This window comes from Ranitomeya imitator, chromosome 10 (genome assembly GCF_032444005.1).
Source record: "Ranitomeya imitator isolate aRanImi1 chromosome 10, aRanImi1.pri, whole genome shotgun sequence".
Classification (NCBI taxonomy): domain Eukaryota; kingdom Metazoa; phylum Chordata; class Amphibia; order Anura; family Dendrobatidae; genus Ranitomeya; species Ranitomeya imitator.
This window is the reverse complement of record NC_091291.1, coordinates 80,522,003-80,594,091: the sequence shown is the minus strand read 5'-3', so window position 1 is coordinate 80,594,091 and position 72,089 is coordinate 80,522,003. Positions and strand designations below refer to the sequence as shown.

The 72,089-nt window shown below is 46.4% G+C and overlaps 4 protein-coding genes across 4 annotated transcripts; 1 reads left to right on the top strand and 3 right to left on the bottom strand.

Annotated features, from left to right (window-relative positions):
• Positions 1-24,442: 24,442 nt before the first annotated feature.
• LOC138652280 (uncharacterized) lies at positions 24,443-30,059 on the bottom strand. The gene is made up of 2 exons (XM_069743050.1): positions 28,924-30,059; positions 24,443-25,727 (listed from the first exon to the last, which is right to left on the bottom strand). The coding sequence occupies exons 1-2, from the start codon at positions 29,906-29,908 to the stop codon at positions 25,588-25,590; spliced, it is 1,125 nt and encodes a 374-aa protein (XP_069599151.1). The 5' UTR covers positions 29,909-30,059; the 3' UTR covers positions 24,443-25,587.
• A 1,225-nt stretch (positions 30,060-31,284) lies between these two features.
• LOC138650886 (uncharacterized) lies at positions 31,285-36,269 on the bottom strand. The gene is made up of 2 exons (XM_069740742.1): positions 35,224-36,269; positions 31,285-32,027 (listed from the first exon to the last, which is right to left on the bottom strand). Exons 1-2 carry the CDS (start codon positions 36,206-36,208, stop codon positions 31,888-31,890), a joined length of 1,125 nt encoding a protein of 374 aa, XP_069596843.1. The 5' UTR covers positions 36,209-36,269; the 3' UTR covers positions 31,285-31,887.
• A 655-nt stretch (positions 36,270-36,924) lies between these two features.
• Positions 36,925-42,710, top strand: LOC138650925 (uncharacterized). Its single transcript, XM_069740808.1, has 2 exons — positions 36,925-38,060; positions 41,254-42,710. Exons 1-2 carry the CDS (start codon positions 37,076-37,078, stop codon positions 41,391-41,393), a joined length of 1,125 nt encoding a protein of 374 aa, XP_069596909.1. The 5' UTR covers positions 36,925-37,075; the 3' UTR covers positions 41,394-42,710.
• Positions 42,711-44,048: 1,338 nt separating this feature from the next.
• RNF26 (ring finger protein 26) lies at positions 44,049-46,128 on the bottom strand. The gene has a single exon (XM_069740839.1). The coding sequence runs from the start codon at positions 45,880-45,882 to the stop codon at positions 44,506-44,508; it is 1,377 nt and encodes a 458-aa protein (XP_069596940.1). The 5' UTR covers positions 45,883-46,128; the 3' UTR covers positions 44,049-44,505.
• Between the last annotated feature and the right edge of the window lie 25,961 nt (positions 46,129-72,089).

Below are 72,089 nucleotides of genomic sequence, written 5' to 3'. Positions count from 1 at the left end.
AAAAAATAAAATAAATACATCACTGCAGTAATAATATCCCTTAATTAGCCCCCATGGTAATAATATTCCCCACCCTGGCCCCGTTTATCTCATTCCTGGCTCCAGCCATATGTTCTCGCATCCTGCACTCATGAGTTTCCATTCTACCCCATATGATCTCCCCATCCTGCCCCATCTGTCTCCATCGTATCCATCCTGCCCCATGATCCAATCCTGCCCCATGTCTTTCATTCTGCCCCGTGTCTCCAATCATGCCCCGTGTCTACATTCTGCCCATGCCTCCAGTCCTGCCCCCAGTGTGTACAGCAATCTGCCCCAGTGTGTCCAGCATATTACCCCCAGTGTGTCCAGCAATCTGCCCCAGTATGTCCAGCATATTGCCCCAGTGTCCAGCAATCTGCCCCAGTGTGTCCAGCATTGCCCCCAGACAGTGTCTCCAGCAATCTGCCCCAGTGTCTGACTCCAGCATATTGCCCCCAGTGTGTCCAGCAATCTGCCCCAGTGTGTCCAGCATTGCCCCCAGACAGTGTGTCCAGCAATCTGCCCGTGTGTCCAGCAATCTGCCCTAGTGTGTCCAGCATATTACCCCCAGTGTGTCCAGCAATCTGCCCCAGTATGTCCAGCATATTGCCCCAGTGTGTCCAGCATTTCCCCCAGACAGTGTGTCCAGCAATCTGCCCCAGTGTGTCCAGCATATTACCACCAGTGTGTCCAGCAATCTGCCCCAGTATGTCCAGCATTGCCCCCAGTGTGTCCAGCAATCTGCCCCAGTATGTCCAATTGTCCAGCATTGTCCACAGTGTGTCCAGCAATCTGCCCCAGTATGTCCAGCATTGCCCCCAGTGTGTCCAGCAATCTGCCCCAGTATGTCCAATTGTCCAGCATTGCCCACAGTGTGTCCAGCAATCTGCCCCAGTGTGTCCAGCATTGCCCCAGTGTATCCAGAATTGCCCCATTGTGTCCAGCATTGCCCCCAGACAGTGTGTTCAACAATCTTCCCCAGTATGTCCAGCATATTGCCCCAGAGTATCCACCATTGCCCCCAGTGTGTCCAGCAATCTGCCCCAGTGTCTCCAGCATTGTCCCAGTGTGTCCAGCATATTGCCCCCAGTGTGTCCAACAATCTGCCCCAGTATGTCCAGCATTGCCGTCAGTGTGTCCAGCAATCTGCCCCAGTGTCTCCAGCATTGCCCCTGTGTCTCCAGCATTGCCTCAGTGTCTCCAGCAATCATCTGCCCCAGTGTGTCCAGCAATCTTCCCAGTGTGTCCTACAGCATTGCCCCAGTGTGTCCTCCAGCATTGCCCCAGTGTGTCCAGCAATCTGCCCCAGTGTGTCCTCCAGCATTACCCCAGTGTGTCCTCCAGCATTGCCCCAGTGTGTCCAGCAATCTGCCCCAGTGTCTCCAGCAATCATCTGCCCCAGTGTGTCCTCCAGCATTGCTCCCAGTGTGTCCACCGTTAGGTTATCAAAAAACAAAACAAAAGAAAACAAACCGAGTTCTCCTCACCTAACCAGCGCTCCAGGCGGCGAGCTCCCTCCAGCAGCGCACACTCGCCGGCGACTGACAATGACGTCAGACGTCGGCGACATGTGCGCTGCGGCCGACTTCAGCTGCCAGCCTCCAATTGGCTGGCGGCTGTTGTTAACTATTGACATGCGGGCGCGCGCTCGCACGTCAATAGGAAACCGCCGCAGCGCCGGAAGGGGCCTGGTGAGCAGATGAGACGGGGCCCGATGCGGGCCCCCTCTCTCTGCCCACTGGGTTCGAGGGCCCAGTCACACTCAGGGGCGGATTATCAGAGGGTCAATCTGTGCGGTAGCCCAGGGCCCCCCCACACAACTGGGCCCTGGGCTACCGCCCATATTGACCCTCTGATAATCCGCCCCTGGCTGCAGTGACGCCCTTGGCCCCGCTCTATCCTATCGTGCATGCTGCATTGACGCTCCGGGCCCCGTTCTATCCTAATGTGCGTGCTGCAGTGATGATCCGGGCCCCGCTCTATCCTAGCGTGTGTGCTGCAATGAAGGTCCTGGACTCCTTTCCATCCTAATGTGCCTGCCACAATGATGCTTTTGGCCCTAACGTGTATGCTGCAGTAACACTCTGGGCCCCACTCAATCCTAACACGTGTGATGCAGTGACACTCTGAGTACCGCTCCATCCTAATGTGTGTGCTGCAGTAATAGTCTAGAACTGCTCCATCCTAAGTGTGTGCGGCAGGGACGCTCCAGCCCCTTTCCATCCTGACGTGCGTGCCGCAATGACGCTCCGGTCTGTTTAATCCTAACATGTGCCACGACGACGCTCCGGGCCCCACTCTATCCTAACATACGTGCTGCAATGATGCTCCGTACCCCACTCTATCCTAGCGTGTGCCGCGATGACGCTCCAGGCCCCGTTTCATCCTAATGTGCCTACTGCAGTGACGCTCTGGCCCCCGCTCTACCATAACGTGCGTTTTACAGTGACGCTCTGGGCCCCGCTCTATCCTAAAGTGCGTTCTACAGTGATGCTCTTGGTCCCGCTCTACCGTAACATGCGTGCTGCAGTGACGCTCTGGGCCCCGCTCTATCCTAATGTGCATGCTGCAGTGAAGCTGTGGGCCCCACTCTATACTAACGTGCGTGCTGCAATGACGCTCTGGGCCCCGCTCTATCCTAACGTGCGTGCTGCAGTGACGCTCTGGGCCCCGCTCTATCCTAACGTGCGTGCTGCAGTGACGCTCTGGGCCCTGCTCTACCCTAACGTGCGTGCTGCAGTGACGCTCTGGGCTCCGCTCTATCCTAACATTAATTAGGAAGCAGCAGTTGCAGTCCACATAATTGCACAAGACTCTGCTCTGGACTGCAGCTAAATAGTGACAATCAGTAGCACTACAAACAGTCGCAGTGTAGCCCGGGCCTGAAGCATTAGTGTGCCTTCACATTGTGTTTTGTCACACGTTCTTTGATTCTGTCAGGGCTCAAATCCTAAGCCCCAATAAAATGGGATTCAGGCGTATGTGCCGACAGTGAACGTGCGCTCTGCCGTGAATCATTTTCAGGTATGCAAGCTGATGCGGCACAGAGACGGACTCTACTATGTCTTGCCGCCCGCCTCCAATAGGCGCATACTGCCAAAAATAATGTACAACAGAGCGATTTCACCGGGCAGCGTGATTCCAGTGTTACCAAACTTGAACACATCTTTTATATTCAAGTGAAAAAAAACATTAAGTTTGTGGAAAAAAAATGTTAGTTTGTGTCATCATTTTCCAATAACCATAAGGAGCATTTTCTGTCGAGAGATTGTTTTTTTCCTGCCGAGATGAGGGTTTGGAGGAACAGACAAGGTTTTAATCGTTTATTGCGCTGTTTTAGTGAAAGCGGTGACTGCAGAACAGCACTCCAGGCCTTCCCATTCTCTTTATGGGATTTACTGTACCGTAAATGTATATTTCGAGACATCAAATCTTTTCAGATGCTGCAAATATTATAAAAATATTTAAATATATATTTTTTATGAGTGGGGGAAGGTTATATATAAATATATATATTTTATAAAACTTTTTTCCTTCTTTAATCCCCTGATAGGACTTGGACCTGCGATCGTGATCTGACTGCTTGGAATATGTCCTGCAATTCTACAGCATTACACTATATAGTAAAAATTACCGTCTCCTATGACCAAGCTGCACAGGAGGAGCAAAGTGTCAGCAATGGAGGGGATACACGATGTCCGATCCCAGGGAGCGTGTGTCAGGCAGGGCTGTATGAAGTTAGTCAGCTGTGTTGGACTCAAACGCTGCGGAATTAGAGAAACCACACGGCTATAGTTTTCATGTTGAACTTGACACAATTCACACAGCAGTTCGGCCGCAGAGAACAGTAAAGTACGGAAATTGGCTTTTAACAGACAGCTTTCACGTGCGGGTTTGTTACTTGCTGCAGGAACGCCGCAGATTTTCACAGTGGATTTCATAGTTTTTAAGGTTACCGTATATACTCGAGTATAAGCCGGCCCCCTACTTTTGCCACAAAAAAAACTGAGAAAACTTAATGACTCGAGTATAAGCCTAGGGTGGGAAATGCAGCAGCTACCAGTAAATGTCAAAAATAAAAATAGATACCAATAAAAGTAAAATTAATTGAGACATCAGTAGGTAAAGTGTTTTTGATATCGATATTGAATCAGGAGCCCCATATAATGCTCCATACAGTTCATGATGGGCCCCATTAGATGCTCCATATTAAAATATGCCCCATATAATCCTGCATAAAGGTTAATAATCTACTATATAATTGTCTAAGGGTCACTTCCGTCTTTCTGTCCTTCTGTCTGTCACGAATATTCATTGGTTGCGGCCTCTGTCTATCATGGAAATCCAAGTTGCTGATTGGTCGCGGCAAAACAGCCACCACCAATCAGCCATACCTCCCAACCGTCCCGGATCCAGCGGGACTGTCCCGATTTTGAGAGTCAGCCCCGCGATCCTGGGCGGGACATTAGTTGTCCCGCACTGGTTGGGAGGTGTGTAAAACACCCAATCCGCTCCCTGAGTCCCTGCACCCGCAGAGCAGCACACCACAAATTGGCTGCTCAGTGCGCACAGGACCTGGAATGAGGTCACAGGATGGGAGGAGTCAGGGGTCACATCATCAGGAGGACCTCCGTGTACAGGACTCTGCTGGTTGCCATGGCGCCGGACAAGGGTAAGTGTATGTGTGAGGTCAGGAGGTGTACGGAGCGGAGCCGTGCGTGTACAAGGTGTACGGAGCGGAGCCGTGCGTGTACAAGGTGTACGGAGCGGAGCCGTGCGTGTACGAGGTGTACGGAGCGGAGCCGTGCGTGTACGAGGTGTACGGAGCGGAGCCGTGCGTGTACGAGGTGTACGGAGCGGAGCCGTGCGTGTACGAGGTGTACGGAGCGGAGCCGTGCGTGTACGAGGTGTACGGGGCGGAGCCGTGCGTGTACGAGGTGTACGGAGCGGAGCCGTGCGTGTACGAGGTGTACGGAGCGGAGCCGTGCGTGTACGAGGTGTACGGAGCGGAGCCGTGCGTGTACGAGGTGTACGGAGCGGAGCCGTGCGTGTACGAGGAGTACGGAGCGGAGCCGTGCGTGTACGAGGTGTATGGGGAAAAGCCGTGTATGAGGTGAACGGAGCGGAGCCGTGTGTGTACGAGGTGTACGGAGCGGAGCCGTGTGTACGAGGTGTATGGGGAAAAGCCGTGCATTTATGAGGTGAACGGAACGGAGCCGTGTGTGGTGTGTACGAGGTGTGCGGAGCCGTATGTGTACGAGGTGTACGGAGCAGAGCCGTGTGTACGAGGTGTATGGGGAAAAGCTGTGTATGTATGAGGTGAACGGAGCGGAGCCGTGTGTGTACGAGGTGTACAGAGGAGAGCCGTGCGTGTACGAGGTGTACAGAGGAGAGCCGTGCGTGTACGAGGTGTACGGAGCGGAGACGTGCGTGTAAGAGGTGTACGGAGCAGAGCCGTGCGTGTACGAGGTGTATGGAGTGGAGCCGTGCGTGTACGAGGTGTACGGAGCGGAGCCGTGCGTGTACGAGGTATATGGGGAAAAGCCGTGTATGAGGTGAACGGAGCGGAGCCGTGTGTGTACGAGGTGTACGGAGCGGAGCCGTGTGTACGAGGTGTATGGGGAAAAGCCGTGTATTTATGAGGTGAACGGAGCGGAGCCGTGTGTGTACGAGGTGTGCGGAGCCGTATGTGTACGAGGTGTACGGAGCGGAGCCGTGTGTACGAGGTGTGCGGAGCCGTGTGTGTACGAGGTGTATGGGGAAAAGCTGTGTATGTATGAGGTGAACGGAGCGGAGCCGTGTGTACGAGGTGTGCGGAGCCGTGTGTGTACGAGGTGTATGGGGAAAAGCTGTGTATGTATGAGGTGAACGGAGTGGAGCCGTGTGTACGAGGTGTGCGGAGCCGTGCGTGTACGAGGTGTATGGAGCGGAGCCGTGCGTTTATGAGGTGTACGGAGCGGAGCCGTGTGTACGAGGTATATGGGGAAAAGCCGTGTATGTATGAGGTGTACGGAGCGGAGCCGTGTGTATACGAGGTGTACGGAGCGGAGCCGTGTGTGCGAGGTTTATGGGGAAAAGCCGTGCATGTATGAGGTGAATGGAGCGGAGCAGTGTGTGTACGAGGTGAACGGAGCCGTGCGTGTACGAGGTGTATGGGGAAAAGCAGTGTATGAGGTGAACGGAGCAGAGCCGTGTGTGTACGAGGTGTACGGAGCAGAGCCGTGTGTACGAGGTGTATGGGGAAAAGCCGTGTATTTATGAGGTGAACGGAGCCGTGTGTGTACGATGTGTGCGGAGCCGTATGTGTACGAGGTGTACGGAGCGGAGCCGTGTGTGCACGAGGTGTACGGAGCGGAGCCGTGTGTACGAGGTGTATGGGGAAAAGCCGTGTATTTATGAGGTGAACGGAACGGAGCCGTGTGTGTACGAGGTGTGCGGAGCCGTATGTGTACGAGGTGTACGGAGCGGAGCCGTGTGTGTACGAGGTGTGCAGAGGAGAGCCGTGCATGTACGAAGTGTACGGAGCGGAGTCGTGCGTGTACAAGGTGTACGGAGCGGAGTCGTGCGTGTACAAGGTGTACGGAGCGGAGCCGTGCGTGTACAAGGTGTACGGAGGAGAGCCGTGCGTGTACGAGGTGTATGGGGAAAAGCCATGTATGAGGTAAATGGAGCGGAGTCGTGCGTGTACGAGGTGTTCGGAGTGGAGCCGTGCGTGTACGAGGTGTATGGGGAAAAGCCATGTATGAGGTGAACGGAGCGGAGCCGTGCGTGTACGGAGCGGAGCCGTGCGTGTACGAGGTGTACAGAGCGGAGCCGTGCGTGTACGACGTGTATGGGGAAAAGCCGTGTATGAGGTGAACGGAGCGGAGCCGTGTGTGTACGAGGTGTACAAAGCGGAGCCGTGTGTACGAGGTGTATGGGGAAAAGCCGTGTATTTATGAGGTGAACGGAGCGGAGCCGTGTGTGTACGAAGTGTGCGGAGCCGTATGTGTACGAGGTGTACGGAGCGGAGCCGTGTGTGTACGAGGTGTATGGGGAAAAGCTGTGTATGTATGAGGTGAACGGAGCAGAGCCGTGTGTACGAGGTGTGCGGAGCCGTGCGTGTATGAGGTGAATGGAGCGGAGCCGTGCGTGTACGAGGTGTACGGAGCAGAGCCGTGTGTGTATGAGGTGTATGGGGAACAGCTGTGTATGTATGAGGTGAACGGAGCGGAGCCGTGCGTGTACGAGGTGTACGGAGCAGAGCCGTGTGTGTATGAGGTGAATGGAGCGGAGCCGTGCGTGTATGAGGTGAACGGAGCGGAGCCGTGTGTGTACAAGGTGTACGGAGCAGAGCCGTGTGTGTATGAGGTGTATGGGGAAAAGCCGTGTATGAGGTGTACGGTGCGGAGCCGTGTGTGTACGAGGTGTACGGAGCGGAGCCGTGTGAGTACGAGGTTTATGGGGAAAAGCCGTGTATGTATGAGGTAAATAGAGCGGAGCCGTGTGTGTACGAGGTTAACGGAGCCGTGCGTGTACTAGGTGTATGGGGAAAAGCAGTGTATGAGGTGAACGGAGCGGAGCCGTGTGTGTACGAGGTGTGCGGAGCCGAGCCGTGTGTGCACGAGGTGTATGGAGCGGAGCCGTGTGTGCACGAGGTGTATGGGGAAAAGCTGTGTATGTATGAGGTGAACGGAGCAAAGCCGTGTGTGTACGAGGTGTGCGGAGCCGTGCGTGTGCGAGGTGTATGGAGCGGAGCCGTGCGTGTACGAGGTGTACGGAGAAGAGCCGTGCGTGTACGAGGTGTATGGGGAAAAGCAGTGTATGAGGTGAACGGAGCGGAGCCGTGTGTACGAGGTGTATGGGGAAAAGCTGTGTATGTATGAGGTGAACGGAGCAGAGCCGTGTGTGCACGAGGTGTGCGGAGCCGTGTGTGTACGAGGTGTACGGAGCAGAGCCGTGTGTGTACGAGGTGTACGGAGCAGAGCCGTGTGTGTACGAGGTGTACGGAGCGGAGCCGTGTGTGTACGAGGTGTACGGAGCAGAGCCGTGTGTACGAGGTGTACGGAGCAGAGCCGTGTGTGTACGAAGTGTAGGGAGCAGAGCTGTATGTGTACAAGGTGTATGGGGAAAAGCCATGTATGTATGAGGTGAACGGAGTGGAGCCGTGTGTGTACGAGGTGTGCAGAGCCGAGTGTACGAGGTGTACGGAGCGGAGTCGTGTGTACGAGGTGTACGGAGCGGAGCCGTGTGTGTACAAGGTGAACGGAGCGGAGCCGTGTGTGTATGAGGTGTATGGGGAGGAGCCGTGTGTGTACGAGGTGTATGGGGCGGAGCCGCATGTGCAAGGTGTATGGAGCGGAGTCGTGTGTGTAGGAGGTGTATGGGGAAAAGCCGTGTATGTATGAGGTGAACGGAGTGGAGCCGTGTGTGTACGAGGTGTGCAGAGCCGTGTGTGCGAGGTGTACGGAGCGGAGCCGTGTGTACGAGGTGTACGGAGCGGAGCCGTGTGTGTACAAGGTGAACGGAGCCGTGTGTGTACAAGGTGAACGGAGTGGTGCCGTGTGTGTATGAGGAGGAGCCGTGTGTGTATGAGGTGTATGGAGCAGAGCCGCATGTGCAAGGTGTATGGAGCGGAGTCGTGTGTGTACAACATGTACGGAGTGGTGCCGTGTGTGTATGAGGTGTATGGGGAGGAGCCGTGTGTACGAGGTGTATGGAGCGGAGCCGCATGTGCAAGGTGTATGGAGCGGAGTCGTGTGTGTACGAGGTGTATGGAGCAGAGTCGCATGTGTATGAGATGTACGGAGCAGACGCTGGCTGAGTCGGATCGGAGCAGATATTGCTCCTCGCTCTGAAACTGAGTGGCACAGGAGACACGGAGAGCTCTTTATAAGTGGCGTATCACAGCTGCAGCGACGTGAGCAGTCAGCGGCTCAGCTGGATGACACCATTCAGCGCAGTGGGAGTGGAAGCTGCCGGCTGCTAGGAGGGTGCGCGGTGAAAGGTGCGTGTGTGTAGTGATGGAGAAGGCAATGATGGGAGTAACTATGTGTGGCCATTATACTGTACCCAGCATCGTGTGGGGCCATTATACTGTACCCAGCATCGTGTGGGGCCATTTTACAGTATGGAGCATCATGTGGGGCCATTATACTGTACCCAGCATCGTGTGGGGCCATTATACTGTACCCAGCATCATGTGTAGCCATTATACAGTATGGAACATAATGTGACCTTTATACAGTATGGAGCATTATGTCTGGCCATTATAAAGTACGGAGCATCATGTGTGGCCATTATAAAGTACGGAGCATCATGTGTGGCCATTATACAGTACGGAGCATCATGTGTGGCCATTATACAGTACGCAGCATCATGTGTGGCCATTATACAGTACGCAGCATAATGTGTGGCCATTATACAGTACGGAGCATCATGTGGGGCTATTATACAATATGGAGCATAACATGGGGCCAGTACACTGTACGCAGCGTCATTTGGGGCCATTATACAGTATGGAGCATCACGTGGGGCCAGTAAACTGTATGAAGCATCATTTGGGGCCATTATACAGTATGGAACACTGTGTGACCATATTTTTTTTTTTGTTTATAATTATTGTTTACGAAACATTGAGATCAGAAGTGCTAAATGGGCGTGACTAGTTGTGAAATGGGTGTGGTCAGAGGTGTGGCTTAAAATTTGCCGTGGCGCGCGCAGCTAACTTTGTCCCTCTTTCCCTTCCTCAAAAGTTGGGAGGTATGCAATCAGCGACGGCACAGTCCGGAAGAAAATGGCAGCTCCTTACTCCCCGCAGTCAGTGGCCAGTGCCCAGCGCCCGCATACTCCCCGCAGTCACCGCTCACCAGGGGCTGACTGGCAAATTTTGGCCTGGGGGACAAGCACACAGCAGTGGCCCATGAGTAGCGGCTCATCCTTAAAGGGGTTGTCGGATCTTATGCTACATGTCTACAGACACTATGTGGGAATCCTCATATCGTGCGCTGTGAAGATTCTCTGGTGCCGGCAACAGGTGGTCTTGTGACTGCAAGCATGCGATATATATATATTCCCAGCCACATTTCAACTAGACTGTTTTGGGCCTTGTTCAATACAGTTGCATTAGGCCATGCAAGTCTAGTCGGCATGTGACCGCATGTATGCAAATCACAAACTTACAGCCACACACCTGCCAAATGACCACAGCACTGCCAGCAATGTGAGAAGCACAAGTCTGCAGTCAAAAGAATGACAGAGTGAATGCACCAATGACACACACACACGCACAGCCCCACTGTATAATGACACACACACAGCCCCACTGTATAATGACAGACACACGCACAGCCCCACTGTATGACACACACACATGCACAGCCCCACTGTATAATGAGACACACGCACAGCCCCACTGTATAATGACAGACATGCACAGCCCCACTGTATAATAACACACACAGCACCACTGTATAATGACACACACAGCCCCACTGTATAATGACACGCGCACGCACAGCCCCACTGTATAATGACAGGCACACGCACAAGCCCACTGTATAATGACACACATGCAGCTCACACACACACACACGCAGCTCACACACGCACGCATCTCACACACACACGCAGCTCACACACACATGCATGCAGCTCACACACACATGCATGCAGCTCACACACACGCACGCAGCTCACACACGCACGCAGCTCACACACGCACACAGCTCACAGACACGCACGCAGCTCACACACACGCACGCAGCTCACACACACGCACGCAGCTCACACGCACGCAGCTCACACACGCACGCAGCTCACACACGCACGCAGCTCACACACGCACGCAGCTCACACACACACACAGCCCCACTGTATAATGACATACCCACACAGCCCCACTGTATAATGACACACACATGCAGCTCACACACATGCATGCAGCTCACACACACACGCACCTCACACACACACGCACGCAGCTCACACACACACACATGCACAGCCCCACTGTATAATGACATACCCACACATCCCCACTGTATAATGACAGGCAAACGCACAAACCCACTGTATGACACACACATGCAGCTCACACATGTACACAACTCTCACACACACACACACGCGCACGCAGCTCTCTCACACACACGCACGCAGCTCTCTCACACACACGCACGCAGCTCTCTCACACACACGCACGCAGCTCTCACACACACGCACGCAGCTCTCACACACACACGCACGCAGCTCACACACACGCACGCAGCTCACACACGCACAGCCCCACTGTATAATGACACACACATGCAGCTCACACGCACGCAGCTCACACACACACGCACGCAGCTCACACACACACGCACGCAGCTCACGCACGCACCTCACACACACACGCACGCAGCTCACACACACACACACGCACGCAGCTCACACACGCACGCAGCTCACACACACAACCCCACTGTATAATGACACACACATGCAGCTCACACACGCACGCAGCTCACACACACGCACGCAGCTCCCACACACACGACACGCACGCAGCTCACACACACAATACACGCACGCAGCTCACACACACGCACGCACGCAGCTCACACACACGCACAGCCCCACTGTATAATGACACACACATGCAGCTCACACACGCACACAGCTCACACACACGCACGCAGCTCCCACACACACGCACACAGCTCACACACACACACGCAGCACACCTCACACGCACACAGCTCACACACACACACGCACGCAGCTCACACACGCACGCAGCTCACACACACACACACATGCACAGCCCCACTGTATAATGACATACCCACACAGCCCCAATGTATAATGACAGGCACACGCACAATACCACTGTATAATGACACACGCACGCAGCTCTCACACACACACGCACGCAGCTCTCACACACACACGCACGCAGCTCTCACACACGCACGCTGCTCACACACACGCACGCAGCTCTCACACACACACGCACGCAGCTCTCACACACACACGCACGCAGCTCACGCACGCACCTCACACACACACGCACGCAGCTCACACACACACATGCACAGCCCCACTGTATAATGACATACCCACACAGCCCCACTGTATAATGACAGGCACACGCACAAGCCCACTGTATAATGACACACGCACGCAGCTCACACACACACGCACGCAGCTCTCACACACACACACGCACGCAGCTCTCACACACACGCATGCAGCTCTCACACACACACACGCACGCAGCTCACACGCACGCAGCTCTCACACACACGCACGCAGCTCTCACACACGCACGCACGCAGCTCACACACACGCACGCAGCTCACACGCACGCAGCACACACACACACGCACAGCCCCACTGTATAATGACAGGCACACGCACAACCCCACTGTATAATGACACACACATGCAGCTCTCACACACGCACGCAGCTCACACACACACGCACGCAGCTCACACACACACGCACGCAGCTCACACACACACGCACGCAGCTCACACACACATGCACGCAGCTCACACACGCAGCTCACACGCACGCAGCTCACACACACACGCAGCTCACACGCACGCAGCTCACACACACACATGCACAGCCCCACTGTATAATGACATACCCACACAGCCCCACTGTATGACAGGCACACGCCCAAGCTCACTGTATAATGACACACGCACGCAGCTCTCACACACACACGCACGCAGCTCTCACACACACACGCACGCAGCTCTCACACACACACGCACGCAGCTCTCACACACACGCACGCAGCTCTCACACACACACGCACGCAGCTCTCACACACACATGCACACAGCTCTCACACACACATGCACACAGCTCTCACACACACGCACGCAGCTCTCACACACACGCACGCAGCTCTCACACACACGCAGCTCTCAGACACAAACGCACGCAGCTCACACACACACACACGCACAGCCCCACTGTATAATGACAGGCACACGCACAACCCCACTGTATAATGACACACACATGCAGCTCACACACACATGCACGCAGCTCACACACGCACCTCACACACACATGCACACAGCTCACACACACACACACGCAGCTCGCACACACACGCACGCAGCTCACACACACGCACACACATGCACGCAGCTCACACACATGCACACAGCTCACACACACATGCACAGCCCACACACACACACACATGCACAGCCCCACTGTATAATGACATACCCACACAGCCCCACTGTATAATGACATACCCACACAGCCCCACTGTATAATGACACACACATGCAGCTCACACACACACGCACGCAGCTCTCACACACACGCACGCAGCTCACACACACACGCACGCAGCACACACACACGCACAGCCCCACTGTATAATGACAGGCACACGCACAACCCCACTGTATAATGACATACCCACACAGCCCCACTGTATAATGACAGGCACACGCACAAGCCCACTGTATAATGACACACATGCAGCTCACACACACACGCACGCAGCTCTCACACACACACACGCAGCTCTCACACACACACGCACGCAGCTCTCACACACACACGCACGCAGCTCTCACACACGCACGCATGCACACAGCTCACACACACAAGCACGCAGCTCACACACACATGCATGCAGCTCACAGACACACCAGTTACCTCATACACACACCAGTTACCTCAAACACACACGCACGCAGCTCACACACACATCACACACGCCAGTTACCTCATACACACATCACACACACCAGTTACCTCATACACACATCATACACTCTCCTCTGTGGTGCAGGGGTGGCTCAGCTGATGTCCATGTGCAGCTCTTCAGTTTCTCCTGCTCACAGCTCTGCACTGTCCCGGGCCCCGGCACCTCCCCCGTCTCTCCTTCTCTGCCGGGATAGCAGATAAGAGCAGGAGAAGCCAGAGCTCCGTGCACACACAGGCCGGTATGCTGACCTTTCATCTTGGCTGCTGGCTCTCTCCCTCAGAGTGGCAGTGGCGCATAGGAGCTTGCTCATCACATACCCCTGCAGCCTGCATGTCAGGGCTGCTGGCGGGATGGCACCACCGCGCACTACAAGTGCGCTATGTATTAGTCACTGCCAGTCCTCCAGCGGCCCTGTGCAGCTGCTTAGACACCGGCCCGGGGGGCATATGCATTTCTGCCACCCAGCCCAGCCCGCCCCTGCCGCTCACACAGGGTTAATGCCGGCGGTAACGGACCACATTATGCCGCGGGTAACTCACTCCGTTACCGCCGCTATTAACTCTGTGTGACCAAGTTTTTACTATTGATGCTGCCTATGCAGCGTCAATGGTAAAAACATCTAATGTTAAAAATAATAAAAAAAATAAAAAATCATTATATACTCCCCTTCCGCCGCCTTTCCCGCTCCTGGCTACGCTCTGGTGACCGCAACATGCAACCGGCAGGTCCCGGTGGTATGAGAGAAGGACCTGCCATGACGCCACTGTCATGTGACCGCGACGTCATCACAGGCCCTGCACGAGAACGACCTGCCATGACGTCACGGTCATGTGATCGAACTACAACTGACCCTCGGAAGGTGAGTATATATTTATTTTTATTTTAACCTGTGACATACGTGATTGGGCAATGTACTACGTGGCTGGGCAATATACTACGTGGACATGCATATTCTAGAATACCTGATGCGTTAGAATCGGGCCACCATCTAGTGGCCCCATAAGATGCTCCATAGACACATTTGCCCAATATAATGCTGCACAAATGTTGATTATGGCTCCCCTCCCCGTTATACTCACCTGCTCCTGGTGCGGTGCAGTCCCTGCTTCACCGGCGCCGCAGCTTCTTCCTGTATTGAGCGGTCACCGTTACCACTCATTACAGTAATGAATATGCGGCTCCACCGCTATGGGAGGTGGAGCCGCATATTCATTACTATAATGAGCCGTACCATGTGACCGCTCAGTACAGGAAGAAGCTGCGGCGGTGGGGAGCCAGGGACCTACAGGGACCGCGCCAGGAGCAGGTAAGTATAATTAGACAGCCCCCGCCGACCCCTGGGTATGACTCGAGTGTAAGACGAGAGGGGGACTTTTAACCAAAAAAATGGGCTGAAAATCTCGGCTTATACTCGAGTATATACACGGTAATTATAGACAAATCTGTAGAGTTCAACCTGTAACCTAACATGTTATTAACAAGTCATCGGGATGCAAAGAGTTAAAGGGAATCTGTAACCTACTTTTTCATATATAGGGCCTTTAGGGGCTTATCTACAGAATTCTGTAATGCTGTAGATAAGCCGCCAATGTAACCTGAAAGGTAAGAAAAATGGGTTAGATTATACTCACCTGGGGGGGCGGTCCGACGCGGTCTGGGTCCAATGGGGGTCGCAGTCCGGCACCTCCTATCTTCATGTGATGACGTCCTCTTCCTGGCTTTCTGTCGTGGCTCCTGCGCAGGCGCTAGGCTTCTCTGACCTTTCCCAGCGCCTGCGCACTGCAGTACTTTGCTCTGCCCTCAACAGGGCAAATCAGTACGCCTGCGCCGGAGCTGCGACAGAAGCAAGGAAGAGGATGTCATTACATGAAGATAGGAGGCGCCGGACCCGGACTGCAACGCCCATCGGACCGAACCGTTTCCCCCCCCCAGGTAAGTATAATACAACCTCTTTTTCTTATCTTTCAGGATACATCGGGGGCTTATCTACAGCATTACAGAATGCTGCAGATAAGCCCCTGATGCCGGTGGCTGCAGCGTATATACAAAAAGTGACAGATTCCCTTTAAATCTGTGTCTGAAGCATTAGTGTGCCTTCACATTGTGTTTTGTCACACGTTCTTTGATTCTGTCAGGGCTCAAATCCTAAGCCCCAATAAAATGGGATTCAGGCGTATGTGCCGACAGTGAACGTGCGCTCTGCCGTGAATCATTTTCAGGTATGCAAGCTGATGCGGCACAGAGACGGACTCTACTATGTCTTGCCGCCCGCCTCCAATAGGCGCATACTGCCAAAAATAATGTACAACAGAGCGATTTCACCGGGCAGCGTGATTCCAGTGTTACCAAACTTGAACACATCTTTTATATTCAAGTGAAAAAAAACATTAAGTTTGTGGAAAAAAAATGTTAGTTTGTGTCATCATTTTCCAATAACCATAAGGAGCATTTTCTGTCGAGAGATTGTTTTTTTCCTGCCGAGATGAGGGTTTGGAGGAACAGACAAGGTTTTAATCGTTTATTGCGCTGTTTTAGTGAAAGCGGTGACTGCAGAACAGCACTCCAGGCCTTCCCATTCTCTTTATGGGATTTACTGTACCGTAAATGTATATTTCGAGACATCAAATCTTTTCAGATGCTGCAAATATTATAAAAATATTTAAATATATATTTTTTATGAGTGGGGGAAGGTTATATATAAATATATATATTTTATAAAACTTTTTTCCTTCTTTAATCCCCTGATAGGACTTGGACCTGCGATCGTGATCTGACTGCTTGGAATATGTCCTGCAATTCTACAGCATTACACTATATAGTAAAAATTACCGTCTCCTATGACCAAGCTGCACAGGAGGAGCAAAGTGTCAGCAATGGAGGGGATACACGATGTCCGATCCCAGGGAGCGTGTGTCAGGCAGGGCTGTATGAAGTTAGTCAGCTGTGTTGGACTCAAACGCTGCGGAATTAGAGAAATCACACGGCTATAGTTTTCATGTTGAACTTGACACAATTCACACAGCAGTTCGGCCGCAGAGAACAGTAAAGTACGGAAATTGGCTTTTAACAGACAGCTTTCACGTGCGGGTTTGTTACTTGCTGCAGGAAAAGCCGCAGATTTTCACAGTGGATTTCATAGTTTTTAAGGTTACCGTCTATACTCGAGTATAAGCCGACCCCCTACTTTTGCCACAAAAAAAAACTGAGAAAACTTAATGACTCGAGTATAAGCCTAGGGTGGGCAGTGCAGCAGCTATCGGTAAATGTCAAAAGTAAAAATTGATACCAATAAAAGTAAAATTGAGACATCAGTAGGTAAAGTGTTTTTGAATATCCATATTGAATCAGGAGCCCCATATAATGCTCCATACAGTTCATGATGGGCCCCATTAGATGCTCCATATTAAAATATGCCCCATATAATCCTGCATAAAGGTTAATAATCTACTATATAATTGTCTAAGGGTCACTTCCGTCTTTCTGTCCTTCTGTCTGTCACAAATATTCATTGGTTGCGGCCTCTGTCTATCATGGAAATCCAAGTTGCTGATTGGTCGTGGCTGTTTTGCCGCGACCAATCAGCCATACCTCCCAACCGTCCCGGATCCAGCGGGACTGTCCTGATTTTGACAGTCAGCCCCGCGATCCTGGGCGGGACATTACTTGTCCCGCACTGGTTGGGAGGTGTGTAAAACACCCAATCCGCTCCCTGAGTCCCTGCACCCGCAGAGCAGCACACCACAAATTGGCTGCTCAGTGCGCACAGGACCTGTGATGAGGTCACAGGATGGGAGGAGTCAGGGGTCACATGATCGTGAGGACCTCCGTGTACAGGACTCTGCTGGTTGCCATGGCGCCAGACAAGGGTAAGTGTATGTGTGAGGTCAGGAGGTGTACGGAGCAGAGCCGTGCGTGTACGAGGTGTACGGAGCAGAGCCGTGCGTGGACGACGTGTACGGAGCAGAGCCGTGCGTGGACGACGTGTATGGGAAAAAGCCGTGTATGTATGAGGTGAACGGAGTGGAGCCGTGTGTGTACGAGGTGGACGGAGCAGAGCCGTGCGTGTACGAGGTGTATGGGGAAAAGCTGTGTATGTATGAGGTGAACGGAGCGGAGCCGTGCGTGTACGAGGTGTACGGAGCAGAGCCGTGCGTGTACGAGGTGTACGGAGCGGAGCCGTGCGTGTGCAAGGTGTACGGAGAAGAGCCGTGCGTGTACGAGGTGTATGGGGAAAAGCAGTGTATGAGGTGTACGGAGCGGAGCCGTGTGTGTACGAGGTGTACGGAGCAGAGCCGTGTGTGTACAAGGTGTATGGGAAAAAGCCGTGTATGTATGAGGTGAACGGAGCGGAGCCGTGTGTGTACGAGGTGTGCAGAGCCGTGTGTACGAGGTGGACGGAGAGGAGCCGTGTGTGTACGAGGTGTACGGAGCCGTGTGTGCACGGGGTGTATGGGGAAAAGCTGTGTATGTATGAGGTGAACGGAGCGGAGCTGTGCGTGTACGAGGTGTACGGAGCGGAGCCGTGCGTGTGCGAGGTGTACGGAGCGGAGCCGTGCATGTGCGAGGTGTACGGAGAAGAGCCGTGCGTGTACGAGGTGTATGGGGAAAAGCAGTGTATGAGGTGAACGGAGCAGAGCCGTGTGTGTACGAGGTGTACGGAGCGGAGCCGTGTGTACGAGGTGTATGGGGAAAAGCTGTGTATGTATGAGGTGAACGGAGCGGAGCCGTGTGTGTACGAGGTGTACGGAGCAGAGCCGTGTGTGTACGAGGTGTATGGGAAAAAGCCGTGTATGTATGAGGTGAACGGAGCGGAGCCGTGTGTGTACGAGGTGTGCAGAGCCGTGTGTACGAGGTGTACGGAGCGGAGCCGTGTGTACGAGGTGTACGAAGCAGAGCCGTGTGTGTACAACATGTACGGAGTGGTGCCGTGTGTGTATGAGGTGTATGGGGAGGAGCCGTGTGTGTACGAGGTGTATGGAGCGGAGCCGCATGTGCAAGGTGTATGGAGCGGAGTCGTGTCTGTACGAGGTGTATGGAGCAGAGTTGCATGTGTACGTGGTGTACGGAGCAGACGCTGACTGGGTCGGATCGGAGCAGATATTGCTCCTCGCTCTGACACTGACTGGCACAGGAGACACGGAGAGGTCTTAATTAGTGGCGTATCACAGCTGCAGCGACGTGAGCAGTCAGCGGCTCAGCTGGATGACACCATTCAGCGCCATGGGAGTGGAAGCTGCCGGCTGCTACGAGGGTGCGCGGTGAAAGGTGCGTGTAGTGATGGAGAAGGCAATGATGGGAGTAACTATGTGTGGCCATTATACTGTATCCAGCATCGTGTGGGGCCATTATACTGTACGGAGCATCATGTGGGGCCATTATAATGTACCCAGCATCGTGTGGGGCCATTATACTGTACCCAGCATCATGTGGGGCCATTATACTGTATGGACCAACATGTGGGGCAAGTATACTGTACGCAGCATCATGTGTGGCCATTATACAGTATGGAGCATTATGTCTGGCCATTATACAGTACGGAGCATCATGTGTGGCCATTATACAGTACGGAGCATCATGTGTGGCCATTATACAGTACGCAGCATCATGTGTGGCCATTATACAGTACGCAGCATCATGTGTGGCCATTATACAGTACGCAGCATCATGTGGGGCTATTATACAGTATGGAGCATCATGTGGGGCCAGTACACTGTATGCAGCATCATTTGGGGCCATTATACAATATGGAGCATCACATAGGGCCAGTACACTGTACGCAGCGTCATTTGGGGCCATTAGACAGTATGGAGCATCACATTGGGCCATTATACAGTATGGAGCATCATGTGTGGCCATTATACAGTATGGAGCATCACGTGGGGCCAGTACACTGTAAGCAGCATCATTTGGGGCCATTAGACAGTATGGAGCATCACATTGGGCCATTATACAGTATGGAGCGTCATGTGTGGCCATTATACAGTATGGAGCATCACGTGGGGCCATTATACAGTATGGAGCATCACGTGGGGCCAGTACACTGTAAGCAGCATCATTTGGGGCTATTATACAGTATGGAGCATCATGTATGGTCATTATACAGTATTGAGCATCATGTGTGGCCATTATACAGTATGGAGCATCATGTGTGGCCATTATACAGTATGGAACACTGTGTGACCATATTTTTTTTGTTTATAATTATTGTTTACGAAACATTGAGATCAGAAGTGCTAAATGGGTGTGGTTGGGCCGTGACTAGTTGTGAAATGGGTGCTGTCAGAGGTGTGGCTTAAAATTTGCCGCGGCGTGCAGCTAACTTTGTCCCTCTTTCCCTTCCTCAAAAGTTGGGAGGTATGCAATCAGCGACGGGCACAGTCCGGAAGAAAATGGCCGCTCCTTACTCCCCGCAGTCAGTGGCCAGTGCCCGCATACTCCCCTCCGGTCACCGCTCACACAGGGTTAATGCCGGCAGTAACGGACCGCGTTATGCCGCGGGTAACTCACTCCGTTACCGCCGCTATTAACTCTGTGTGACCAAGTTTTTACTATTGATGCTGCCTATGCAGCGTCAATGGTAAAAACATCTAACGTTAAAAATAATAAAAAAAATAAAAAATCATTATATACTCACCTTCCGCCGCCTTTCCCGCTCCTGGCTACGCTCCGGTGACCGCAACATGCAACCGGCAGGTCCCGGTGGTATGGGAGAAGGACCTGCCATGACGTCACGGTCATGTGACCACGACGTCATCACAGGCCCAGCGCGCCTGCGCGAGAAGGACCTGCCATGACGTCACTGTCGTGACCGTGACGTCATCACAGGCCCAGCGCGAGAACGACCTGCCATGACGTCACTGTCGTGACCGTGACGTCATCACAGGCCCTGCGCGAGAACGACCTGCCATGACGTCACGGTCATGTGACTGAACTACAACTGGCCTTCGGAAGGTGAGTATATATTTATTTATTTTTTTAACCTGTGACATACGTGTCTGGGCAATATACTACGTGGCTGGGCAATATACTATGTGGACATGCATATTCTAGAATACCCGATGCGTTAGAATCGGGACACCATCTAGTAGCCCCATAAGATGCTCCATAGACACATTTGCCCAATATAATACTGCACAAATGTTGATTATGGCCCCATAAGATGCTCCATACAGACACTTGCCCCATATAATGCTCCAAACACGTTGATTATGGCCCCATAAGATGCTCCGTAAAGATATTTGCGCCATATAGTGCTGCACAAACGTTGATTATGGCTCCATACAGACACTTGCCCCATTTTCTGTTGCTGCGATAAAAAAAAAAAAAAAAAAAAAAATCACATACTCACCTCTCCGTCGCTCAGGCCCCCGGCACTTTCAATATTCACCTGACTTCGTTCCGGCCCCGCTCCATCTTCAGCGTCTTCTGCACGGACGTTCAGGCAGAGGGCGCGCACTAACCACGCCATCGCGCCCTCTGACCTGAGCGTCACTGCAGAAGGCGCTGAAGATGGAGCGGGGCCGGAATGGAGAGCAGGTGAATATCGCGCAGCGCTCCCCTCCCCGTTATACTCACCTGCTCATGGCGCGGTGCAGTCCCTGCTTCACCGGCGCCGCAGCTTCTTCCTGTACTGAGCGGTCACCGCTACCACTCATTACAGTAATGAATATGTGGCTCCACCGCTATGGGAGGTGGAGCCGCATATTCATTACTGTAATGAGCAGTACCATGTGACCGCTCAGTACAGGAAGAAGCTGCGGCGCTGGGGAGCCAGGGACCTACAGGGACCACGCCAGGAGCAGGTGAGTACAATTAGGCAGTCCCCGCTCCCCCTCCCCTGCCGACCCCTGGGTATGACTCGAGTATAATCCGAGAGGGGGACTTTCAACCAAAAAAATGGGCTGAAAATCTCGGCTTATACTCTAGTATATACGGTAATTATAGACAAATCCGTAGAGTTCAACCTGTAACCTAACATGTTATTAACAAGTCATTGGGATGCAAAGAGTTAAAGGGAATCTGTAACCTACTTTTTCATATATAGGGCCTTTAGGGGCTTATCTACAGAATTCTGTAATGCTGTAGATAAGCCCCCAATGTAACCTGAAAGGTAAGAAAAACGGGTTAGATTATACTCACCTGGGGGGGGGGGGGGGGTGGCGGTCCGACGCGGCCTGGGTCCAATGTGGGTCGCAGTGCGGCGCCTCCTATCTTCATGCGATGACGTCCTCTTCCTGGCTTTCTGTCGTGGCTCCTGCGCAGGCGCTGGGCTTCTCTGACTTTTCCCGACGCCTGCGCACTGCAGTACTTTGCTCTGCCCTCAACAGGGCAAATCAGTACGCCTGCGCCGGAGTTGCGACAGAAGCAAGGAAGAGGATGTCATTACATGAAGATAGGAGGCGCCGGACCCGGACCGCAACGCCCATCGGACCAAACCGCCCCCCCAGGTAAGTATAATATAACTTCTTTTTCTTATCTTTCAGGATACATCGGGGGCTTATCTACAGCATTACAGAATGCATTCCAGAATGCTGCAGAAAAGCCCCTGATGCCGGTGGCTGCAGCTTATATACAAAAAGTGACAGATTCCCTTTAAATCTGTGTCTGGATCCGAAGCAAAATCCACATACAACACTTGCAAATTTGATTTTGGAAAACAACTCAAAGCAGAAATGAGAGGGAGTGTCCAATAAACATTCAGGGGATATGACTGCTAAGGGTCCAACAACTGGGACCCCCACTGATCTTAAAGGGGTGATCCGAAGGCGATTTTCCTCCTAACTCGTTATCTACCTGATGCTATAATCTAAGCTATTTTCTAATATATTTGCTTTAAAAATGCCCTACCGCTCCCTGACTACATGGTAACAGCTGGTGTATTTTTCCCCATTTCCTGTGTGAGTGTCCCAGTGCATACTTAGATTCTCGAACTAAGCGTCGGCTAAGCAGGGAGCAGCAGCTACGGTCACTGTCACAGCCCCTGCCTGAACCTGAGCGTCATCAATGATGTTCATTTCAGGGGTGGTGCTGTTCCTCGTGTACCCATGTACTTTTTCTCCCTCTGGGATGTGCGCTCTGTTGTCAGCTGACTAGTAATAAGCCAGGAGCAGAGCGGGGTCCCTATACCCAGAAGAAACCAGTGACGTCACTTGTGGGGGATGAGCTGCCCTCCTGCACCGCCGGTATAGTGACACCACTCCCGGCATATTACTATTCATCTAAGCAGTCAACAAAGCACACAGAGGAGGCCGTGCACATCGCACAGGGGGGGGACAAGGCACCGCCCACATCGCACGGGGGGGTGGGGGGGAAGGCACCACCCACATCGCATGGGGAGGGCAAGGCGGCGTACACATTGCATGGGTGAGGACAAGGCACAGGGAACACAGCAGGGACAGCGCCACCCCTGAAGTGAGCGTTACTGATGACACTTCATTTCAAAGAGGGGGCAGAGGCTGTGACAGTGACCGCAGCCTCTGCCTCCAGCTCTGATGACTAGGGTTGAGCGACTTTTACTTTTTTAGGGTCGAGTCAGGTTTCGCGAAACCCGACTATCTCTAAAGTCGAGTCGAGTGAAATCGGCCGATTATGGCGTAAAGTCGGGGATCGACCGAAACACGAAACCCAATGCAAAGTCAATGGGATTATTTATTTTATTTTTTTTCTTCTCTCTCTCAATTCAATTCAAATGAGCTTTATTGGCAGGACTAAGTACATGTTAGCATTGCCAAAGCATATGGTAAAAATACGGGGGTGGGGGAGGGGGCATATAGAGGTCCAGGGAATATCAAATTCCTTTTAGAGGATAGGGGATGTTTCCAGGGTGGGGTATAGGAGTCCATGACATATCAGGCTCCTCTTAGTCTGTGGCAGGCACTGACATATTCCGCTGCTACGGTTGCTGCACTTTCCTCTTCCCCCAGTATTATTGGCAGTTTCTCTTCCTCCTCCTTGGAGGTGAAGTCAGGGAGGAGATCAGACAGCCTCTTGAAGTGAGTGTCCCTCACTGCGGAGTATTTGGGGCACCTCAGCAGGAAGTGAGCCTCATCCTCCACGGCCTCCTGGGGGCACTGCTGGCAGAGTCTGTTCTCTCGGGGCTTGGAACACCTAACCACCACGAGATAGGAAATCACCAGGAAGTCATACAGCATATAGGATTAATAGTATGCCTTTATTTAAATGAAGTGGCAATTTATACAAATAATAAAATGGATATTTTCATAAAAAGATTTTTGATAAAAACAAACAAAACGCAGGAACAATGCTATATGGTGCCCAAGACTACCTCAAATATATATATATATATATGTATCACTTTATATGGGCATATAAACAACTCCTCCAGGATATATAATACCACTACTCACTGTGTCATATATATATATATATATATATATAAAAAAATGTAAAAAAATATATATACCGTATGTGAAAAAATAAAAAATTTTTAAACTAAAAAGTCACATATGACCTATAAAAATGTGAATTGTTATGTGTGTGAAAACTCTAAAATGGTGAAATTTATGAAAAAACGACAGATTAGATACAATAAAAAAAATTGTGCATATAGAAATCTTTTATATAAAAGTAAAAAATAAAATAAGGTGCCAATAGTGATGTAAATACAATGACACAGCGAGGTATATTATCAGAATGGGAGAGTTGAAATAGCACCCTATATTCGAACGTGCCATTATACAAATGACCATAAACAAGTACTCTCTATCAAAACATGCCCCAGTACATATAATTAAAAAGTAATACGCCCACAGCGAGATATAACCTTACATGAGGATTACTGCAACCACTCACTGTGAGATATGTGTACCACATATAGAGATTATAGCAGCATGCTTATAAAAGTGCCCAGGTGCTAATATAGCGTGCTCACACAGCAGAGTAGGATACTAAATGTCTGCTTACTGCATAAAGGAGTGCCCCACTATAGCCAGTTATTATAGATAGATATCCATATGGGCAAATAATTGTAGCAGAGTGACATGTGGCAATACCTGAGAGATGAGGCTGGGTCCGGGACCTGCGTGCGCCCGACGCGCGTTTCGGAAATATTACCTTCGTCAGGGGGTAGTGAGTGGAGATCCCAGAGGGGTATTTATAGGACTTTCACCGAGCGCTGCGTCCCGGGTACGTGCGGCGCATGCGCAGTCTGGAGGTCGGCAACTTCCGGTCCCCGCATCACATGGTCTGTCAGCACAGGAGCGGAGTACCTGGCATGACATAGCAACCATGGATGCAGAGCGCCGGGACTCACCGACACGGGCCGGGCATGCGCACTACCAGGAGCGCAGTGTGGGAGAAGCGGTCCCAGACTGTAAGAGACAGGATAATACAAAATTGGGGAAATAAATATATAAATCTAACATAATACTTGGGGCTATCTTCTCCTTATGCCGGATAAGAGGGACATAGTTATATGGTGCTGCAGCAGTTTATATATAATTCACTGCACCGTATAAATCCCAACAAATGTCATGTGCAATGTACGCCTTTGCTGGATGGATATGTGTAGTATAATAGCAATAATATATTACTCTGCTGTACCATATGTCCATGCATTACTACATCAAATCCGGTGTATTGCATGTACCTGTTCCAGCGTATAAAAACGTCATGTGTGCCATAATTGTAAGCACATGATGACAAAAACACTGTGCCAAGCATATATGCGATTATACAAGATTATGTGAACCATAAAGGTAACAATATTATACTAAAATCATGTATAAATAGATCACCCATAGCCATATGCCCAGTGATATAACACGGATATATACATAGCAATATAGAATACAGTTGTGCACCAGAGCAATACACCTTCTACAGATATTATGTGTTCTTATTTTCTTCCTTCTTTGACTGTCATACAGATGATTGTAGGTTCCACCAGTGCATCAAGCCCTGCAGTCAAATCGTCCGACACACAAGCAAGAAAGCTCCACATAGAATCCCAATCCATCAGTGGTAAGTGTATAGAAGCTACAAATATAAACGTAAAAATTAGGGATCGTAACATCACAGTTAAAAGAATAAAAATATATTTTTTTAAAAGAATTTATTGAGGAAAAAATTTTTTTGTATCCATTAAAACACTTAAGAAAATAAAGTCTAAAAAGGTTTACAGGTAGGTTATAAAAAAGAAGCGAAACTGAGATTTTCGTTCAATCCTTTCGGTGACACCGTCCCTAAGGTCCATATCCATTTTGTTTCTTTTCTGGCTAAAGCTGTACTTATTTCACCCCCTCTCTCATTTATTTGAATCATGTCTATGCCGGTTACTCTCAACAAGGAGGCATCACAACCATGGTGCAATTTAAAATGTTTGGGAATCGTTTTTAAGGACGAAATCTCCTCCACTTCTTTGGCAGCTAAAATTCCCAAAACATGCTCCCTGGTGCGTACTTTGAGTTGTCTAGTTGTCATCCCTATATACACCAGGGAGCATGGGCACGTGGCATGATAAATGACGGCTTTTGAGGTACAGGTGATGGTCTGTTTGATTTTATACAAAATAGTGCCATTATGATTACAAAAACTACTAGTTCTATTAATGTTGGTGCAAGCTACACATTGTCCACATGGCTTGCATCCCGGTATGGTTTTCGTATTTGTAAGAAAGGATTGTATTTCTGATTTGTAGGGATAATGACTTCTGACAAGTTGGTCCTTTAGATTTTTGGATCTGCGATATGTAATATTACATGTTTCCCCGATATATTGTGTTAAAAATCGGGTCAGTTTTTAAAATGGCCCAAGATTTGTTAATATATGTCCTCATTAACTCGGTTTGGCCATGGTATTGGGTGATATATCTCACTACCTTGTTGTTTTTCTGGGGTCTTGTCCCGTACAAAGCTTGATGTCTAGTTGTATGTTTAGCACGGTTATACCCCTTTTTCACTGACCGCTTGCTATATCCTCTTTCCAAGAACCTTTCTTTAAGGTCCATAGCCTGATTCTCAAAGTCTACTTCATTTGTACAGATTCTCCTTAGACGTAAAAATTGTCCTATTGGTATTGAATTAACCCCTTAGTGACCGAGCCAAATTTTTGAAATCTGACCAGTGTCACTTTATGTGGTAATAACTCTGCAACGCTTCAACAAATCCCAGTGATTTTGAGATTGTTTTTTCGTGACACATTCTACTTTATGATAATGGTAAATTTAGTTCAACATTTTTTGTGTTTATTTATAAAAAAAATCAAAAATTTGAGAAAAATGTTAAAAAATTAGCAATTTTCTAAATTTGAATGATTATCCCTTTAATCCATATAGTCATACAACAGCAAACCATTAATAAATAACATTTCCCACATGTCTGCTTTACATCAGGACCATTTGTAAAATGTTATTTTATTTTGTTAGCATTTTAGGAGGTTTAAAAACGTAGCAGCAATTTTTCATTTTTTCAAAGAAATTTACAAAATTTATTTTTTTAGGGACTTATCCATGTTTGAAGTGACTTTAGGGGTCCCATATATTGGGAAACCCCCAAACGTGATACCATTTTAAAAACAGCACCCCTAAACATATTGAAAACTGCTGTCAGGTAGTTTATTAACCCTTCAGGTGCTTTACAGGAATTAATGCAAAGTGGTATGACAGAAATTAAAATGTGTATTTTTACCACCTAAATATTGCTAACTTCTAAACAGATTACTACAGCCGTCAGACTCTAAGGCCGCTATATGGTCATGAATTGCCATGGCAAACATCAGGACCGCAAAATCATGATCTGAGGGCACCAATTGGGATAAAGAGGAAGCCCCCACGCTCTGTTAACCATTTATAATGATGTAGTCACTATTGACAGCAGCATCTAAGGGGTTAAACAGATTTAGAAGGTGCAAATACTGATCGTGGCTGGTGCAGCAAGTTGTCAGCTATAGTGTACAGCCGACAGATGATGGATTGGCATCTGTATGGGGATACTATTCTCTTATATCTAAGGTCAGTTAAAAGACGTATTGGCGGTCATTAAGGGGTTAATCATGGTTGGAGGGTGCGATGAAGAAGCATGTAGTAGTGCGTTCACCGCCGTAGATTTGCGAAAGATATTGGTATATAGGCAACCACTCTCATCCCTATATACACCCACATCCAAAAATTCCATAAAATCCGTGTCACATTTGTATGTTAACCGGATATTTAGCTGATTCTGGTTCAGATGTTCCATAAAGTTATGTAGTGAGTCCTTAGTACCCTGCCAGACAAAAAATATGTCATCAATGAACCGCACCCATATCGGGATGCGGTCCATTGACGACTCAAGTCCGGCATGAAATAAGTCCCTCTCCCACAGCCCCAGGAACAGATTAGCATAAGATGGCGCAAAAGATGCGCCCATTGCTGTTCCCTGGAGCTGTAGGTAGAGGGACCCCTTAAAAAGAAAAAAATTTTTTGAAAGTGAAAATTCAAGTATTTGGACTATAAATTGTCTCATGGATGTGGGTATAACTGAGGAGTTTAAAAAATATTCCGTCGCCCGAACCCCATCGCTGTGGCGGATGTTCGTGTACAGACTCTCAACATCACAAGACACTAAAAGTGTGTCCTCTCCAATAAACAGGCCATCAATTTTTTTCAAAAATTCATTTGTGTCTTTTATAAAGGATGGTAAGCTCTCGACTAGGGGTTGTAATTTTGAGTCAATGAATTTGTTAATTTTCTCCAAGTAATTCCCACATCCCGATATGATGGGTCTGCCAGGCGGTGTTTCTTGATTTTTATGGACCTTTGGTAATAAATAAAAGGTCGGTACGGTTGGTTCAGGTACTTGAAGGGCTGTATATAGCTCCTTTGAAATGACCCCTATTTCCATGGCATCTTTTAATATCATCAAGAGTTCTGTTTTAAATTTCCCCAGGGGGTTGAATGTCAGTTTTTTATAGTAAATATCATCCCTCAACTGGCGAAATACCTCGGATTCATACATCTGCCTAGGCCAGATCACGATGTTACCCCCCTTGTCAGCCGGTTTTATTACCACATCATTTAATTGATCCAAATTTTTTAGAGCTAATTTCTCTTTTTTATTTAAATTTTCAGCACAAGGAAAGCGTGGAATTTTATCAAATTCTCTGCTGACAGTTTTAACAAAGGTGTCAATGATGGGACAGGCTGACAAAGGGGGAAACCTACGAGATCTCGGCCTAATGGATGAAGGGATCTTACCTCCCAATGGCTCGTTGTGCTCTTGGGCCAATTCCTCCAGGGTCTCTAGTGCCTCTTGCTCCGCCTCTGTGGGGAACAATTTGAATAGTTCTTCATTATGAAAGTGTTTTTTAAACATTAGTTTCCTGGCAAACAAATGTAGATCTTTGATAGCTATAAACTTATCAAACTGTGCCGTGGGACAAAACGTAAGACCTTTTTTAAGAACATTAATTTCAGATTCAGTTAAAACATGATTACTCAAGTTAATCACCTTTAAATTATTATCAGCATTTGGTCGATAATTCCGTTTAGCCGGTGTATATCGAGGTTCACGTTTACGTTTTGGTGTAGACGCCATTGAGGCCAGAGTAGAGACAGAGGCGGATGAGGAGGCACCAGAGACATTCACCGGGGCAAGATCGGATGTTGTGGAATCAAAGCGGTCGCGTGTATTACCATCTTGTTGCTGCTTCCGCCACCTGTAAATTTTTCCACTAGAGAAATCTCTTTGATCCCTTATTAATTTACTTTTCTGGGTGGTTTGGATATCTTTAATCCATTGGTCCATCTGTTTTTCAAGTAAACCATCCATAGATGATAATTGTTCAGCTGATAAACAGTTCTTTGCTTTCACATATACTTCATCCAATAATTTATCAATATTGCTTATATTTTGGGAGTTATATTGAACCAACAATTCCATCAACTGCTTAGACGCAGTATTGCACACTCCTTCCCAGCTTTTTATAAAGCCCTCATCAGTAACAGGAAAAGCAGGCGTGACATGTATCCTTAATCCCCTAGGGATGAGTTGGTGTTGAATATAATTCTCTAGAAAAGCCTTACTCCACCAGGCCCTAGTTCTCTTGTACGTCAGATTTTTAATATTTTTAAAAAGATCATCAAATTGCAAACCGTCTGTAACCACGATGTTCGTATTGCCATTTGAAAATACGGCATTGATCTGTCCCTGCCATGACAACTCTCTGGCTTTGAAATCCATATCCAGATGAAAAGGAAAAAGACCTGTGCAGAACACAGCAATATATGGTTAAAAGACACAGTGCCCCTATTATAATCACAATTTGAACTCATACAATAGTATAATAATTTAAAAAATACTCTATAAAAAGGGTGCGCTGTGCAGATTTCAGTGAATGAACCACTGATGTAAAGGGGTCAGAACACCTAACCACCACGAGATAGGAAATCACCAGGAAGTCATACAGCATATAGGATTAATAGTATGCCTTTATTTAAATGAAGTGGCAATTTATACAAATAATAAAATGGATATTTTCATAAAAAGATTTTTGATAAAAACAAACAAAACGCAGGAACAATGCTATATGGTGCCCAAGACTACCTCAAAAATATATATATATATATATGTATCACTTTATATGGGCATATAAACAACTCCTCCAGGATATATAATACCACTACTCACTGTGTCATATATATATATATATATATATATATATATATATATATATATATATATATATATATATATATATATATATATATAAAAATGTAAAAAAATATATATATGTGAAAAAATAAAAAATTTTTAAACTAAAAAGTCACATATGACCTATAAAAATGTGAATTGTTATGTGTGTGAAAACTCTAAAATGTTGAAATTTATGAAAAAACGACAGATTAGATACAATAAAAAAATTGTGCATATAGAAATCTTTTATATAAAAGTAAAAAATAAAATAAGGTGCCAATAGTGATGTAAATACAATGACACAGCGAGGTATATTATCAGAATGGGAGAGTTGAAATAGCACCCTATATTCGAACGTGCCCTTATACAAATGACCATAAACAAGTACTCTCTATCAAAACATGCCCCAGTACATATAATTAAAAAGTAATACGCCCACAGCGAGATATAACCTTACATGAGGATTACTGCAACCACTCACTGTGAGATATGTGTACCACATATAGAGATTATAGCAGCATGCTTATAAAAGTGCCCAGGTGCTAATATAGCGTGCTCACACAGCAGAGTAGGATACTAAATGTCTGCTTACTGCATAAAGGAGTGCCCCACTATAGCCAGTTATTATAGATAGATATCCATATGGGCAAATAATTGTAGCAGAGTGACATGTGGCAATACCTGAGAGATGAGGCTGGGTCCGGGACCTGCGTGCGCCCGACGCGCGTTTCGGAAATATTACCTTCGTCAGGGGGTAGTGAGTGGAGATCCCAGAGGGGTATTTATAGGACTTTCACCGAGCGCTGCGTCCCGGGTACGTGCGGCGCATGCGCAGTCTGGAGGTCGGCAACTTCCGGTCCCCGCATCACATGGTCTGTCAGCACAGGAGCGGAGTACCTGGCGTGACATAGCAACCATGGATGCAGAGCGCCGGGACTCACCGACACGGGCCGGGCATGCGCACTACCAGGAGCGCAGTGTGGGAGAAGCGGTCCCAGACTGTAAGAGACAGGATAATACAAAATTGGGGAAATAAATATATAAATCTAACATAATACTTGGGGCTATCTTCTCCTTATGCCGGATAAGAGGGACATAGTTATATGGTGCTGCAGCAGTTTATATATAATTCACTGCACCGTATAAATCCCAACAAATGTCATGTGCAATGTACGCCTTTGCTGGATGGATATGTGTAGTATAATAGCAATAATATATTACTCTGCTGTACCATATGTCCATGCATTACTACATCAAATCCGGTGTATTGCATGTACCTGTTCCAGCGTATAAAAACGTCATGTGTGCCATAATTGTAAGCACATGATGACAAAAACACTGTGCCAAGCATATATGCGATTATACAAGATTATGTGAACCATAAAGGTAACAATATTATACTAAAATCATGTATAAATAGATCACCCATAGCCATATGCCCAGTGATATAACACGGATATATACATAGCAATATAGAATACAGTTGTGCACCAGAGCAATACACCTTCTACAGATATTATGTGTTCTTATTTTCTTCCTTCTTTGACTGTCATACAGATGATTGTAGGTTCCACCAGTGCATCAAGCCCTGCAGTCAAATCGTCCGACACACAAGCAAGAAAGCTCCACATAGAATCCCAATCCATCAGTGGTAAGTGTATAGAAGCTACAAATATAAACGTAAAAATTAGGGATCGTAACATCACAGTTAAAAGAATAAAAATATATTTTTTTAAAAGAATTTATTGAGGAAAAAATTTTTTTGTATCCATTAAAACACTTAAGAAAATAAAGTCTAAAAAGGTTTACAGGTAGGTTATAAAAAAGAAGCGAAACTGAGATTTTCGTTCAATCCTTTCGGTGACACCGTCCCTAAGGTCCATATCCATTTTGTTTCTTTTCTGGCTAAAGCTGTACTTATTTCACCCCCTCTCTCATTTATTTGAATCATGTCTATGCCGGTTACTCTCAACAAGGAGGCATCACAACCATGGTGCAATTTAAAATGTTTGGGAATCGTTTTTAAGGACGAAATCTCCTCCACTTCTTTGGCAGCTAAAATTCCCAAAACATGCTCCCTGGTGCGTACTTTGAGTTGTCTAGTTGTCATCCCTATATACACCAGGGAGCATGGGCACGTGGCATGATAAATGACGGCTTTTGAGGTACAGGTGATGGTCTGTTTGATTTTATACAAAATAGTGCCATTATGATTACAAAAACTACTAGTTCTATTAATGTTGGTGCAAGCTACACATTGTCCACATGGCTTGCATCCCGGTATGGTTTTCGTATTTGTAAGAAAGGATTGTATTTCTGATTTGTAGGGATAATGACTTCTGACAAGTTGGTCCTTTAGATTTTTGGATCTGCGATATGTAATATTACATGTTTCCCCGATATATTGTGTTAAAAATCGGGTCAGTTTTTAAAATGGCCCAAGATTTGTTAATATATGTCCTCATTAACTCGGTTTGGCCATGGTATTGGGTGATATATCTCACTACCTTGTTGTTTTTCTGGGGTCTTGTCCCGTACAAAGCTTGATGTCTAGTTGTATGTTTAGCACGGTTATACCCCTTTTTCACTGACCGCTTGCTATATCCTCTTTCCAAGAACCTTTCTTTAAGGTCCATAGCCTGATTCTCAAAGTCTACTTCATTTGTACAGATTCTCCTTAGACGTAAAAATTGTCCTATTGGTATTGAATTAACCCCTTAGTGACCGAGCCAAATTTTTGAAATCTGACCAGTGTCACTTTATGTGGTAATAACTCTGCAACGCTTCAACAAATCCCAGTGATTTTGAGATTGTTTTTTCGTGACACATTCTACTTTATGATAATGGTAAATTTAGTTCAACATTTTTTGTGTTTATTTATAAAAAAAATCAAAAATTTGAGAAAAATGTTAAAAAATTAGCAATTTTCTAAATTTGAATGATTATCCCTTTAATCCATATAGTCATACAACAGCAAACCATTAATAAATAACATTTCCCACATGTCTGCTTTACATCAGGACCATTTGTAAAATGTTATTTTATTTTGTTAGCATTTTAGGAGGTTTAAAAACGTAGCAGCAATTTTTCATTTTTTCAAAGAAATTTACAAAATTTATTTTTTTAGGGACTTATCCATGTTTGAAGTGACTTTAGGGGTCCCATATATTGGGAAACCCCCAAACGTGATACCATTTTAAAAACAGCACCCCTAAACATATTGAAAACTGCTGTCAGGTAGTTTATTAACCCTTCAGGTGCTTTACAGGAATTAATGCAAAGTGGTATGACAGAAATTAAAATGTGTATTTTTACCACCTAAATATTGCTAACTTCTAAACAGATTACTACAGCCGTCAGACTCTAAGGCCGCTATATGGTCATGAATTGCCATGGCAAACATCAGGACCGCAAAATCATGATCTGAGGGCACCAATTGGGATAAAGAGGAAGCCCCCACGCTCTGTTAACCATTTATAATGATGTAGTCACTATTGACAGCAGCATCTAAGGGGTTAAACAGATTTAGAAGGTGCAAATACTGATCGTGGCTGGTGCAGCAAGTTGTCAGCTATAGTGTACAGCCGACAGATGATGGATTGGCATCTGTATGGGGATACTATTCTCTTATATCTAAGGTCAGTTAAAAGACGTATTGGCGGTCATTAAGGGGTTAATCATGGTTGGAGGGTGCGATGAAGAAGCATGTAGTAGTGCGTTCACCGCCGTAGATTTGCGAAAGATATTGGTATATAGGCAACCACTCTCATCCCTATATACACCCACATCCAAAAATTCCATAAAATCCGTGTCACATTTGTATGTTAACCGGATATTTAGCTGATTCTGGTTCAGATGTTCCATAAAGTTATGTAGTGAGTCCTTAGTACCCTGCCAGACAAAAAATATGTCATCAATGAACCGCACCCATATCGGGATGCGGTCCATTGACGACTCAAGTCCGGCATGAAATAAGTCCCTCTCCCACAGCCCCAGGAACAGATTAGCATAAGATGGCGCAAAAGATGCGCCCATTGCTGTTCCCTGGAGCTGTAGGTAGAGGGACCCCTTAAAAAGAAAAAAATTTTTTGAAAGTGAAAATTCAAGTATTTGGACTATAAATTGTCTCATGGATGTGGGTATAACTGAGGAGTTTAAAAAATATTCCGTCGCCCGAACCCCATCGCTGTGGCGGATGTTCGTGTACAGACTCTCAACATCACAAGACACTAAAAGTGTGTCCTCTCCAATAAACAGGCCATCAATTTTTTTCAAAAATTCATTTGTGTCTTTTATAAAGGATGGTAAGCTCTCGACTAGGGGTTGTAATTTTGAGTCAATGAATTTGTTAATTTTCTCCAAGTAATTCCCACATCCCGATATGATGGGTCTGCCAGGCGGTGTTTCTTGATTTTTATGGACCTTTGGTAATAAATAAAAGGTCGGTACGGTTGGTTCAGGTACTTGAAGGGCTGTATATAGCTCCTTTGAAATGACCCCTATTTCCATGGCATCTTTTAATATCATCAAGAGTTCTGTTTTAAATTTCCCCAGGGGGTTGAATGTCAGTTTTTTATAGTAAATATCATCCCTCAACTGGCGAAATACCTCGGATTCATACATCTGCCTAGGCCAGATCACGATGTTACCCCCCTTGTCAGCCGGTTTTATTACCACATCATTTAATTGATCCAAATTTTTTAGAGCTAATTTCTCTTTTTTATTTAAATTTTCAGCACAAGGAAAGCGTGGAATTTTATCAAATTCTCTGCTGACAGTTTTAACAAAGGTGTCAATGATGGGACAGGCTGACAAAGGGGGAAACCTACGAGATCTCGGCCTAATGGATGAAGGGATCTTACCTCCCAATGGCTCGTTGTGCTCTTGGGCCAATTCCTCCAGGGTCTCTAGTGCCTCTTGCTCCGCCTCTGTGGGGAACAATTTGAATAGTTCTTCATTATGAAAGTGTTTTTTAAACATTAGTTTCCTGGCAAACAAATGTAGATCTTTGATAGCTATAAACTTATCAAACTGTGCCGTGGGACAAAACGTAAGACCTTTTTTAAGAACATTAATTTCAGATTCAGTTAAAACATGATTACTCAAGTTAATCACCTTTAAATTATTATCAGCATTTGGTCGATAATTCCGTTTAGCCGGTGTATATCGAGGTTCACGTTTACGTTTTGGTGTAGACGCCATTGAGGCCAGAGTAGAGACAGAGGCGGATGAGGAGGCACCAGAGACATTCACCGGGGCAAGATCGGATGTTGTGGAATCAAAGCGGTCGCGTGTATTACCATCTTGTTGCTGCTTCCGCCACCTGTAAATTTTTCCACTAGAGAAATCTCTTTGATCCCTTATTAATTTACTTTTCTGGGTGGTTTGGATATCTTTAATCCATTGGTCCATCTGTTTTTCAAGTAAACCATCCATAGATGATAATTGTTCAGCTGATAAACAGTTCTTTGCTTTCACATATACTTCATCCAATAATTTATCAATATTGCTTATATTTTGGGAGTTATATTGAACCAACAATTCCATCAACTGCTTAGACGCAGTATTGCACACTCCTTCCCAGCTTTTTATAAAGCCCTCATCAGTAACAGGAAAAGCAGGCGTGACATGTATCCTTAATCCCCTAGGGATGAGTTGGTGTTGAATATAATTCTCTAGAAAAGCCTTACTCCACCAGGCCCTAGTTCTCTTGTACGTCAGATTTTTAATATTTTTAAAAAGATCATCAAATTGCAAACCGTCTGTAACCACGATGTTCGTATTGCCATTTGAAAATACGGCATTGATCTGTCCCTGCCATGACAACTCTCTGGCTTTGAAATCCATATCCAGATGAAAAGGAAAAAGACCTGTGCAGAACACAGCAATATATGGTTAAAAGACACAGTGCCCCTATTATAATCACAATTTGAACTCATACAATAGTATAATAATTTAAAAAATACTCTATAAAAAGGGTGCGCTGTGCAGATTTCAGTGAATGAACCACTGATGTAAAGGGGTCAGAACACCTAACCACCACGAGATAGGAAATCACCAGGAAGTCATACAGCATATAGGATTAATAGTATGCCTTTATTTAAATGAAGTGGCAATTTATACAAATAATAAAATGGATTTTTTATTTTTTCACATATATATATTTTTTTACATTTTTATATATATATATATATATATATATATATATATATATATATATATATATATATATATATATATATATATATATATATATGACATGACACAGTGAGTAGTGGTATTATATATCCTGGAGGAGTTGTTTATATGCCCATATAAAGTGATACATATATATATATATATATTTTTGAGGTAGTCTTGGGCACCATATAGCATTGTTCCTGCGTTTTGTTTGTTTTTATCAAAAATCTTTTTATGAAAATATCCATTTTATTATTTGTATAAATTGCCACTTCATTTAAATAAAGGCATACTATTAATCCTATATGCTGTATGACTTCCTGGTGATTTCCTATCTCGTGGTGGTTAGGTGTTCTGACCCCTTTACATCAGTGGTTCATTCACTGAAATCTGCACAGCGCACCCTTTTTATAGAGTATTTTTTAAATTATTATACTATTGTATGAGTTCAAATTGTGATTATAATAGGGGCACTGTGTCTTTTAACCATATATTGCTGTGTTCTGCACAGGTCTTTTTCCTTTTCATCTGGATATGGATTTCAAAGCCAGAGAGTTGTCATGGCAGGGACAGATCAATGCCGTATTTTCAAATGGCAATACGAACATCGTGGTTACAGACGGTTTGCAATTTGATGATCTTTTTAAAAATATTAAAAATCTGACGTACAAGAGAACTAGGGCCTGGTGGAGTAAGGCTTTTCTAGAGAATTATATTCAACACCAACTCATCCCTAGGGGATTAAGGATACATGTCACGCCTGCTTTTCCTGTTACTGATGAGGGCTTTATAAAAAGCTGGGAAGGAGTGTGCAATACTGCGTCTAAGCAGTTGATGGAATTGTTGGTTCAATATAACTCCCAAAATATAAGCAATATTGATAAATTATTGGATGAAGTATATGTGAAAGCAAAGAACTGTTTATCAGCTGAACAATTATCATCTATGGATGGTTTACTTGAAAAACAGATGGACCAATGGATTAAAGATATCCAAACCACCCAGAAAAGTAAATTAATAAGGGATCAAAGAGATTTCTCTAGTGGAAAAATTTACAGGTGGCGGAAGCAGCAACAAGATGGTAATACACGCGACCGCTTTGATTCCACAACATCCAATCTTGCCCCGGTGAATGTCTCTGGTGCCTCCTCATCCGCCTCTGTCTCTACTCTGGCCTCAATGGCGTCTACACCAAAACGTAAACGTGAACCTCGATATACACCGGCTAAACGGAATTATCGACCAAATGCTGATAATAATTTAAAGGTGATTAACTTGAGTAATCATGTTTTAACTGAATCTGAAATTAATGTTCTTAAAAAAGGTCTTACGTTTTGTCCCACGGCACAGTTTGATAAGTTTATAGCTATCAAAGATCTACATTTGTTTGCCAGGAAACTAATGTTTAAAAAACACTTTCATAATGAAGAACTATTCAAATTGTTCCCCACAGAGGCGGAGCAAGAGGCACTAGAGACCCTGGAGGAATTGGCCCAAGAGCACAACGAGCCATTGGGAGGTAAGATCCCTTCATCCATTAGGCCGAGATCTCGTAGGTTCCCCCTTTGTCAGCCTGTCCCATCATTGACACCTTTGTTAAAACTGTCAGCAGAGAATTTGATAAAATTCCACGCTTTCCTTGTGCTGAAAATTTAAATAAAAAAGAGAAATTAGCTCTAAAAAATTTGGATCAATTAAATGATGTGGTAATAAAACCGGCTGACAAGGGGGGTAACATCGTGATCTGGCCTAGGCAGATGTATGAATCCGAGGTATTTCGCCAGTTGAGGGATGATATTTACTATAAAAAACTGACATTCAACCCCCTGGGGAAATTTAAAACAGAACTCTTGATGATATTAAAAGATGCCATGGAAATAGGGGTCATTTCAAAGGAGCTATATACAGCCCTTCAAGTACCTGAACCAACCGTACCGACCTTTTATTTATTACCAAAGGTCCATAAAAATCAAGAAACACCGCCTGGCAGACCCATCATATCGGGATGTGGGAATTACTTGGAGAAAATTAACAAATTCATTGACTCAAAATTACAACCCCTAGTCGAGAGCTTACCATCCTTTATAAAAGACAAATGAATTTTTGAAAAAAATTGATGGCCTGTTTATTGGAGAGGACACACTTTTAGTGTCTTGTGATGTTGAGAGTCTGTACACGAACATCCGCCACAGCGATGGGGTTCGGGCGACGGAATATTTTTTAAACTCCTCAGTTATACCCACATCCATGAGACAATTTATAGTCCAAATACTTGAATTTTCACTTTCAAAAAATTTTTTTCTTTTTAAGGGGTCCCTCTACCTACAGCTCCAGGGAACAGCAATGGGCGCATCTTTTGCGCCATCTTATGCTAATCTGTTCCTGGGGCTGTGGGAGAGGGACTTATTTCATGCCGGACTTGAGTCGTCAATGGACCGCATCCCGATATGGGTGCGGTTCATTGATGACATATTTTTTGTCTGGCAGGGTACTAAGGACTCACTACATAACTTTATGGAACATCTGAACCAGAATCAGCTAAATATCCGGTTAACATACAAATGTGACACGGATTTTATGGAATTTTTGGATGTGGGTGTATATAGGGATGAGAGTGGTTGCCTATATACCAATATCTTTCGCAAATCTACGGCGGTGAACGCACTACTACATGCTTCTTCATCGCACCCTCCAACCATGATTAACCCCTTAATGACCGCCAATACGTCTTTTAACTGACCTTAGATATAAGAGAATAGTATCCCCATACAGATGCCAATCCATCATCTGTCGGCTGTACACTATAGCTGACAACTTGCTGCACCAGCCACGATCAGTATTTGCACCTTCTAAATCTGTTTAACCCCTTAGATGCTGCTGTCAATAGTGACTACATCATTATAAATGGTTAACAGAGCGTGGGGGCTTCCTCTTTATCCCAATTGGTGCCCTCAGATCATGATTTTGCGGTCCTGATGTTTGCCATGGCAATTCATGACCATATAGCGGCCTTAGAGTCTGACGGCTGTAGTAATCTGTTTAGAAGTTAGCAATATTTAGGTGGTAAAAATACACATTTTAATTTCTGTCATACCACTTTGCATTAATTCCTGTAAAGCACCTGAAGGGTTAATAAACTACCTGACAGCAGTTTTCAATATGTTTAGGGGTGCTGTTTTTAAAATGGTATCACGTTTGGGGGTTTCCCAATATATGGGACCCCTAAAGTCACTTCAAACATGGATAAGTCCCTAAAAAAATAAATTTTGTAAATTTCTTTGAAAAAATGAAAAATTGCTGCTACGTTTTTAAACCTCCTAAAATGCTAACAAAATAAAATAACATTTTACAAATGGTCCTGATGTAAAGCAGACATGTGGGAAATGTTATTTATTAATGGTTTGCTGTTGTATGACTATATGGATTAAAGGGATAATCATTCAAATTTAGAAAATTGCTAATTTTTTAACATTTTTCTCAAATTTTTGATTTTTTTTATAAATAAACACAAAAAATGTTGAACTAAATTTACCATTATCATAAAGTAGAATGTGTCACGAAAAAACAATCTCAAAATCACTGGGATTTGTTGAAGCGTTGCAGAGTTATTACCACATAAAGTGACACTGGTCAGATTTCAAAAATTTGGCTCGGTCACTAAGGGGTTAATTCAATACCAATAGGACAATTTTTACGTCTAAGGAGAATCTGTACAAATGAAGTAGACTTTGAGAATCAGGCTATGGACCTTAAAGAAAGGTTCTTGGAAAGAGGATATAGCAAGCGGTCAGTGAAAAAGGGGTATAACCGTGCTAAACATACAACTAGACATCAAGCTTTGTACGGGACAAGACCCCAGAAAAACAACAAGGTAGTGAGATATATCACCCAATACCATGGCCAAACCGAGTTAATGAGGACATATATTAACAAATCTTGGGCCATTTTAAAAACTGACCCGATTTTTAACACAATATATCGGGGAAACATGTAATATTACATATCGCAGATCCAAAAATCTAAAGGACCAACTTGTCAGAAGTCATTATCCCTACAAATCAGAAATACAATCCTTTCTTACAAATACGAAAACCATACCGGGATGCAAGCCATGTGGACAATGTGTAGCTTGCACCAACATTAATAGAACTAGTAGTTTTTGTAATCATAATGGCACTATTTTGTATAAAATCAAACAGACCATCACCTGTACCTCAAAAGCCGTCATTTATCATGCCACGTGCCCATGCTCCCTGGTGTATATAGGGATGACAACTAGACAACTCAAAGTACGCACCAGGGAGCATGTTTTGGGAATTTTAGCTGCCAAAGAAGTGGAGGAGATTTCGTCCTTAAAAACGATTCCCAAACATTTTAAATTGCACCATGGTTGTGATGCCTCCTTGTTGAGAGTAACCGGCATAGACATGATTCAAATAAATGAGAGAGGGGGTGAAATAAGTACAGCTTTAGCCAGAAAAGAAACAAAATGGATATGGACCTTAGGGACGGTGTCACCGAAAGGATTGAACGAAAATCTCAGTTTCGCTTCTTTTTTATAACCTACCTGTAAACCTTTTTAGACTTTATTTTCTTAAGTGTTTTAATGGATACAAAAAAATTTTTTCCTCAATAAATTCTTTTAAAAAAATATATTTTTATTCTTTTAACTGTGATGTTACGATCCCTAATTTTTACGTTTATATTTGTAGCTTCTATACACTTACCACTGATGGATTGGGATTCTATGTGGAGCTTTCTTGCTTGTGTGTCGGACGATTTGACTGCAGGGCTTGATGCACTGGTGGAACCTACAATCATCTGTATGACAGTCAAAGAAGGAAGAAAATAAGAACACATAATATCTGTAGAAGGTGTATTGCTCTGGTGCACAACTGTATTCTATATTGCTATGTATATATCCGTGTTATATCACTGGGCATATGGCTATGGGTGATCTATTTATACATGATTTTAGTATAATATTGTTACCTTTATGGTTCACATAATCTTGTATAATCGCATATATGCTTGGCACAGTGTTTTTGTCATCATGTGCTTACAATTATGGCACACATGACGTTTTTATACGCTGGAACAGGTACATGCAATACACCGGATTTGATGTAGTAATGCATGGACATATGGTACAGCAGAGTAATATATTATTGCTATTATACTACACATATCCATCCAGCAAAGGCGTACATTGCACATGACATTTGTTGGGATTTATACGGTGCAGTGAATTATATATAAACTGCTGCAGCACCATATAACTATGTCCCTCTTATCCGGCATAAGGAGAAGATAGCCCCAAGTATTATGTTAGATTTATATATTTATTTCCCCAATTTTGTATTATCCTGTCTCTTACAGTCTGGGACCGCTTCTCCCACACTGCGCTCCTGGTAGTGCGCATGCCCGGCCCGTGTCGGTGAGTCCCGGCGCTCTGCATCCATGGTTGCTATGTCATGCCAGGTACTCCGCTCCTGTGCTGACAGACCATGTGATGCGGGGACCGGAAGTTGCCGACCTCCAGACTGCGCATGCGCCGCACGTACCCGGGACGCAGCGCTCGGTGAAAGTCCTATAAATACCCCTCTGGGATCTCCACTCACTACCCCCTGACGAAGGTAATATTTCCGAAACGCGCGTCGGGCGCACGCAGGTCCCGGACCCAGCCTCATCTCTCAGGTATTGCCACATGTCACTCTGCTACAATTATTTGCCCATATGGATATCTATCTATAATAACTGGCTATAGTGGGGCACTCCTTTATGCAGTAAGCAGACATTTAGTATCCTACTCTGCTGTGTGAGCACGCTATATTAGCACCTGGGCACTTTTATAAGCATGCTGCTATAATCTCTATATGTGGTACACATATCTCACAGTGAGTGGTTGCAGTAATCCTCATGTAAGGTTATATCTCGCTGTGGGCGTATTACTTTTTAATTATATGTACTGGGGCATGTTTTGATAGAGAGTACTTGTTTATGGTCATTTGTATAAGGGCACGTTCGAATATAGGGTGCTATTTCAACTCTCCCATTCTGATAATATACCTCGCTGTGTCATTGTATTTACATCACTATTGGCACCTTATTTTATTTTTTACTTTTATATAAAAGATTTCTATATGCACAATTTTTTTATTGTATCTAATCTGTCGTTTTTTCATAAATTTCAACATTTTAGAGTTTTCACACACATAACAATTCACATTTTTATAGGTCATATGTGACTTTTTAGTTTAAAAATTTTTTATTTTTTCACATATATATATTTTTTTACATTTTTATATATATATATATATATATATATATATATATATATATATATATATATATGACACAGTGAGTAGTGGTATTATATATCCTGGAGGAGTTGTTTATATGCCCATATAAAGTGATACATATATATATATATATATATATATATATATTTTTGAGGTAGTCTTGGGCACCATATAGCATTGTTCCTGCGTTTTGTTTGTTTTTATCAAAAATCTTTTTATGAAAATATCCATTTTATTATTTGTATAAATTGCCACTTCATTTAAATAAAGGCATACTATTAATCCTATATGCTGTATGACTTCCTGGTGATTTCCTATCTCGTGGTGGTTAGGTGTTCTGACCCCTTTACATCAGTGGTTCATTCACTGAAATCTGCACAGCGCACCCTTTTTACAGAGTATTTTTTAAATTATTATACTATTGTATGAGTTCAAATTGTGATTATAATAGGGGCACTGTGTCTTTTAACCATATATTGCTGTGTTCTGCACAGGTCTCTCGGGGCTTGTAGTTCTGTCGGTGCCGCCCGGATTCGATGAGTAGGCTGTGGGCGCTCTGTGTGTCTCTCTCTCTCTCTCCGTCCCCGAACAGAAAAGCTGGTGTTACACATTTCAAATCGCTACAGTGCATAAGCGACAAGATGACGATAGGCGTCCACGCCCCTAAGACCTATGTCATCACTCTGCCCACGCTCCTTCATTGGCTGAAAAAATGGCGCCAAGCACGTCATACGAAACGCGACTTTGGCGCGAAAGTCGCGTACCGCATGGCCGACCCCACACAGGGATTGGGTCCGGGTTTCATGAAACCCGACTTTGCCAAAAGTCGGGGACTTTTGAAAATGAACGATCCGTTTTGCTCAACCCTACTGATGACACTTCCCTGAGTATCCCAGCATGCACTGGTGATTCTCAAACAATATCATCACACATGAAATAGGAAGAAGAAATACACCAGCTGTTACCGTGTAGTCAGGGAGCAGTAGGGAATTTTTAAAGCAAACATATTAGAAAATAGAGTATAGCATCAAATAGATAAGCAGTTAGGAGGAAATTATATTGCCTTCCAACCACCCCTCTAAGAACGAGCAATCCAGAGTGTGTGACCACTGCTCCATTACAAGATCACACAGGAGACTTTGTTCACATGATCAGTAGAGATCCCAGCCGCTGTGACCCAGTAATGAGACAGTAAGGATCCTGCGCATGGGACAACATCTTTAAGGAATGAAATATCTGTTTCAAGGGTTAAACAAACATGGTAAGAAACTGGTCCTTAACAGCAGGTTTAATCCTAGAGAAATAATGGCACGTAATACAGCAACATTGCTGAACGTCGTACTGTGTGAAATGACCGGACAACGCACGGAAAACTACAAAACTAAACGTGAAAGTCGTCACATCCAACATTTGTTACAAAACAGGTGGAATGATCAGGTGACAACATCGCGGGTCGTCACACACCAATGTCCTTTCACAGCTTCACAGGCCCATGGACCTTCTCAATGAGTAGAAAAATATTCTCCTTGCTCTTCATATTCTTAAAAATGATGATCCAGTGTCCAACAATTAAAACAAGGCTTTAAAAAAGGAAGAAAAAAATATTGGGCGCCATTTACGGTAATTCTCCACAATCGCCATGTCCTGCAGTTACACAGGTCATCACATGTACACGGTGAGCGTCTGCAGGATCATCTTCCGGCACAGCGGACAGTTACGCTGCAGTATCGGCTGCTGCAGGAGGATCTCGGCGCACTCGGAGCACAGACACAGGTGGCGGCATGGAAGCAGGAGGATAGTCTTGTTTTCGTCCTGGCAGATCACACACTTCTTGCTCTCCTCCTGCTGCTTCAGCAGCTTCCAGGGGTCTTCTGCAGCTTTCTCCGTCCCATGAGAGGATGATGCGTGGGGTGGAGGTGCAGGTGGGGGTTGTCTCTGCGGGGCTTGGCGCCGCTCAGGTGTGGGTGGTCTCTGCGGGGCCTGGCGCCGCTCAGGTGTGGGTGGTCTCTGCGGGGCCTGGCGCCGCTCAGGTGTGGCGTTCTGGTGCACCCGTGCAGGTGGCGGATTGTGCGCCCAGGTAGGTCCAGCTGGATTCGGCACCCTCACCGGTGTGTTTTGCGCTCTAGTCCTCACCCGGTTCCGGTCTCTGTCCCACGCGGCTCTGTACATCCTGACAAGCTGCAGACACCCGGCGGCCGCCCTCCTCCAGACCTCGGCATTCAGTAAATTATGGATGATTATCTGGACAACATGGCCGAGCCGGATAAGTATTTCCTGGAATGAACGCAATGCAGGCGAGGGTCTGAGAATCAGACGGGAAGCCCAAATTAAGAAGAGCAGCAGGAGGACTTCATACAGGTGCCTGAAGAGGATGACCCCGATGCCCGCACTGCAGGACACCAGCAAATCCACCGCCAACTGAAATGGCGTCCAGAAGAGAATGACCACGGCCACGGCGGTGCTGGAGATCTGGGAGAGCAGCGCTGCGATCATGTCCTTCCCCACCAGGACGACGTTCACCACAGTGAGCCACGCGCCCAGGGCGGCCGAGAACACGTTCTGCACACCGATAAGGCACACGTTCACCATGCTGTTCGCAATGTACGCTACCAGGCTGCCGGCTATCCCCAGCGCCTCCCACACCTGGCGGTGAACGTTCTGCCCGGACAGCGCCACGTTGAGAAGGCCACGCTGCATCATCTCCTTGCTCCGCAGCAACACGTGGCACAGCAGGTTCCAGACGAGCTGTAAACTGTCCAGGCCTGACAGAAGCCCACGCAGGCCGTCCAGCACCGCGTGCACCGAGCCCAGCGCCACGCTGCCACACGCCTCACCCAGCAGGGCCGCCGACACCAGGGCATTCTCCCAGCAGCGCAGCAAGCCCAGGGCGATGGTGCCGGGCAGATTGAGGAGGAAGTGGAGGGTCCAAAACAGGAGGGACACAACCGAGGAGACGAGCCAGTAATTCAGGTCCAGCACGAAGAGCAGCAGGTCCAGGCCCCAGCCCAGGCCACTGAGCAGCAGCAGGAGGCCCTGCATGGCCGGGGAGCAGGGCCGGCATCTACCGAGGGCACACAGCGGGGGGATCGGGCTGACCTCCGGCCTCACAGTGTCACCAGCTGTCGGAGCCGCACAGGCAGCGCCTGGGGCCCATTTGCGGCTCTTCACCTCCTGGAAGGACCGGACAAGTCGCTGCTCACACGGCTCCAGCGAGTAAACACACAACTCAGGGCGCCGCCATATTGGTCCTCCAGCAGTTTGCTTCAGGAAGTACGAGTACTAGTCTCCAGGCATGAGTAAAGGAGCGCAGATCGCACCGAGTCACTCAGTGATGTGTACGCGTCGCCAGCCTCTGGAGCCGTTGTGGATAGGGTTAATGCTGGGACGCTGTTGATTGGTGGAGCCGCGGCCAATGAAGTTCTTTTGAGCGAGTTAAAGTTTGTACTGCACACTGCGAGTGTCCGGGATTTAAATAATGCGGGAGGGGGCGTGGCCACGGCGGCAGCTCAAACGGCTGCTATTTGGGGGCATGCGCAGAGCAGGCCTCACCTGAGCGAGGTCCTCACGTCACGTGGTGTGTTCTCGCCGTCTGTAGAAATGCCCTCACATTACTGTGCGGTACCGCAGGCCACTGACAGCAGTTCATTCTGGGGTGTTTGCTTTGCGTTTTCATTTTTATCTTCTAAACATCACTTATTTTTGCTTTTTTCTTTCCTCGTAGCTGCATGTGGTGTTTGAGCTGTTCAACATGGTAAAGCCCCGATAAGGCTACTTTCACACTAGGGTCGTACGACGCACGTCGCAATGCGTCGTTTTGGAGAAAAAACGCATCCTGCAAAATTGCTTGCAGGATGCGTTTTTTCTCCATAGGCGTGTATTAGCGACGCATTGCAACGCTTTGCCACACGTCGCAACCATCGTGCGACGGTTGCGTCGCGTTGTGGCGGACCGTCGGCACCAAAAAACGTTACATGTAACGTTTTTTGGTGCGTTGTGTCCGCCATTGCGCCGCCGGAACTCCGCCCCCCCCCCCTCCCGCAGCTCAGAATGGGGCAGCGGATGCGCCGGAAAACTGCATCCGCTGCCCCCGTTGTGTGGCACTTCCACAGTATGCGTCGGTACATCGGCCCGACGCACTGCGACGGGCCGAGTACGACGCTAGTGTGAAAGTAGCCTACTGGCTAATTCCCGCCCCAGCGATACCTGAGGTGAACTTTTGTCATCTGTGTCCTATAAATCAGCTGGCTCATGGTCGTTGGTTTTAGTTGTCACCATCCTCTCATATCCCCGGGTCTGGACCAGGCTGAAGTTATTATTATTTATTTATTATTAAAGTTGGTTTCTTATTCGACTATTTTTTCTTTTCTGTTTTTTATAGGTTTAACAACGAAAGATAAACATCACAATAATAACATAAAATGCAGCTACAAAAACTATAAAACTGGCACAAAAATGAGCATCAAAGTGGTCACTGAAGGGCGATAATGAAAGGGTTAAATGACTGGGCCACTGACCTCACACTAGCATGTTTTACGGACGTATGAAAGATGCAGAAAGTACGGATTGCATACGGTACAATGCTTCTCTATGCCCCAGCTCCTATCTGCCGTATTTTACTGATCCGTATTATACAGCCGTAGAAAATCGCAGCATGCTGCGTTCGTCACCGTATTGCGCAAAAAATACGCCAATGAAAGTCTATGGGGCGAGAAAAATACGGATTACACACGGACCAGCAGTGTGACTTGCGAGAAATACGCAGCGGTGTTTTATAGAAAAGCCGGCAATTCAGCGCAGTGTACAGTAAAATCACACTGACAGAATAGAATAGATAGAATAAATGTCTACACATAGTATAGGCATGTATATATATATATGTCACCGAGACACACATATATATATATTAATATTTCATACAGCGCTAGATAGCAGAAAAGCCGGTAATTCAATTGCCGGCTTTTCCTATCTCCTTCTCAAACCCGACATGATATGAGACATGGTTTACATACAGTAAACCATGTCATATCACCCTTTTTTTGCATATTCCACACTACTAATGTTAGTAGTGTGTATGCGCAAAATTTGGGCGCTCTAGCTATTAAAGGGTTAAACCGCGGAAAAAATTGGCGTGGGCTCCCGTGCAATTTTCTCCGCCAGAGTGGTAAAGCCAGTGACTGAAGGCAGATATTAATAGCCTGGAGAAGGTCCATGGTTATTGGCCCCCCCTGGCTAAAAACACCTGCCCCCAGCCACCCCAGAAAAGGCACATCTGGAAGATGCACCTATTCTGGCACTTGGCCACTCTCTTTCCATTCCCGTGTAGCGGTGGGATATGGGGTAATGAAGGGTTAATGTCACCTTGCTATTGTAAGCTGACATTAAGCCAGATTAATAATGGAGAGGCATCAATTATGACACCTATCCATTATTAATCCAATTGTATGAAATGGTTAAAAAACACACACACACACACACACACACACACATTATTACAAAGTATTTTAATGAAATAAATACACAGGTTGTTGTAATATTTTATTAGACTGGTAATCCACCTGAAGACCCTCACTCTGTAAAAAAGGTAAAATAAAAAAACAACAATATCCCATACCTTCCGATGATCTGTAACGTCCCACGCTGTAAATCCATCTGAAGGGGTTAACTAATTTTACAAGCAGAAGCTCTGCTAATGCAGCTGTACTCCTGTCTGTAAAACCCCGGGGAATGAATGGAATGTAGGTCAATGACCTGTAGTTACCTCGAGTCGCGGTGATGCGCCCTCTGCTGGATGTCCTCTGTACTTGGGCTAGACCGGACTGACAGGTATATATTGCTTATTCGTATATCTCCCATATCCCTTAAATAGTGGTATGCAAATGCGATTTTGCACTACATGTGAGGACACATTTGTGCATGGAGTAGCTCCTCCTTCCTTTCTCTTGTTTATTTTTACACATATTGCTTGGCACTTTTTGTACTGCATATGATTATATTGCAACTAGCACATGCACCTTAGTTTCAATTTGTTACAGCACCTTTTCAATTTTTTACAACTTTTATACCACATTTTTATGCACACAAGTATTCATAAAATGCATACCACTATATAGATTTTGGGACTGACTGTTTATTATATTCTGTCTATATTGAATTTTATCCTGTCTATCCGCCATATATTTTAACCCCTTTCTGACATCAGACATACTATCCTGTCGAGGTGGAGTGGGTCCCTATGACCACCAACGGGATAGTACGTCATACGCGATCGGCCGCGCTCACGGGGGGAGCCTATCACAGCTGACATCCGGCACTATGTGCCAGGAGCGGTCACGGACCGCTCCCGGCACATTAACCCCCGGCACACCGCGATCATGTTTGAGGTGCCGGCGGTACAGGGAATCGTCGCGCAGGGAGGGGGCTCCCTGCGGGCTTCCCTGAGACCCCCGCAGCAACGCGATGTGATCGCGTTGCTGCGATAGTCTCCGTACCTCCCTCCCTGCTCCAGGCCCGGATCCAAGATGGCCGCGGCATCCAGGTCCTGCAGGGAGGGAGGTGGCTTCACAGAGCCTGCTCAGAGCAGGCACTGTGAAGCCTGCAGTGCTGAATGTCAGATCGGTGATCTGACAGAGTGCTGTGCAAACTGTCAGATCACCGATCTGTGATGTTCCCACCTGGGACAAAGTAAAAAAGTTTTTTAAAAAATTTCCAAATGTGTAAAAAAAAATTAAAAAAAATATTCCTTAATAATGAAAAAAAAAAAATATTCCCATAAATACATTTCTTTATCTAAATAAAAAAAAACAAAACAATAAAAGTACACATATTTAGTATCGCCGCCTCCGTAACGGCCCGACCTATAAAACTGGCCCACTAGTTAACCCCTTCAGTAAACACTGTAAGAAAAGAAAAAAAAAACGAGGCAAAAAACAACGCTTTATTATCATACTGCCAAACAAAAAGTGGAATAACACGCGATCAAAAAGACAGATATAAATAACCATGGTACCGCTGAAAACGACATCTTGTCCCGCAAAAAACGAGTCGCCATACAGCAACATCAGCAAAAAAATAAAAAAGTTATAGTCCTCAGAATCAAGCGATGCAAAAATAATTATTTTTTCTATAAAATAGTTTTTATCGTATAAAAGCGCCAAAACATAAAAAAAATGATATAAATGAAGTATCACTGTAATCGTACTGACCCGAAGAATAAAACTGCTTTATCAATTTTACCAAATGCGGAACGGTATAAACGCCTCCCCCAAAAGAAATTCATGAATAGCTGGTTTTTGGTCATTCTGCCTCACAAAAATCGGAATAAAAAGCGATCAAAAAATGTCACGTGCCAAAAATATTACCAATAAAAACGTCAACTCGTCCCGCAAAAAACAAGACCTCACATGACTCTGTGGACCAAAATTTGGAAAAATTATAGCTCTCAAAATGTGGTAACACAAAAAATATTTTTTGCAATAAAAAGCGTCTTTCAGTGTGTGACGGCTGCCAATCATAAAAATCCACTAAAAAACCTGCTATAAAAGTAAATCAAACCCCCCTTCATCACCCCCTTAGGTAGGGAAAAATTAAAAAATGTATTTATTTCCATTCTTCCATTAGGGCTAGGGTTCGGGCTAGGGTTAGGGCTAGGGTTAGGGCTAGGGTTAGGGCTAGGGTTAGGGTTAGGGTTGGGGCTAAAGTTAGGGTTAGGGTTGGGGCTAAAGTTAGGGTTAGGGTTTAGATTACATTTACAGTTGGGAATAGGGTTGGGATTAGGGTTAGGTGTGTGGTTAGGGTTACTGTTGGGATTAGGGTTAGGGGTGTGTTTGGATTAGGGTTTCAGTTATAATTTGGGGGGGTTTCCACTGTTTAGACACATCAGGGGCTCTCCAAACGCGATATGGCGTCCGATCTCAATTCCAGCCAATTCTGCGTTGAAAAAGTAAAACAGTGCTCCTTCCCTTCCGAGCTCTCCCGTGCGCCCAAGCAGGGGTTTACCCTAACATATGCAGTATCAGCGTACTCAGGACAAATAGGACAACAACTTTTGGGGTCGAATTTCTCCTCTTACCCCCGGGAAAATACAAAACTGGGGGCTAAAAAATAATTTTTGGGGGAAAGTTTTTTTTTTTATTTTCACGGCTCTGCGTTACAAACTGTAGTGAAACACTTGAGGGTTCAAAGCTCTCACAACACATCTAGATAAGTTCCTTAGGGGGTCTAGTTTCCAAAATGGTGTCACTTGTGGGGGTTTCTACTATTTAGGTACATTAGTGTTGTGAATTCTGTTTTCGAATGGTACTTCGGCGAGTTCTGTCCATGGACTCCCTCTGGTGGCTGTGAGTGGAGCTGCTGCTTCTGAGGTTCCTTCCACAGGTGACGTAGTTTATTCGTTGGCTGGCTGTTCTATTTAACTCCACTCAGATCGTTACTCCATGCCAGCTGTCAATGTTCTTGTACTGGTTCAGTTTGCTCCTGGATCTTTCTGGTGACCTGTCTACTCCAGCAGAAGCTAAGTCCCTGCTAGTTATTTATTTGTTCATTGTTTCCTTGTCCAGTTGGCTATCATGATGAGTCGGTGCGGAGGTCTTTTTGCACACTCTGCATGGTCTTTTGTAGTTTTTTGTGCTGACCGCAAAGATACCTTTCCTATCCTCAGTCTGTTTAGTAAGTCTGGCCTCCCTTTGCTGAAACCTGTTTCATTTCTGTGTTTGTGACTTCATCTTAAAGGGAACCTGTCACCCCGTTTTTTCAGATTGAGATATAAATACTGTTAAATAGGGCAAACGCAATGTGACACCTGCAGACCATTCCATCTAAGTCTGCATTCCAAATTGAGCTCCTTCCCTTCCGAGCCCTCCCATGCGCCCAAACGGTGGTTCCCCCCCACATATGGGGTATCAGCGCACTCAGGACAAATTGGACAACAAATTTTGGGGTCCAATTTCTCCTGTTACCCTCGGGAAAATGCAAAACTGGGGGCTAAATAAATATTTTTTGTGGGAAAAAATTTTTGTTTTATTTTTACGTCTCTGCATTATAAACTTCTGTGAAGCCCTTGGTGGGTCAAAGCGCTCACCACACATCTAGATAAGTTCCTTAGGGGGTCTACTTTCCAAAATGGTGTCACTTGGGGGTTTCTACTGTTTAGGTACATTAGGGGCTCTGCAAACGCAATGTGACACCTGCAGACCATTCCATCTAAGTCTGCATTCCAAATGGCGCTCCTTCCCTTCCGAGCCCCCCCATGCGCCCAAACAGTGGTTCCCTCCACATATGGTGTATCATCGCACTCAGGACAAATTGGGCAACAAATTTTGGGGTCCAATTTCTCCTGTTACCCTCGGGAAAATGCAAAACTGGGGGCTAAAAAATAATTTTTGTGGGAAAAAATTTTTGTTTTATTTTTATGGCTCTGCATTATAAACTTCTGTGAAGCCCTTGGTGGGTCAAAGCACTCAAAACACATCTAGATAAGTTCCTTAGGGGGTCTACTTTCCAAAATGGTGTCAATTGTGGGGGGTTTGAATGTTTAGGCACATCAGTGGCTCTCCAAACGCAACATGGCGTCTCATCTCAATTCCTGTCAATTTTCATTGAAAAGTCAAACGGCGCTCCTTCCCTTCCGAGCTCTCCCATGCGCCCAAACAGTGGTTTACCCCCAAATTTGGGGTAACAGCGTACTCAGGACAAATTGTACAACAACTGTTGGGGTCCAATTTCTTCTCTTACCCTTGGGAAAATAAAAAATTGGGGGCAAAAATATAATTTTTGTGAAAAAATATGATTTTTTATTTTTACGGTTCTGCATTATAAACTTCTGTGAAGCACTTGGTGGGTCAAAGTGCTCACCACACCTCTAGATAAGTTCCTTAGGGGGTCTACTTTCCAAAATGGTGTCACTTGTGGGGGGTTTCAATGTTTAGGCACATCAGTGGCTCTCCAAACGCAACATGGCGTCCCATCTCAATTCCAGTCAATTTTGCATTGAAAAGTCAAACGGCGCTCCTTCCCTTCCGAGCTCTCCCACGCGCCAAAACAGTGGTTTACCCTCACATATGGGGTATCAGCGTGCTCAGGACAAATTGTACAACAACTTTTGGGGTCCAATTTCTACTCTTACCCTTGGGAAAATAAAAAATTGGGGGCGAAAAGATAATTTTTGTGAAAAAATATGATTTTTTATTTTTACGGTTCTACATTATAAACTTCTGTGAAGCACTTGGTTGGTCAAACTGCTCACCACACCTCTAGATAAGTTCCTTAGGGGGTTTACTTTCCAAAATGGTGTCACTTGTGGGGGGTTTCAATGTTTAGGCACATCAGGGGCTCTCCAAACGCAACATGGTGTCCCATCTCGACTCCAGTCAATTTTGCATTGAAAAGTCAAATGGCGCTCCTTCGCTTCCGAGCTCTGTCATGTGTCCAAACAGTGGTTTACCCCCACATATGGGTTATCAGCGTACTCAGGACAAATTGTACAATAACTTTTCGTGTCCATTTTCTCCTGTTACCCTTGGTAAAATAAAACAAATTGGAGCTGAAGTAAATTTTTTGTGAAAAAAAGTTAAATGTTCATTTTTATTTAAACATTCCAAAAATTCCTGTGAAGCACCAGAAGGGTTAATAAACTTCTTGAATATGGTTTTGAGCACCTTGAGGGGTGCAGTTTTTAGAATGGTGTCACACTTGGGTATTTTCTATCATATAGACCCCTCAAAATGACTTCAAATGAGATGTGGTCCCTAAAAAAAAAATGGTGTTGTAAAAACGAGAAATTGCTGGTCAAATTTTAACCCTTATAACTCCCTAACAAAAAAAAATTTGGGTTCCAAAATTGTGCTGATGTAAAGTAGACATGTGGGAAATGTTACTTATTAAGTATTTTGTGTGACATATCTCTGTGATTTAATTGCATAAAAATTCAAAGTTGGAAAATTGCGAAATTTTCATAATTTTCGCCAAATTTCCGTTTTTTTCACAAATAAACACAGGTACTTTCAAAGAATTTTTACCACTGTCGTGAAGTACCATATGTCTTGAGAAAACAGTGTCAGAATCACTGGGATCCGTTGAAACGTTCCAGAGTTATAACCTCATAAAGGGACAGTGGTCAGAATTGTAAAAATTGGCCCGGTCATTAACGTGCAAACCACCCTTGGGGGTAAAGGGGTTAAATTCTGTTTGATGTATCCCAGGTACGCGCACTGCTGTACCGCTGCTGCCATACTTATATAATAAAGGCTTATTTTATACTAGATTGTGGCCCGATTCTAACGCATCGGGTATTCTAGAATATGCATGTCCCCGTAGTATATGGACAATGATGATTCCAGAATTCGCGGCAGACTGTGCCCGTCGCTGATTGGTTGAGGCAACCTTTATGACATCATCGTCGCCATGGCAACCATTATGACATCTACGTCGATACTGTGCCCGTCGCTGATTGGTCGAGGCGAATTCGCGGCAGACTGTGCCCGTCGCTGATTGGTCGAGGCAACTTTATGACATCATCGTCGCCATGCTGTGCCCGTCGCTGATTGGTCGAGGCCTGGCGGCCTCGACCAATCAGAGACGCGGGATTTACAGGACAGACAGACAGACAGACGGAAAAACCCTTAGACAATTATATATATAGATCAGCATTATCTTTTTGTTTTTTGTGGCTTTTATATAGTATACTAGATTGTGGCCCGATTCTAACGCATTGGGTATTCTAGGATATGCATGTCCCAGTAGTATATGGACAATGATGATTCAAGAATTCACGGCAGACTGTGCCCGTCGCTGATTGGTCGAGGCAACCTTTATGACATCGTCGCCATGGCAACCATTATGACATCTACGTCGATACTGTGCCCGTCGCTGATTGGTTGAGGCCTGGCTGCCTCGACCAATCAGAGACACGGGATTTCCAGGACAGACAGACAGACAGACAGAAAAACCCTTAGACAATTATATATATAGATATATATATATAGATATATATATTTATACTAGATTGTGGCCCGATTCTAACGCATCAGGTATTCTAGAATATGCATGTCCCCGTAGTATATGGACAATGCTGATTCCAGAATTCGCGGCAGACTGTGTCCGTCGCTGATTGATCGAGGCAACCTTTATGACATCATCGTCGCCATGGCAACCATTATGACATCATCGTCGCTGTGCCCGTTGCTGATTGGTCGAGGCCTGGCGGCATCGACCAATCAGAGACGCGGGATGTCTACATCCTTTATGACATCATCGTCGCTGTGCCCGTCGCTGATTGGTCGAGGCCTGGCGGCATCGACCAATCAGGGACGTGGGATTTCCAGGACAGACAGACAGAAAGACAGACAGACAGACAGAAAAACCCTTAGGCAATTATATATATAGATTCTGTATTGTATGTACTTTCTAGACTTGTAGGTCCAAGTGACGGTCTTTTTGAGTTCTACTATAGCTTAACATAATCCTTCCTGATGACAGGTTCTCTTTAAGATGCTGTGTGTTTTTTATGCATTTTTTATTTTTTCTATATAGGTTTTTAGTGGAAGACTGGAAAAGTAAAAAATTAAACAGTTATGGTTTAAGTGCAGAATCACTAAAATAACCCCACTGCTTCACACCTGTACAGAAAAAGCATCAAATAAAGACAAAAACTCAATAATCAGAGAAGGTCATGTTCGGTTTTTTTGCGCAGACACCTGCAGGACATGTGAATAAATATCTGCAGACAATAAAGCAGGACAAGCCTTACATGTGACATGGCCTTAAAGCTTTTTTTAGTGCAGAAATGCTGTAAATACACACAACTGTGTATTTAATATGCTTTTTTTAAGGTTCCACCTAGAGATGTACAAAAAAACAATTACCAAAAAGTGCACAGTTCTACAGTTTCTTTAAACGCAGAGTGGGCAGAAATTTTCATTAAATCAGCGTAGCATTTATGCTACATGAAAGCCTGGCCTCAAACTGCTCACCCACAAGAGCCATAATCCATGGAAGGCCACGTTCACACAGATAGTATTTTACCTCATTATTGTAAGCCAAAATCAGGAGATCAACATCAGAAGAATAGAAACACGTCACCACTAGGGTTGAGCGACCTTGACTTTTTTAGAGTCGAGTCGGGTTTCGCGAAAACCCGACTATCTCAAAAGTCGAGTCGAGTGGAATCGGCCGATTATCGCGAAAAGTTGGGGATCGACCGAAACACGAAACCCAATGCAAGTCAATGGGGGAGCATAGTCGGCAGTGAGTGGAGGCCAGGAAAACATGTACAGAGCCCATTTTAATGGCAAAAACATCCATTCTTGTTACTGAAGCTTGTCAATCTTAATTTACCTTATAATAATAGTAAGGCATTGGAAATTGGGGGTCATTTGGCTAAAGTTGTGGTAGGGCTGGTTCAAGTATTTAGTGGGCCTAGGAAATCTGGACCACGTCACGGCAGTGGAGCAGGGAGAGGTAAGTATTTCAACTTTGCAAGTGCCGTGATCCTGAGCAAGCAGGGGGGGCCCACTCGTTGGCATTGGCACTGGCACAGGGCCCCTCAAAGTACAGCGGTGTGTTTGCACGGCGGGGGCGCCTCCCACCGGCAGCAACACTTTTGCGTACTATGAGGGGCCCTGTGCCAGTGACGTCGCCAACGAGTATTCCTCCCCCCACCTGATGAAGGAACCTGCACCTTCATCTGCACCTTCCTCTTTGTCCCCGTGTAAGGTGGTATGGTATGCGGGAAGGGGAACCTGACTTTCAGCAGGGTCACAATCTTGCAGTGTAGCGTGCACGGGGAATGTTGCGTTATGGGTCAATGTACCAGCAGACTCATCTATCACTGGCTGGGCAATGGACAGGATGAGGGGGAAACAGATATGGGCCCAAAGAATAAAGTGGGCTAAATGCAGTTCAAAATTGGTAACAGGACTAACCAGGAGGCATTGCTTTGTTCAGTGGAGGACAACTGGAATGAGAGGCTGACACAGAGAGTAGGCCCAAATCAGTAAGTAGTCTAAATGCAGTTCAAAATTGGCAAGAGTAGTAAACAGGCGGCACAGCTTTGTTCACTGGAGGAGAACAGCAAGGAGCGGCAGACACCGATAGAAGGCCCCAACCCAACTAGTAGGCCCACTGCATTTTTAAAATTCCGATAGGCTGAAAACCAGATAATTGTAGGTCATTTTTTGTAAAGAGGACAGCTGCATTGAGTGGCGCAGCCAGACACTACAAGTAGGCCTTAAACCACAAAGTTGGCTCGACGCAGGTTTAAAAAAGGTTACATGGGTACACGGTCTGCATTGGTGTGCTCAGTGGAGGACAATTGGAAGGAGGGGCCGCAGAAAGACTTTGTAGGCGTAAAATTACAAAATACGCTCTATGCAGCTTCGATTATGTGGCAACCTGGAGAACACCTTGGAGCGGCAGACACCGTCTCTACGACCCAGACCCAACTTGTAGGCCTAATGTAGTGTTGTTTCAACAACTACTAAACGAGAGCTAGAAGCTCGAAGCTATGGAGAGGAAACCTGGGGAACACCTTGGAGTGGAAGACAATGTCTTTACAACCCAGACCCAACTTGTAGGCCTAATGCAGTGTTGTTTTCAACAACTACTAAACGAGAGCTAGAAGCTCGAAGCTATGGAGAGGAAACCAGGGGAACACCTTGGAGTGGAAGACACCGTCTCTACAACCCAGACCTAACTTGTAGGCCTAATGCAGTGTTGTTTTCAACAACTACTAAACGAGAGCTAGAAGCTCGAAGCTATGGAGAGGAAACCTGGGGAACACCTTGGAGTGGAAGACACCGTCTCTACAACCCAGACCCAACTTGTAGGCCTAATGCAGTGTTGTTTTCAACAACTACTTAAGACGAGCATGAAGATTGAAGCAATGGAGAGGAAACCTGGAGAACACCTTGGAGCGGAAGACACCGTCTCTACGACCCAGACCCAACTTGTAGGCCTAATGCAGTGTTGTTTTCAACAACTACTAAATGAGAGCTAGAAGCTCGAAGCTATGGAGAGGAAACCTGGGGAACACCTTAGAGTGGAAGACACCGTCTCTACAACCCAGACCCAACTTGTAGGCCTAATGCAGTGTTGTTTTCAACAACTACTAAACGAGAGCTAGAAGCTCGAAGCTATGGAGAGGAAACCTGGGGAACACCTTGGAGTGGAAGACACCGTCTCTACAACCCAGACCCAACTTGTAGGCCTAATGCAGTGTTGTTTTCAACAACTACTAAACGAGAGCTAGAAGCTCGAAGCTATGGAGAGGAAACCTGGGGAACACCTTGGAGTGGAAGACACCGTCTCTACAACCCAGACCCAACTTGTAGGCCTAATGCAGTGTTGTTTTCAACAACAACTAAACGAGAGCTAGAAGCTCAAAGCTATGGAGAGGAAACCTGGGGAACACCTTGGAGTGGAAGACACTGTCTCTACAACCCAGACCCAACTTGTAGGCCTAATGCAGTGTTGTTTTCAACAACTACTAAACGAGAGCTAGAAGCTCGAAGCTATGGAGAGGAAACCTGGGGAAAACCTTGGAGTGGAAGACACAGTCTCTACAACCCAGACCCAACTTGTAGGCCTAATGCAGTGTTGTTTTCAACAACTACTAAACGAGAGCTAGAAGATCGAAGCTATGGAGAGGCAACCTGGGGAACACCTTGGAGCGGCAGACACCGTTAGTAGGCCCTACCGAAGTAGTAGTAGTAGCCCCAATGCAGTTTTCAAATTCCTATAGGCTGAAAACCAGACTATTGACACTCAGCTTTTTTAAAAGGAGGACAGCTGTATTGAGTGGCGCAGACAGACACAGGTAGTAGGCCTTAAACACAAAATTTAGCTCAATGCAGTTTAAAAAAGGTTACAGGGGTACACAGGCAGCATTGTCTCTTCAGTGGAGGACAATTTCAAATATGGACCGCAGACAGAGTTTGTACACCTAGTATTAAAAAAAGGATGCTCTATGCAATTTAAAATAGGTTCCAGGGGTACACTGGCAGCAGTGGTCTGGTCAGTGGAGGACTAGTGGAAGTAGGGACCGCAGACAGGCTTAGTAGGCTTAACATAACAAAATTAGGCTGTAGGCACTTTAAAATAGGTTCCAGGGGTACACGGGCAGCAGTGGTCTGGTCAGTGGAGGACTAGTGGAAGGAGGGACCGCAGACAGGCATAGTAGGCCTAACATAACAAAATTAGGCTGTAGGCACTTTAAAATAGGTTCCAGGGGTACACGGGCAGCAGTGGTCTGCTCAGTGGAGGACTATTGGAAGGAGGGACCGCAGACAGGCATAGTAGGCCTAACATAACAAAATTAGGCTGTAGGCACTTTAAAATAGGTTCCAGGGGTACACGGGCAGCAGTGGTCTGGTCAGTGGAGGACTATTGGAAAAAGGGACCGCAGACAGGCATAGTAGGCCTAACATAACAAAATTAGGCTGTCGGCACTTTAAAATAGGTTCCAGGGGTACACGGGCAGCAGTGGTCTGGTCAGTGGAGGACTATTGGAAGGAGGGACCGCAGACAGGCTTAGTAGGCCTAACATAACAAAATTAGGCTGTAGGCACTTTAAAATAGGTTCCAGGGGTACACGGCAGCAGTGGTCTGGTCAGTGGAGGACTATTAGAAGGAAGGACCGCAGACAGGCTTAGTAGGCCTAACATAACAAAATTAGGCTGTAGGCACTTCAAAATAGGCTCCAGGGGTACACGGGCAGCAGTAGTCTGGTCAGTGAAGGACTAGTGGAAGGAGGGACCGCAGACAGGCTTAGTAGGCCTAACATAACAAAATTAGGCTGTAGGCACTTTAAAATAGGTTCCAGGGGTACACGGGCAGCAGTGGTCTGGTCAGTGGAGGACTAGTGGAAGGAGGGACCGCAGACAGGCATAGTAGGCCTAACATAACAAAATTAGGCTGTAGGCACTTTAAAATAGGTTCCAGGGGTACACGGCAGCAGTGGTCTGGTCAGTGGAGGACTATTAGAAGGAAGGACCGCAGACAGGCTTAGTAGGCCTAACATAACAAAATTAGGCTGTAGGCACTTCAAAATAGGCTCCAGGGGTACACGGGCAGCAGTAGTCTGGTCAGTGAAGGACTAGTGGAAGGAGGGACCGCAGACAGGCTTAGTAGGCCTAACATAACAAAATTAGGCTGTAGGCACTTTAAAATAGGTTCCAGGGGTACACGGGCAGCAGTGGTCTGGTCAGTGGAGGACTAGTGGAAGGAGGGACCGCAGACAGGCATAGTAGGCCTAACATAACAAAATTAGGCTGTAGGCACTTTAAAATAGGTTCCAGGGGTACACGGGCAGCAGTGGTCTGGTCAGTGGAGGACTATTGGAAGGAGGGACCGCAGACAGGCATAGTAGGCCTAACATAACAAAATTAGGCTGTAGGCACTTTAAAATAGGTTCCAGGGGTACACGGGCAGCAGTAGTCTGGTCAGTGGAGGACTAGTGGAAGGAGGGACCGCAGACAGGCTTAGTAGGCCTAACATAACAAAATTAGGCTGTAGGCACTTTAAAATAGGTTCCAGGGGGTACACGGGCAGCAGTGGTCTGGTCAGTGGAGGACTAGTGGAAGGAGGGACCGCAGACAGGCATAGTAGGCCTAACATAACAAAATTAGGCTGTAGGCACTTTAAAATAGGTTCCAGGGGTACACGGGCAGCAGTGGTCTGGTCAGTGGAGGACTATTGGAAGGAGGGACCGCAGACAGGCATAGTAAGCCTAACATAACAAAATTAGGCTGTAGGCACTTTAAAATAGGTTCCAGGGGTACACGGGCAGCAGTGGTCTGCTCAGTGGAGGACTATTGGAAGGAGGGACCGCAGACAGGCTTAGTAGGCCTAACATAACAAAATTAGGCTGTAGGCACTTTAAAATAGGTTCCAGGGGTACACGGGCAGCAGTGGTCTGGTCAGTGGAGGACTATTGGAAGGAGGGACCGCAGACAGGCTTAGTAGGCCTAACATAACAAAATTAGGCTGTAGGCACTTTAAAATAGGTTCCAGGGGTACACGGGCAGCAGTGGTCTGGTCAGTGGAGGACTAGTGGAAGGAAGGACTGCAGACAGGCTTAGTAGGCCTAACATAACAAAATTAGGCTGTAGGCACTTTAAAATAGGTTCCAGGGGTACACGGACAGCAGTGGTCTGGTCAGTGGAGAACTATTGGAAGGAGGGACCGCAGACAGGCATAGTAGGCCTAACATAACAAAATTAGGCTGTAGGCACTTTAAAATAGGTTGCAGGGGTACACGGGCAGCAGTGGTCTGGTCAGTGGAGGACTATTGGAAGGAGGGACCGCAGACAGGCATAGTAGGCCTAACATAACAAAATTAGGCTGTAGGCACTTTAAAATAGGTTCCAGGGGTACACGGGCAGCAGTGGTCTGGTCAGTGGAGGACTATTGGAAGGAGGGACCGCAGACAGGCATAGTAGGCCTAACATAACAAAATTAGGCTGTAGGCACTTTAAAATAGGTTCCAGGGGTACACGGGCAGCAGTGGTCTGGTCAGTGGAGGACTATTGGAAGGAGGGACCGCAGACAGGCTTAGTAGGTCTAACATGACAAAATTAGGCTGTAGGCACTTTAAAATAGGTTCCAGGGGTACACGGGCAGCAGTGGTCTGGTCAGTGGAGGACTATTGGAAGGAGGGACCGCAGACAGGCATAGTAGGCCTAACATAACAAAATTAGGCTGTAGGCACTTTAAAATAGGTTCCAGGGGTACACGGGCAGCAGTGGACTGGTCAGTGGAGGACTAGTGGAAGGAGGGACCGCAGACAGGCATAGTAGGCCTAACATAACAAAATTAGGCTGTAGGCACTTTAAAATAGGTTCCAGGGGTACACGGGAAGCAGTGGTCTGGTCAGTGGAGGACTATTGGAAGGAGGGACCGCAGACAGGCATAGTAGGCCTAACATAACAAAATTAGGCTGTAGGCACTTTAAAATAGGTTCCAGGGGTACACGGGCAGCAGTGGTCTGGTCAGTGGAGGACTATTGGAAGGAGGGACCGCAGACAGGCTTAGTAGGCCTAACATAACAAAATTAGGCTATAGGCACTTTAAAATAGGTTCCAGGGGTACACGGGTAGCAGTGGTCTGGTCAGTGGAGGACTATTGGAAAGAGGGACCGCAGACAGGCTTAATAGGCCTAACATGACAAAATTAGGCTGTAGGCACTTTAAAATAGGTTCCAGGGGTACACGGGCAGCAGTGGTCTGGTCAGTGGAGGACTATTGGAAGGAGGGACCGCAGACAGGCTTAGTAGGCCTAACATAACAAAATTAGGCTATAGGCACTTTAAAATAGGTTCCAGGGGTACACGGGTAGCAGTGGTCTGGTCAGTGGAGGACTATTGGAAAGAGGGACCGCAGACAGGCTTAATAGGCCTAACATGACAAAATTAGGCTGTAGGCACTTTAAAATAGGTTCCAGGGGTACACGGGCAGCAGTGGTCTAGTCAGTGGAGGACTATTGGAAGGAGGGACCGCAGACAGGCTTAGTAGGCCTAACATAACAAAATTAGGCTGTAGGCACTTTACAATAGGTTCCAGGGATACACGGGCAGCAGTGGTCTGGTCAGTGGTGGACTAGTGGAAGGAGGGACCGCAGACAGGCTTAGTAGGCCTAACATAACAAAAGTGGGCTGTAGGCACTTTAAAATAGGTTCCAGGGGTACACGGGCAGCAGTGGTCTGGTCGGTGGAGGACTAGTGGAAGGAGGGACCGCAGACAGGCTTAGTAGGCCTAACATAACAAAATTAGGCTGTAGGCACTTTAAAATAGGTTCCAGGGGTACACGGGCAGCAGTGGTCTGGTCAGTGGAGGACTATTGGAAGGAGGGACCGCAGACAGGCTTAGTAGGCCTAACATAACAAAATTAGGCTGTAGGCACTTTAAAATAGGTTCCAGGGGTACACGGGCAGCAGTGGTCTGGTCAGTGGAGGACTAGTGGAAGGAGGGACCGCAGACAGGCTTAGTAGGCCTAACATAACAAAAGTGGGCTGTAGACACTTGGAATTCTCTTGCAGGGGTACACAGGCAGCATTGGTGTTGTCAGCGGAGGCCGATTGTAATGAGTGTCTGACAGTTAGTACTCACAAAAAATAAATAGATGTTAATGTCTCGCAATACAACAAAACCAAAACACAAAAGGGTGGAATAATAAGGTACAGGGGTGGGCTCCTCTGCTGAGTTTCAGACCTAGTAATTTGGCGCTAAGTATTTACTGGTGTAAATATAGGACACTGCCTCTGACTATGTTAAGTACCATCATACATGTCAACACATTGGTAGGACCTGGTATAAGAGAGATGCCGTAAAGGGGCTACCAGGTACACATAAAATTGGCAATTTTTATGCGCTAAAAGCTCTCATTTTTCATATTTCTAGTGCAGTAATGCAGTTCAAATTTCGTTTTTCAAGTTTGTATGTTCTAGCGCTGCAGTGTGCTGCCTTATTTACTTAACTATATACGAGTTGGCGACTCTAGGTTCAGCACCTGTTCACACTGAGTCTATGTTTGGATGTGCAGGTCAGGTTTTTGAAATGTATTCTCTAGCCTTCTGATCGTGCACTCCGCCTCCTAGCCTACAGGTGTTTTAATTACAGCAGGTCTAATACCCCTCCACAGAGAGAGAGAATTCTAGTCTAAGAAGAGGTTTCACATGTACCCATTCAGATGGAGAATTTATTCTCAGCGAGGTAAGGCAAGCGTAGGACCTGGTATAAGAGAGATGCCGTAAAGGGGCTACCAGGTACACATAAAATTGGCCATTTTTATGCGCTAAAAGCTCTCATTTTTCATATTTCTAGTGCAGTAATGCAGTTCAAATTTCGTTTTTCAAGTTTGTATGTTCTAGCGATGCAGTGTGCTGCCTTATTTACTTAACTATATACGAGTTGGCGACTCTAGGTTCAGCACCTGTTCACACTGAGTCTATGTTTGGATGTGCTGGTCAGGTTTTTGAAATGTTTTTGAAACACATTGGTATTGTCAGTGCCAGGCATTGAAGGATGTCAGCGCATAGACTAAACATTGGTGGAACTGTGAGAGATAATTTTGCAAGTGGTAGAGCACTGCTTGAGCTGGGGGGGGGGAACTCTCTTGTGGCCGGCGGTACAGGCCCAGGGCCCCTCATGTTACAACGGTGTGTCTGACGTTGGGTGCGCACCACCACCGCCAGAGACACTTTATTGTACTATGAGGGACCCAGTGGCAGTGCCGTCGACCAAAAGCGTGCACACCCACCTCTTCAGACAAACGGCACTCTCACGGGTGCTTCCGCCAAGTGGCGAGACCACGGCCCTGTGGGGGGAGTTTGGCCATTTAGGGAGGTGTAAACATGTCGTATGCTGTACAAACAGCTGCTGCAAATTATGAGATTGGAAAAGTCAGTCAGAGCAGTCCACAAGCAAGACCTTTTCATAGGAAAGCTAGGTGTCAGCCGGGCAAGGTGGGGCAAAAGAATTCGAAATCCAGTTGTGGTTCATTTTAATGAAGGTTAGATCATCAACATTTTGGGTAGCCAGACGAGTCCTTTTTTCGGTTAATATTGAACCTGCAGCACTGAATACTCTTTCTGATAGGACACTAGCTGCTGGGCAAGCAAGCTCCTGCAATGCATATTCTGCCAATTCTGGCCAGGTGTCTAATTTGGATGCCCAGTAATCAAATGGGAATGACGGTTGAGGGAGAACGTCGATAAGGAATGAAAAATAGTTAGTAACCATACTGGACAAATGTTGTCTCCTGTCACTTTGAATTGATGCTGCAGTACCTGTCCTGTCTGCGGTCATAGCAAAATCACTCCACAACCTGGTCAGAAAACCCCTCAGTCCAACGCCACTTCTGATTTGTGCACCTCTAACACCTCTGGCCTGCTGCCCCCTGCAGCTCGTGTGATAACGATCACCGGTGCTGTGTGCTGGGAATGCCTGAATCAAACGGTCAACAAGAGTTGATTGTTTGGTTGCTAATATTTGTTCCAGGTTTTCATGTGGCATAATATTTTGCAATTTGCCTTCATAGCGAGGATCAAGGAGGCAGGCCAACCAGTAATCGTCATCGGCCATCATTTTACAAATACGTGTGTCCCTTTTGAGGATACGTAAGGCATAATCCGCCATGTGGGCCAAAGTTCCAGTTGTCAAATCTGAGGTTGTGCTGGGTTGAGGGGCAGTTTCAGGCACATCTAAGTCACTTGTCTCCATAAAAAAACCTGACCCCGGCCTTGCAACGCCACCAGTTGCTATTGGCACCGGAGAAGCTTCCTCATTACAAAAATAATCATCCCCATCATCCTCCTCGTCCTCCTGTTCGCCCGCTACCTCGTCCTGTACACTGCCCTGACCAGACAATGGCTGACTGTCATCAAGGCTTTCCTCTTCCTCTGCTGCAGACGCCTGCTCCTTTATGTGCGTCAAACTTTGCATCAGCAGACGCATTAGGGGGATGCTCATGCTTATTATGGCGTTGTCTGCACTAACCAGCCGTGTGCATTCCTCAAAACACTGAAGGACATGACACATGTCTTGTATCTTCGACCACTGCACACCTGACAACTCCATGTCTGCCATCCAACTGCCTGCCCGTGTATGTGTATCCTCCCACAAATACATAACAGCACGCCTCTGTTCGCACAGTCTCTGAAGCATGTGCAGTGTTGAGTTCCACCTTGTTGCAACGTCGATGATTAGGCGATGCTGGGGAAGGTTCAAAGACCGCTGATAGGTCTGCATACGGCTGGAGTGTACGGGCGAACGGCGGATATGCGAGCAAAGTCCGCGCACTTTGAGGAGCAGGTCGGATAACCCCGGAAAACTTTTCAGGAAGCACTGCACCACCAGGTTTAAGGTGTGAGCCAGGCAAGGAATGTGTTTCAGTTGGGAAAGGGAGATGGCAGCCATGAAATTCCTTCCGTTATCACTCACTACCTTGCCTGCCTCAAGATCTACAGTGCCCAGCCACGACTGCGTTTCTTTCTGCAAGAACTCGGACAGAACTTCCGCGGTGTGTCTGTTGTCGCCCAAACACTTCATAGCCAATACAGCCTGCTGACGCTTGGCAGTAGCTGCCCCATAATGGGACACCTGGTGTGCAACAGTGGCAGCTGCGGATGGAGTGGTTGTGCGACTGCGGTCTGTGGATGAGCTCTCGCTTCTGCAGGAGGACGAGGAGGAGGGGGTGCGAACGGCTACAGCCAACTGTTTCCTAGACCGTGGGCTAGGCAGAACTGTCCCAAAATTGCTGTCCCCTGTGGACCCTGCATCCACCACATTCACCCAGTGTGCCGTGATGGACACGTAACGTCCCTGGCCATGCCTACTGGACCATGCATCTGTTGTCAGGTGCACCTTTGTACTCACAGACTGCCTGAGTGCATGGACGATGCGCTCTTTAACATGCTGGTGGAGGGCTGGGATGGCTTTTCTCGAAAAGAAGTGTCGACTGGGTAGCTCGTAGCGTGGTACAGCGTAGTCCATCAGGGCTTTGAAAGCTTCGCTTTCAACTAACCGGTAGGGCATCATCTCTAACGAGATTAGTCTAGCTATGTGGGCGTTCAAACCCTGTGTACGCGGATGCGAGGCTAAGTACTTCCTTTTTCTAACGAGAGTCTCATGTAGGGTGAGCTGGACTGGAGAGCTGGAGATCGTGGAACTAGCGGGGGTGCCGGTGGACATGGCAGACTGAGAGACGGTTGGAGACGGTATTGTTGCCGCCGGTGCCCTAGATGCAGTGTTTCCTACTACGAAACTGGTGATTCCCTGACTGCTTTGGCCTGGCAACGAAACCTGCACAGATACTGCAGATGGTGCGGAAAATGGTGGCCTTACAGTGACGGAAGGGATGTTGTGTTGCTGACTAGCTTCATTGGCCGAGGGTGCTACAACCTTAAGGGACGTTTGGTAGTTAGTCCAGGCTTGCAAATGCATGGTGGTTAAATGTCTTTGCATGCAACTTGTATTTAGACTTTTCAGATTCTGACCTCTGCTTAAGGTAGTTGAACATTTTTGACAGATGACTTTGCGCTGATCAATTGGATGTTGTTTAAAAAAATGCCAGACTGCACTCTTTCTAGCATCGGATACCTTTTCAGGCATTGCAGACTGGGCTTTAACAGGATGGCCACGCTGTCCTCCAACAGGTTTTGGCTTTGCCACGCGTTTTGGGCCAGATACGGGCCCGGCAGATGGAACCTGTTGCGATGTTGATGCCTGCTGCGGCCCCTCCTCCTCCGCTTCAGAACTACTGCCGCCTGCACCCTGTTCCCCCAATGGCTGCCAATCGGGGTCAACAACTGGGTCATCTATAACCTCCTCTTCTATCTCGTGTGCAACTTCATCTGTGTCACCGTGTAAGTCGGTGGTATAGCGTTCGTGACGGGGCACCATAGTCTCATCAGGGTCTGATTCTGGATCAGTACACTGCGAGGGCAATGTTGTCGTCTGAGTCAAAGGAACAGCATAGTAATCTGGCTGTGGCTGTGCATCAGTGCACTCCATGTCCGATTCAACTTGTAATGGGCATGGCCTGTTAACTGTTTCACTTTCTAACCCAGGGACGGTATGTGTAAAGAGCTCCATGGAGTAACCCGTTGTGTCGCCTGACGCATCCTTCTCTGTTGTTGTTTTTGCTGAAGAGGACAAGGAAGCGACTTGTCCCTGTCCCTGACCGTGAACATCCACTAACGACGCGCTGCTTTTACATTTACCAGTTTCAGAAGAGGAGGCAAAAGAGCTAGAGGCTGAGTCAGCAAGGTAAGCCAAAACTTGCTCTTGCTGCTCCGGCTTTAAAAGCGGTTTTCCTACTCCCAGAAAAGGGAGCGTTCGAGGCCTTGTGTAGCCAGACGACGAACCTGGCTCCACAGCTCAAGACTTAGGTGCTATATTGTTTTTCCCACGACCACCTGATGCTCCACCACCACTACCATCATTACCAGTTGGCAATGAACGCCCACGGCCACGACCTCTTCCACCAGACTTCCTCATTGTTTTAAAAATGTAACCAAAGTAACGGTATTTGTTACTGTAAAACAACTTACAAGGTGAACTCAAACTTCTTTAGGATTTAGATATCCCTTTATAGGTGGGTGAGACTGCAAGGAAAATCAGGCACAATGTTACACACTCGGTTTTCTGTGGCACCAAATGAGAGAGATGCCACACACGCAGGACTGTCACTCAAGCACAAATGCCATTATTAATCTCCCACTGTTTTTTTTTTTTTCAGGGAGAATTTAAAAACCAAAATAAAAATAAAATAAAAACAGACACTAGGCTTTCTGTGGCCCACTATTTGAGAGAGATGGCACATAGGATTGGCACACAAGCACAAAGGCCAATATTAATCTCCCACTGTTTATTTTTTTTTTCAGGGAGAATTTAAAAACCAAAAACAGACACTAGGCTTTCTGTGGCCCACTATTTGAGAGAGATGGCACACAGGACTGGCACACAAGCACAAAGGCCAATATTAATCTCCCACTGTTTATTTTTTTTTTTCAGGGAGAATTTAAAAACCAAAAACAGACACTAGGCTTTCTGTGGCCCACTATTTGAGAGAGATGGCACACAGGACTGGCACACAAGCACAAAGGCCAATATTAATCTCCCACTGTTTATTTTTTTTTTTTCAGGGAGAATTTAAAAAACAAAACAAAACAAAAAAACAGACACTAGGCTTTCTGTGGCCCACTATTTGAGAGAGATGGCACACAGGACTGGCACACAAGCACAAAGGCCAATACTAATCTCCCACTGTTTATTTTTTTTTTCAGGGAGAATTTAAAAACCAAAACAAAAAAAAAACAGACACTAGTCTTTCTGTGGCCCACTATTTGAGAGAGATGGCACACAGGACTGGCACACAAGCACAAAGGCCAATATTAATCTCCCACTGTTTATTTTTTTTTTCAGGGAGAATTTAAAAACAAAACTAAAAAAAAAAAACATACACTAGGCTTTCTGTGGCCCACTATTTGAGAGAGATGGCACACAGGACTGGCACACAAGCACAAAGGCCAATATTAATCTCCCACTGTTTTTTTTTTTCAGGGAGAATTTAAAAATCAAAAACAGACACTAGGCTTTTTGTGGCCCACTATTTGAGAGAGATGGCACACAGGACTGGCACACAAGCTCAAAGGCCAATATTATTCTCCCACTGTTTATTTTTTTTTTCAGGGAGAATTTAAAAACCCAAAACAGACACTAGGCTTTCTGTGCCCCAAAATTGGAGAGAGATGGCACACACAGGACTGGCACTCTAGCAGAAATGCCAATCTTAATCTCCCACTGCTTTTTTGGTTAGGGAGAATTGCCAAGAAATCAGGGCCAGTAATACACACTAGGCTTTCTGTGCCCCAAAATTGGAGAGAGATGGCACACACAGGATTGGCACTCTAGCAGAAATGCCAATCTTAATCTCCCACTACTTTTTTTTTTAGGGAGAATTAAAAAAAAAAAAAAGGATTATAGACACTAGGCTTTCTGTGCCCCACAATTGGAGACAGATGGCACACACGACTGGCACTCAAGCACAAATGCCAAAATTAATCTCCCACTATTGATTTTTTTTCAGGGAGAATTAAAAAAAAAAAAAAACAGGGACTGTCCTACAATTACTATCTCCCTGCAGTAATCTCAGCCAGGTATGGCAGGCAGCAATAACAAGGAGTGGACTGCTGCACAAATTAAATCAAAAGTGTGGCCAAACAAAAAAGATAGCTGTGCAGAAAGGAAGGAACAACAGGATTTGTGCTTTTAAAAAAGCAGTTGGTTTGCACAGCGGCGTACACACAGCAATGCAGCTATCAGGGAGCCTTCTAGGGCAGCCCAATGAGCTACAGCGCTGAGGAAAAAAAATGTAGCTTCCACTGTCCCTGCAAACAAAAGGTGGTGTTGGACAGTGGAAATCGCTACAGCACAGGCGGTTTGGGGGTTAATGTACCCTGCCTAACGCTATCCCTGCTTCTGACAAAGCGGCAGCAACCTCTCCCTATGCTCAGATCAGCAGCAGTAAGATGGCGGTCGGCGGGAACGCCTCTTTATAGCCCCTGTGACGCCGCAGACAGCAAGCCAATCACTGCAATGCCCTTCTGTAAGATGGTGGGGACCAGGACCTATGTCATCACGCTGCCCACACTCTGCGTCCACCTTCATTGGCTGAGAAATGGCGCTTTTCGCGTCATTGAAACACGACTTTGACGCGAAAGTCGCGTACCGCATGGCCGACCCCTCACAGGGATCGGGTCGGGTTTCATGAAACCCGACTGTGCCAAAAGTCGGCGACTTTTGAAAATGACCGATCCGTTTCGCTCAATCTTAGTCACCACCTCTGGATTTATCACCCACCCCTGGTTTTGGCTTACAAATACTGATGTAAAAAACTCAGAAAACACTGAATGTGGTCTAACACATGCAGCTTTTAGCACCATAGAACTGCTTGTGTGGAATCTTCCTTGTTCATTTTTATGCTGTGACCATTTAGCAGAGCAATGTTACACTGTTAGGCCCTATGGACATAACTGATAAGGGACGCATATTATGAGTGCAGCCTGCTTTGCTTTATGCCATCCATGTGCCTCCAGAAGTTGGGCCATCCATGTGCCCCCATAACTTGGGCCTACCATGTGCCTCCAGAAGTTGGGCCATCCATGGGCCTCCAGAAGTTGGGCCATCCATGAGCCTCCAGAAGTTGGGCCATCGATGTGCATCTAGAAGTTGGACCATCCATGTGCCTCCAGAAGTAGGACCATCCATATGCCTCCAGAAGTTGGGCCATCCATGTGCCTCCAGAAGTTGGGCCATCCATGTGCCTCCAGTACTTGGGCCATCCATGTGCCTCCAGATGTTGGGCCATCCACGTGCCTCCAGAAGTTGATCCATCCATGTTTTTCCAGAAGTTGGTCCATCCATGTTCCTCCAGAAGTTGGTCCATCCATGTTCCTCCAGAAGTTGGTCCATCCATGTTCCTCCAGATGTTGGTCCATCCATATTCCTCCAGAAGTTGGGCCAGCTATGTGCCTCCAGTAGTTGGGCCATCCATGTGCCTCCACAAGTTGGGCCATCCATGCGCCTCCAGAAGTTGGGCCATCCATTTGCATCCAGAAGTTGGGCCATCCAGGTGCTTCCAGAAGTTGGGCCATCCATGTGCCTCCAGAAGTTGGTCCATCCATGTTCTTCCAGAATTTGGTCCATCCATGTTCCTCCAGAAGTTGGTCCATCCATGTTCCTCCAGAAGTTGGTCCATCCATGTTCCTCCAGAAGTTGGTCCATCCATGTTCCTCCAGAAGTTGGGCCAGCTATGTGCCTCCAGAAGTTGGGCCAGCCATGTGCCTCCAGTAGTTGGGCCATCCATGTGCCTCCAGAAGAGGACAGTGTCTCGGAGACATTATGGCTGACTGAGCACAATACATGCGTGTACAGTCACCCACAACACATTTGCTGTACCCCAATATGCCTGAGTTCATGTGAAATAGCTGAGTGCAAATCGCAGCCACATTTCCATCTTTGTTTGAACTTCCTGTTCTGGGTTCCCGTCAAGGTTTACACCACTTTTGACAGAAAGAAAAGTAGAGCATGCAGCTTAAGGTTACTGCTGCTTATTTATGGCTTATGGTAATCATCTACACATACCCAGCTTATTATAGGACCAAAGGATGCCGTCTCAATTGCTTTACCCCCGGAACATGCATGTAGTCTGCACTGAGAGCATGACATGTCTGCAGTAGAAAAACATATGCCGGTATGTATGTATTGTCTTTCATATTATGAGATCTTAGTTGCACGATACATGAATTCATTGGAGAGAACAAATAATTTGAGAAGAAAGCAAAAGTGGCTAATGTGCAGTTTGTTTCACATAGTACAACTCGTTTTCTCGCTGAGTAAGGCCGGCTGCCCACAGGAATTGCAGCATTTTGGACGCAGTGTATTTTCGCTGCCCCCAAAACGCTGCGTTCTAATCATGCATTATGCAACAACAATGTGAACTAAACCAGCTATAATACAAGTAATTAAATGTGGATATTCACTACTCAAAAAAAGTAAATAAACCATAGAATAAATCAATACAAAATACTTGTTATTAGATTGACAGATGAAATATAGGAAACAATAAAAATCCATGAAGGGGAAACAGGTACAATATGATGAGACCACTGCAAAAAGGGTTGGCAGTGAGTATAATGGCTATACAACATAAAGGCTTCCATACATATGGCCTATGGCTGAGGCATTCATAGAAAA

Excerpts from the sequence above, each read along its gene's own strand:
- LOC138650886 (XM_069740742.1), bottom strand. The coding sequence starts at position 36,208 with ATGGATTTCAAAGCCAGAGAGTTGTCATGGCAGGGACAGATCAATGCC. Across the intron at positions 32,028-35,223 it reads GCACAACGAGCCATTGGGAG|CTTCTATACACTTACCACTG; the intron begins GTAAGATCCCTT and ends TTATATTTGTAG.
- RNF26 (XM_069740839.1), bottom strand. The coding sequence starts at position 45,882 with ATGCAGGGCCTCCTGCTGCTGCTCAGTGGCCTGGGCTGGGGCCTGGAC.
- LOC138652280 (XM_069743050.1), bottom strand. The coding sequence starts at position 29,908 with ATGGATTTCAAAGCCAGAGAGTTGTCATGGCAGGGACAGATCAATGCC. Across the intron at positions 25,728-28,923 it reads GCACAACGAGCCATTGGGAG|CTTCTATACACTTACCACTG; the intron begins GTAAGATCCCTT and ends TTATATTTGTAG.
- LOC138650925 (XM_069740808.1), top strand. The coding sequence starts at position 37,076 with ATGGATTTCAAAGCCAGAGAGTTGTCATGGCAGGGACAGATCAATGCC. Across the intron at positions 38,061-41,253 it reads GCACAACGAGCCATTGGGAG|CTTCTATACACTTACCACTG; the intron begins GTAAGATCCCTT and ends TTATATTTGTAG.